This window comes from Pelmatolapia mariae, linkage group LG2, assembly GCF_036321145.2.
Source record: "Pelmatolapia mariae isolate MD_Pm_ZW linkage group LG2, Pm_UMD_F_2, whole genome shotgun sequence".
In the NCBI taxonomy this organism is placed as follows: Eukaryota; Metazoa; Chordata; class Actinopteri; order Cichliformes; family Cichlidae; genus Pelmatolapia; species Pelmatolapia mariae.
The window spans coordinates 2,218,924-2,291,012 of record NC_086228.1 but is presented as its reverse complement, the minus strand read 5'-3'; the positions used below and the strand labels follow the sequence as shown (position 1 = coordinate 2,291,012).

The 72,089-nt window shown below is 40.7% G+C and overlaps 2 protein-coding genes across 2 annotated transcripts in view; both read right to left on the bottom strand.

Annotated features, from left to right (window-relative positions):
* Positions 1 to 29,813: 29,813 nt before the first annotated feature.
* On the bottom strand, positions 29,814 to 48,491 carry LOC134638081 (uncharacterized). Its single transcript, XM_063488687.1, has 2 exons — positions 48,392 to 48,491; positions 29,814 to 33,208 (listed from the first exon to the last, which is right to left on the bottom strand). The coding sequence occupies exons 1-2, from the start codon at positions 48,489 to 48,491 to the stop codon at positions 29,814 to 29,816; spliced, it is 3,495 nt and encodes a 1,164-aa protein (XP_063344757.1).
* Positions 48,492 to 65,615: 17,124 nt separating this feature from the next.
* The window catches only part of LOC134638065 (cytolytic toxin-alpha-like), an 11,465-nt gene continuing 4,991 nt past the window's right edge, over positions 65,616 to 72,089 (bottom strand). Inside the window, exon 2 of the mRNA XM_063488686.1 lies at positions 65,616 to 68,032. Coding sequence (XP_063344756.1) covers positions 65,616 to 68,032 — 2,417 coding nt within the window. The remainder of the gene's footprint in view (positions 68,033 to 72,089) is intronic.

The window sequence follows — 72,089 nt, the reverse complement described above, 5'->3', positions numbered from 1 at the left end:
GTGTCATAGTGGTCTGATCAGCCATTAGATATACCCTTGTGTGTCATTTCATGTTTAGGTCAGTTATGTTTGTTTGGGCAGCCATTTGGTTTGTTAAGTTGCACTTTTACCTAGTTGGTTGAGTTTTGTTTCTTTGATCTACTTTATGAGTTCAACATTTATTACTTTTGTAAATATAATTTTTGGTTTAAACGGGAACCCTATTTTTCAAATAATTCCTGTGACTCCTCCTGTTTTCGACTCGGTCCATCACACAGGTCCAAGCCAGCTCTGATCAGCAAGAACCCTGTTATCATGGTTCCGAAAAGGTAGATCCTCCTCCTGTCCTCGATCGACAGTACCGCCAGGGACATGACCCTCCAGTTCCTCCACCTGTCCATCATGTATCTGGCAGGGAATGTCCCTCCAAGATAATCGGGCTCACCCCGACCTCAGGCTTCTCGTTGAGAAGAGGGTGTCAATTTGATTCAGGGACCAGTTGATCAAATCATGATTATCAAACTACTTGTTAGTCAGTTTAGAGTCTCTGAAAATGAGGGACTGTGTATAAAAATGTCTGTAATTCCTAAACAGTTACTGGAAGTTTTTTGTAAAGATAACAATTTCTCACACGCTGTGTTCATCTGTCTTCAGACCACAGCTATCTGTGCTTCTTCTACCTCTGATGTTGTTCAGTCACATTTAACTTCAAGTTGGTATTAAATGCAGTGAAATCTGTTTTCAAACAGCAGACAGTGTAGAAGCATGCAGGCAGTATCTGATGAGCTGACATGTTTAAGATGAAGAATAAAAAACTTCAGGTTCAGCTTTTTCCAGCTCAGCAGTCAGACTGAAGCAGATCAGTGATGCTGACTGACTGACGTTTGTACCGAGAGGCCTGTTCACAATTGCCCTCCAAGGATCATAAAGTTTATGTTGATGTTGAAACGAGGAAGAAAGATTTTAAATCTCAGCAGAGGATTAAAAATCACCTCTTGCTGTAACTCACAGTGTGAATACAGTAGTGATGTGTCGGTCGCGAACGAAACGGCTCTTAGAGCCGGGTCTTTGACGTGAACGACGCGAGCCGGCTCCTTATCGCGAGCCTTGGTTTTTTTTCTTTCTCTCACCCTCTCTCTCTCTCTCTCTCTCGCACTTTTTTTCCGCTTCACTCCGCACGCGAGCCTTGTGCTTTGCGCTGGGCAGAGGGGGGAGGGGCGGTAGTTACACTCGCAGTAGCACAGGAACAGAGCGGGAGGGAGAGAGAGAGAAAGAGAGCCAGGGACATCAACGTCACATTAGAAATGTATAGTGATCATCCACAACTATTTTCAGTTGCGGATGATAAAGGATTCAGAAAGTTTATTCATGCAGGCCCATATGACAGAAAATATGCATCTTCTTTTTGTTTTCATATTTTAATTTATATTTAATTGTGTTGTGGTTTGCAGTGTTTTGTGTTGTTTCACTTTGAATTTGTTTAAAAGGAAAAACCTGAAAATTTAAATAGTTAAAAGTTGAAATGTGAATAGTTGGTTTTTGTATTATATGATTTATTTATTACATTTTATGTGGAGTGAATAAATAAAAGTATATTTACGGTGGCCCCTAGAGACAAAGCACATACAAACTCCAAAACACATAAAAACTCAGAAGCACGTAAAAACTCCAAAACACAACAGAAGTGCTCCAGGATGCTAGGGGGCAGTGTTGAGCTTTTGTTACCTAGTGGCTACACAAGCCAGCAAGTACCAACGACCGGATTTGGTGTGTGGTAGTAACAGGTAAATGAACATTATTTTTTAAATTATTTGAATATATATGAGTGCTTGTGTATAAATACAAACAATACACATATGCTTTCAATTGTGTAATTTAAGTGATCTAGGTAGCTCTGTTTTGGAAGTTCAGTTAACTCTAGAAATATGTTTTGGAGTTTGTACGTGCTTTGTCTCTAGGGGCCACTGCATATATTTATATATAAACATATATAAATAAAACCACTTTTTTTTTTACATTAGTAATTCCTTTTGTGCATAAATTTATATTATTGGTAATAATAAATTAATTAAAGCAAAAAAACAACCTGAAGGGCCGGTTCGGGGGCGAAAGAGCCGGTTCTTTTTAGTGAGCCGAGCCGAAAGAGCCGGTCTGATAGCTGATAAACATTTACTGTGTTTTATGAAGCAACTAAATTACAGAAAAATCCAGAAAAATTACAGGAAAGTAAACAAAAAGTAAAATTACACTTTTTAAATGAAAGCATAAAAATCAACACATTAAAAACTCCATAAACACCAACATCAGGAGTCACTGAGAAAATAAACTTAATATTAGATCAAACTTAAAGAATATAAAATATGCTGAAAACAAAAAGTAAAAAGTTGAACATTGTAAAGTCCAATAAAATATAATTACAGTTCTATGTTAAAGATAAATCAATTTTAAAATGAGATCTATCAGGCAGCACACAGTAAATATGAGATTTTTTACGTGTTATTTGTCTTTGTCGACTGAGTTCAAACTGATCTTGATCTTTTCCTCGTTCTACTTTGTGATCACATGAATGTTCAGTGAAGGTGTCATGTCTGTGTGTAGGCAGACAGGAAGAGAGGACCCAAAATGCAGGACTCACGGAGGCGGAAGAAACTCAAAATACACAGCTTTATTGCTGGGATGAAGCAGAACAGAAAAACACTAACTAAACTGGGAGTACCGAATAACTAGACAGGTTGGCAGGCTGGCAAACAGAACACACAGAGGAAGTGAGGGTGAACAGACGTTAACGACGCGGCACCGAGTAGGGGAAGACGCAGACACAAAATACAAGAGGTGAACGGAGCGAAGAGGAAACAGCTGGGAGACACGGCTGACGCTGATTACACTGACGAGACAGGGAGAGTACAAAGCTGAATGCACTGACATAGGACACAGACCTACAAAATAAAACAGGAAGCACACGACAGACAGAGACACAGACTCATAAGCAGGCATAATGACATCATGCACAGACAGGGGGAACAAAGCTAGAAACACTGACAAAGACAGGAACATGAACCTTCAAAGTAAAACAGGAAACAAGACACACTTTACTAGGACATGGACTCGACAGAGTAAGACAGACTAGACGCTGAACTAAACCGGCAATAATAACAAAATACAACCCGAACCTTAGTCATAATTCAGAAACATACCAGAATAACTGAAACACAGATTCATAATAAAAATCAACAAAGCACCAGAGAAACATAAAGAACAATCCATCATTCAAAAATAAACCAAAACATAAGGAACTCAAAATGCTGGGTCGATCCGACCCAGGACCGTGACAGAAGGAGTTTCTCTCCTTTCTCTGTTTTAGCCATGATCTCTGCTTTTCCTTTCATCTCCATCAGAGACTGAACTCGTTGCTTCCAGCCTGGTTTGCCCTCATATTTCTCTCCTTCAATAATCATGTCGATGTATTCTGGAGTGGACAGAGGGTTTGGCTTCAGTACGATCTCTTTAAGTCTGTTCAGACACTTAGAAGATTTCTCCATCAGTTTCATCACTTCAACCTGTAACGTTTCATATTCAGCCTTCAGTTTTTCAGCAATCATCTTCTCCATTCCCAGGTATCGCCTCCTCTCTGCTCCATATTTGTTAAGTTTCTCACTTAATTATTTTATCTCCTCAAGCTTGGCTAACCCAAGTTTAACTTGTACCTGCAGATTCTCAACTGAAATCTGGAGCTGCTTTCTTTCTCTGAGGACCTCCTTTGTCAGTGTCAGGCTTTTGGTTTCTATTTTATTCAAAGCAGCAAAAAAACTCTTCATGCTTTTTGTCCCCATCTCCCAAAACATCTGATCAAAGCCTCCTTCTTCTTCTTCATCCTCATCACTCATTCTGTCTCCTTCAGCTGATTTGTTGTTTGCAAACAGCGCTGAATTGTTGAACTTGAAGTGAACCGGCAGCCTGTCTTTTGTTTTAGGACATGGGACTCCTGCAGCATTGATCGCCTCTAGAACTGGAGGTCGCTGACCATCTGCAAATGTCACCAGGATCCTGATGTTTTCTGCCACATCTTTGCCAAAGATTGAGAAAACTGAATCAAACACATATTTCTGTGTTGGTGTGAGTCGTGCTAAAGAAGCCTGAGCTACAAAACACACAGCATCAATGTCAGTGACACCACGCTGAGCAGAGAAGAGATTACGTAGCTGCTCTGTGATCTCTCTGTCTCTTTCTATGCCTCTTGTATCTCCAAAGCCTGGAGTGTCAATGATGGTCAGAGAGAACGGGATTTTAAATCCATCCTGGTGGTTGATTTTGTAAACAGTGACTTCAGAAGTCTGACTGTGAGCTCGTGATGTTGACTGATCCTCATTAATGAATTTAAACCTGAAACTGTCCTCCCACTCTACACCAACAATGTAGTTGATCATTCCATCGATCAGAGTGGACTTTCCTGATCCAGTCGCTCCAAAAAGCATTATTGTACGATTCTGCCCCTCAGTTTCTTCTCCAAAGTTAAACTTCCTGCATCCATCTATGTTCGTGTGTTCTTCTGTCAGAGGCAGTTTGTAAATTGGGCAGGAAGATGAAGAGATGAAAAAAATAATTGGTGTACTTTTATGTCTGAGAAGTTCTTTGAGGTGTTTAAAGCTTATGTGTGCCATGCTTGAATTTGGTTCAACTCGAGGTTTTCCAGGAGGGCTGCAGGGTAAGGTTTTAATAGAAACTTGATTATCCGGCCCGACACCTGCTGAGGTCACTGCTCTGCATCTGAACACATACTCTGTGTTTGGCTTCAGATCTCTCACTGTGACTTCTTCAGCCTTTGCTTCTGTCTTTTGCTGCCATCCATCCTCTCCACTGACACAGTACTCAACAGAGTAGGAGGTGATGTTCTCCGCTCCAAATCTGGGTGGAGAAATCTTCAGTGTCACACTGTTGTGGTTTCTGTCAGCTGCTGTCACAGTTTCAGGCTTTGAAGGAGGCTCAAAGTTCTCACTGACAGTGAATCCACCTTCATAAAGGTAGATGCTGGAACCTTCCTGTGTCTCATTAGTTAAACCCACTGTCAGGAACTTCATGTCCTTGTTCTCCTTGTTGGCCTCTGCAAAATCACTGAAGAGTTTTGCTTTTCTCCTCATTTCAGCTGTTAGTTCTTTTGAGACGTACCATTGTTCCTTCTCTACATCATGAGTGTGAGGATCTTGAAGGTCTGGGTTGGTTTCTCCTTTTAAGTATTTTGATAAAGCTGAGAGGTACGGTTCATCCTTTCCCAGAGAGGTTAAAACAAAACACACAACATGCTCTGCACTGAGACTTTCCTTGTACAGATCATTTTGAGACGAGATGATTTTGGTGTTTTTCATCCTGCTGGTAAAAGACATTAATGTGTAGATTTCTCTGTCTTTACAGTCCATCCACTCATTCAGGTTTTTGCTGTTGAAAGGTGAAGAATGTCTCTTCTTCAGGATCTCTGCAAGCTCAGCCTCCTCTTCTCCTCCTCCTCTGATTGATGGTAGTCTCTTTGCTAACATTCGCTGAAATTCCAGCTTGAACTCTGAACACATTTCTTTAAAACTTGTCAGTTTTTTGCTAATCTGTGGGAACTGTTGAACAGTGGAAGTTCTCAGTGCATCGTTACACCTCATTTTCAGTTCACTGAAGTCCTCCAGGACGCTCTGTGACTCCTGAACTAGTCTTATACTTATCTGACGGACAAGTTTAGCAGCACAAGAATCTAAACTGGCCAAAGGTAACAGCCAGACCTTCATTGGTACGGCCTTTTCGCCATTGGTTCCTAGTAGTGTTGGAAGGCTTTTGTAGACTTCTACAGCTTCCTGAAATGTTGTTGGAGGTTTCTGAAGGCAAAAGTCTCCATAGAATCTGCAGGAGAATTTCTCAACATTTTTCTTGTCCTTATCTTCCATTTTCAGGGAACCTTCACCCTCTATGGAAAGTAAGGGAATCTTCTTGATGATCACCTTCAAGTTGCCCTGAACATCTTGATGATTTTCCTGTTCAGAAACTTCACGGTCAAACACAAAGAAAGCTTGTGCTCCATAAAGAATAGCTGTGACTACATGTGTTGCTAAGCCTTGATCAAAAACATATGGATGCTTCACGTTTCCTCTTCCAAGATGATTCATGGACAGCTGCTGGAACTTTGTGGTTGCCTTGTACTTCAGTGTTACTCTGGCCTGATTTCTGGAAGATTTACTATCATTCAGATATTTGGCAGATCCATCAACCTGAACCAGTCCACTCAAGAAACTTGCCTTCAGTGAAGCTTCAACATTTAGAGCTGAAGATTTGCCAGAAATTGATTCAGATGCAACAGTTTCACAGTCATTAGAGGCCTGTGGTCTTTCTGCTATATCTTTCATCAGGTCATCACGATCCCACAGTGTGATTCCTGCAAAAGAAGAAGCAAAAATATTACTACCAAGACTCCATCAATTAAATCAATTAAAATAAATTATTTAAAAATCTATTTTAGATAAATAAATAAAAAGTTATAAATAAAAAAAATGTAAAATAAATAATTATTTTTTTATATGTGAAAAAATACAAAAATGAAATGAAATGAGTAAATGAAACAGAGATCTTTGGTAAATCTGGATGAACTAGATCAACTGAGTTTCTTCAGGATAGTTCAGATACAAACATAGTTCAGCTTTTAGGACTCTTCTTAGAAGAGCCCCTAAAAGTTAGATTCTTACTCTGGATGGCATTACCTTGGCCTCCAGTAACACTGTGAGGAACCTTGGAGTCATTTTTGACCAGGACATGTCCTTCAATGCACATATTAAACAAACATGTAAGACTGCTTTCTTCCATTTGTGCAACATCTCTAAAATTAGAAATATCCTGTCTCAGAGTGACGCTGAAAAACTAGTTCATGCATTTGTAACCCTGATAAATTTATAGCACTCGGAAAGACGAGTTTCTTTGATTGCATCGTAGTTCCCGTCTGGTAGTTTAATTTCCGGGCTTGCCCTGAAGGCATCACCCGCAGTTTGGTGCGTGGTGCAGAGGAAAAAAGACGACAAGGAAAGGACTCCATGCTGCACGGTTTTCCAGTTAAAAGGGAAAAGAGAGGTTCCATTAACAATTGTGAGAGAGCTGCTGTTAGCGGTCAACCACAGACGAGCACCTACCTCCAAGGAGTCGGAGTGTTTCTTTGAACTTTTTGAACTATTCTGACTGTTTTTTTTTTTTAGGGACAATTCCATGTGTGCCGAGTGAGGAGCCGGTATCATGGATCTAAGACGCTGTTGAAGGTTGACAACCAATAAAAAGTCAAGTGGTATCACATTTTCCTTTCTTTTCCTTTTCTTTGGAGGTGTTCAAATATTATATTTTCTTTCTTGTCTTACATCCATTTTGGTTGCTTCAGTTATTTTTGTGATGTATTTGAGTTGGTTACTTTATTTGAACGTATTCCTACTTTAAGAATAAGCAATGGGGACTGAACAACATATTTATATAAAGCTAGCTTTTGTTTCACAAACCTGTGGTCCTGTGTGTTGTGTGGGTTGGAGGTCTTATTTGCTCTTGCAGAGTCTGCTACTGCCAATTTCCTTCCCAAACCTAGTAGATCAGTGAGCGTGAATCTGAGAAAACCTGTGATAACTCTGAACTAGAAGTTCAGAACTATACGTTGTACTTGGGCCAGCAGTATAGATTGTCTCTTTATAGACAGAGGGACACACGTCCAGGTTACACATTTATTACTTCCAGGCTGGACTACTGTAATTCATTATTATCAGGAAGTCCTAAAAACTCCCTGAAAAGCCTTCAGTTAATCCAAAATGCTGCAGCAAGAGTCCTGACAGGGACTAGAAAGAGAGAGCAGATTTCTCCTGTATTGGCTTCCCTTCATTGGCTTCCTGTTAAATTCAGAATTGAATTCAAAATCCTGCTCCTCCAGTGTTGGGCAAGTTACTTTGAAAAAGTAATTAATTATAGTTACTAGTTACTTATTCAAAAAAGTAACTGAGTTAGTAACTGAGTTACAAGATTCTAAAAGTAATTACTTGAAAAGTAACTATTGCGTTACTTTAAAAAACCGTTTAACCCTCTGGGGTCCAGGGTATAAGTGGCCATTTTAACTACTTTTGATTTTCCCTCACATTTCACCTTTAAAAACTATTTACTTTGCCTTGTTTGGTGTCATTCTTTTCAGCACAACCTCACATGTCTGAATTTACAGTCATGTTTTCATTTTGACATAATGTATTAACACAATTGATCTTGAAACATGTTTATTGAATCATATTTCATAACTTTCATAACTTTAAATGCAATCGTGAATGTTAAAATCCTATGCACAAGTTTTGCAAACAAAGTTATTTGCAGCCATTTACTTTTTACCCTTTTTTAAATAACCATTTCAAACTATTTACAGAACAATCAGCTGTTCTTCAATAAGATGTCACACAAATTATTTGTGCCACTCCAAAAAAATAATTTCTGTCCACTATAAAGGAGAACATCACAGCCTGATACCTGCAGGTCTGACAGCAGCAGGTGTATCACTCCTGTTTCTACCTGGAGACAGCAGTCGCCTCATTGTTCTGACACACAACACAAAACTATCCACAACACTACACACTAACTACACAAGACAGCATGTCCGACTGAAGAGCTGCCGCTCAGATGACATCCTGAGCAGCACAGGGGCGCCGCAGGGGACTGTCCTATCACCCTTCCTCTTCACCCTCTACACATCTGACTTCAGGTACAAGTCTCAGTCATGTCATCTGCAGAAATTCTCAGATGACTTTGCCATCGTGGGCTGTATCAGGGATGGACAGGAGGAGGAGTACAGGAGTGTGGTGGACAGCTTTGTCGAGTGGTGTGAGCTAAACCATCTACAACTTAACATCACAAAGACAAAGGAACTGATTATGGACTTTAGGAAGCAGGCTCCTCCTCCTACCCCTGTCACCATCAGAGGGGCTGATGTGGAGATCGTTGAGGACTACCGGTACCTGGGGGTACACTTGGACTGTAAACTGGACTGGACCAAGAACACCAATGCTATCTTCAAAAAAGGGCAGAGTCGGCTTTTCCTACTGAGGCGACTCAGGTCCTTCAATGTTGGTAGGAAAATGCTGACCATGTTCTATCACTCGGTGTTGGAGAGCGTCGTGTTCTTTGCGGCTGTGTGCTGGTGAAGTGGGGTGAAGACAGCTGATGCCAACAGGCTGAACAAACTGATTAGAAAGGCTGGTTCTGTCCTGGGTGTCAGACTTGAGAACCTGGAGGAGGTGTCTGAGAGGAGAATGCTAAAAAAGCTTCTTTCTATCATGGACAACCCCTCCCACCCCATGCACGCCCCCATGATGGACCATCGGAGCAAACGTAGCAAAAGACTCATTGCCCCGAAATGCAGAACTGACCGCCACAGGAAATCCTTTGTGCCGGTGGCAATAAGACTGTATAACTCTTCCTCACTCTGTAGGTGATTCTCCTGAGACGATTACCTATGTTATTCTGTTCCCTTCCAGACCGTGCAATATTACCCAAGAGTACTTATTGAATATTTGTTTCATCCCCCCATCATACGCTGCTACTCCCTTCATTCTATTGCACAATACTTTGTCACTTTCTAGAATCGCCTGCACTGATAGTTAAGTTAAGTTATTTATTCACCAGGATATAGTTATGTATATTACTTCGTTAGAGTTATCCGATACTATGTCTTGCACTTTCCTTCTGTATATTACTGTACTGTACACTATTCTTATTGTATATATTGTATATCTTATATCTTATTCATCTGTTCCTCTGTCTCTCCTGCTGCTTTGAGCATGTACATGACAAAAGAATTTCCCTCGGGATAAATAAAGTTGTTCTTATTCTTATTCTTTATTCAAGACAACACATTAACTACACACTCAGCACATGCTAAATGTTACAAATCTCACATCTCAAAACTCGCTAACTCTCTTTTTCTGCTGTCTTTCTCTCTCTCTCTCGCCATAACTCCTAAATCTTCCCCCTTTTCCTAAACATCCAAATGTCATGTTGCCATATCAGTTTTTGATTGGTCGACATGGTGCATTTTTCCACAAACACCAAAGGGCTGTTTTTTTTAATGTTTTGCTCATAAGCAGAGAGTGCTTGCTAGCGCTGCCCTTAGACAGTAAACGTGACGAAATTATTGAGGCCAAAACGCTGCGTATATATTGTTTATCATGACTCTGGTTTTACGTGGCCTGTCAACACAATTTAAAAACTGGTATATATCACCTTGTTGCTTTGTCTTTAAGTGTTCGTGTGATTGGCTTACCACGACTTTATTCTTCCTCAGTCAAACAGCAGCACTCATGCCATTGTTTTGCCCCCTTAGCTCCAGGTGTTGTGCCAAAAAGTGATCATCGGGCAGAAAGTGATTACCGTCCGCAGGAGCACGCACAGCTGCCTAAAGCTGCAGCGCTCAGGTTAATTACGTAGTCAGCTACTTCCGTGCAACTAATATAAGATGCTGTAAGCTGAACACAGCTTCAACCGTCTGTTTGTTGAAAAATAGTAATGCGACCGCATTTTCTTGTTAGTAACGGTAACGATGTTGTAACAATAGGAATAGTAATTAGTTAGATTACTCTTTACTGAAAAAAGTAACGCCGTTATTCCCATCACTATGCTCCTCACATACAAGGTCTTAAATAATCAGGCCCCATCTTATCTTAATGACCTTGTAGTACCATATCACCCTATTAGAGCACTTCGCTCTCACACTGCAGGCTTACTTGTTGTTCCTAGAGTATTTAAAAGTAGAATGGGAGGCAGAGCCTTCAGTTTTCAGGCCCCTCTTCTGTGGAACCAGCTTCCAGTTTGGATTCAGGAGACAGACACTATCTCTACTTTTAAGATAGACAGGCTTTAGTCCTAAAGTGTTGGTGTTTGAGTGCATAATATGGGGTTTGATCAGAAGGCTAAGGACCACCCTTTGAACCTAGGGATTAGGTTTTAGCACTGTTGCCATTGATAGGTGCACCTTTTAAGGCAAGCTTCAGAGGACCTTACACTATTAAAAGCTGTATATCAGTAATGGACTGCTTGATACATACATCAGAGAGGAGGAAAAATGTTTAGTGGTGTCATGTCAACTTTAATAAAATACTATTAGACTTCTACTTCTCTCCCTGAACTAAGCAGAGATATCCAGTCTACATAAAATCCTAAACTGAATTCATTAGGGATAGTTGCAACAGCAAGAGTTTTATATACAGTTGACTTTGAAACTCCATCTGTACCAGTTTTGATGGAGAAACTGAAAAATTCTGAGTACTTGGGCCATTTAAATTACAACTTTAATTGAGCATGACATAGCAGTGGGAAGTGCTTGACCTATTAAGCAGCATTTCTACAAGATGCTTGTGAAAAAGTGCACATGAATGAAAAAGGAAGTCAGGTATATGATGAAACATGGGAATGCTAAACCAGCTTGCTTTTGCTGGGCATCTCAATGTCTGATGGTGGATAAGGCTGATGGTTCCGATAGATTTTGCATGGATTACAGGAAAGCTAATTCTGTTACTAAACCTGACTGTTATCCAATGACACACGTGGAAGACTTCATTAATCAGGTGGGAAGTGTGACATTTGTGACTAAATTAGACTTTTTAAAAGGATATTGACAGGTGCCACTAATGCCCAGGGCTAAGAAAATTTCAGCTTTTATTACACCATTGGGTTTGTTTTACTATTTGGTAATGCTGTTTCAAGTGAGAAATGCTCCTGCAACATTTCAGTACTTTTATGAACGAGGTTTTGGCTGGACTGACAGGTGGTGCTTCTTATTTAGATGATATTGTGGTTTATAGTGACACATGGGAAGTTTATGTTCAGAATATGGATTGGGAGAGACAAGTTCAACAATTAACCTTGCCTAATATGATTTTTTTTCTGTGGAGGCCATTGAAAAGTGGTCTTTGCCAGTTTCTGAGAAAGAACTGATGCAGTTTCTAGGGTTAGTGGAGTGTTATTTTAGTTTCTCTTATAACTTCTGTACTGTGGTGAGCAATTTGACCAACCTGTTGAGAAAAAAATATTCCTTTCATTTTGACCTCTACTGCCAGTTTGCTTTCACTTGTGTGAAGATGCTGATTTCTTGTGCTCCTGTTCTTGCTGCTGCTGATTTTGAAAAACCTTTTAAGATACAGGTTGATGCAAATGAGACTGTTGATGGGGCTGTCAGGAAACGCTCCTACAGGAGGGGAGGTGGGGTGGAACATCCTGTTGGTTTTTTTTATCATGGAAGTTCAGCTATCACCATCTGAATTATTCAGTGATCAAAAAGGAAACACTGGCACTCATTTGGCCCTTGAGTTATTAGGAGTGTGTGTATATTGGATCATCACTGCTACTAACCATGTACACAGATCATAACCTACTAACCTTTTTATCTAGCAGGCACAACAGCAACCAGAATCCTATGTGTTGGTTGTTATTCATCCAGCTGTATAAACTGGATGCACACCATAATAAATGCTGAGAAAACATCATGGCTGATGCACTTTCCTGAGCGTCATACAAAAATGCTGTTGTTGGGGGTATTGTTTTGTGGGAGGCGCTTCAGCTTTGTTATTGTTTGGTGAGCCTGTTTTTGTTTCTTCTTGTTCAGATACTTATTAACGGCTTCTCCCATCCATTAGGAGAAAAGGACTTTACCTGTTGGGAGGCTATGTAAGGTTGTGTCCTTCCAAGATGGCTGTTACTTTCTCTCTCTCCTCCTGGTGAGAGAGGCTGGTGTCTTTCTGCTTTGGTTTTTGGTTGGTTTGAAGTTATTTCTAATTTCAGTGACATGTTGTTTAAGGGGTTAGCATGTAGTTTTCTTTTGTTCTCCTTTTCCTCAGTTTATACTTAATAAATTTGGTAATGTTATTTGTGTGGATCTCCCTTTTTCCTTATGTCCTTAATGAGCCGGGTATAACACATGCACACACTACAACAGAATCCACAATAGGATACTTACCAGGGACAAGAGAGTCACTGCGACAGTCGTACAACATCCCAAGGCTGAAAGGCCGACCAAGTGCCGCCACCTCCTTGCTGTAGCTAAAGTCCATCTCTTGGCCTGAACCTGAAAATTGTTTTACAAATTGCACTCAAATATAGACTATTAACAATTTGCAAGTCATTGCAAGTCTTAGCACAAACATTGTTCTGTTTGTATGAGCATCTCAACTTAGACTGCTGCCCCTAAATTACTGCATACTTACAGTACAAAGGATTTAATCCTTTGTAGTTGATCTGTCTTGAAGAGAGAATGTCAGCTGGTTTTTCAGTTGTATGAATCTGCTTTAAAAATGGAGGAGTTTTTAGTTAGTTTTTTTTTTAAGTTTAGTTTACATTTCCTTCAAATTTGACGAATTGCTTAACAAGAATTGGAAGAAAACTGCTCTAAGCATTCAGCATTAATATTTCTGTTGATTCTGTTCATCTGGATGTAGCATTTTTCAAACTTTTCATAACTCATCCAAATGACTTCTGCAGTCTCCCAAGTGAGGAGACTTGAGACTGAAGAAGTCACTTCAATGGTCACCAGGACACATGTTTAAATTTGTATCATATGTACTATCAGGCTTCTTTGCAATTTATTCCTTAAAAATGTATCCTGCTATTAATTTAATATTTCAACAGGCAAAAAAAAAAAAAAAAAAAAATCACACTGAAGATGTGGAAGTCTCAAATAAAATAAACAAAGGTAAAATATATGTCTGAGAAAGGTACTAGCAGTCCTATTCTGAGTTCAGTGTTCAGGTATTTTTTATTTTTGCTTTTTAGCAATCCCACCAAGAAACGTTTTATCAGACATTTAAAAAAAAAACCTTTACTAGTCACAAAACGGCAGTGTGCGGGCAGGAAAAGGACCCAAAGGCAAAACTCACCTAGACAAACGTGAACTCAAAAACACTGCTTTATTGCAGGCGTGGAGGTGAAACAAAGAACAAAACTAAACTGGAATACTCTAATAATAATGAACTCAGGGAAGACACATGGAGAATAACACACAGCTATGAACTCAAAATGCTGGGTCACAAAGACCCAGAACCGTGACAGCTATATAGTATACTATAGTATACTTACTATACTTTAAAATAAAATGTGTAAATAAATTGATGGAGCAGTGTGCTCAAAGGGCAGTACCAAGGACGTTGGAGGGACATGATCAAGCTAATGAAGTTTCTACCTTTTTATAGTGAGGTTGGATACCAGAGATGGGAGAGTGCGAGGCAGCTGGAAAGCTGGCAGACATATGTGGTGAACCAGGAGAACATTATATGAGTGTAAAGTCAATAAAAACCATTAAGCAACACGGGAACAGTGTGTCGGGTCACGTTCCTTTCTTCACTGGTGCTGAAACCCAGTTCCCACGTCAGACCTCTTGGGCCATACCGCCGGCACAGCAACTCCAAATCCTGGCTCAGATGCTGGCAGAGATGGCGGCTATGAATAGAGACCAGGCGGCTGCCCAGCGAGAGCATCTGGAGGAATTACAGGACCAGGCAGTTGGGGAGATGCAGGTCCGGTTGTGCCGGTGCTGGTGCCGAGGCGGAGGACTTTGCCATGGAGACTGGCATAGACGCTTGGGCGTCTACCTGAGATGGGAGTGCCCGCTGATGGAGGTGGGACAGGTGTTCTGCGTTGCCGGGGCTGCAGCACCCTCCCTTGGTCCAGGAGGAACGTACAGCATTTCAGTAAGGTGTCAAGGAGTTATATGCCATGCTTTGGTGCACACGGGCTGTACGCAGACCCTTGTGCACCAAAGCCTGGTTCGCCCTGGGGTGATAGAAATTGATGGTAACGTGGTGCGACCTGAAGCTGTGGGGACCTACCCATCCTTTGTGTTATTGAAAGATAGGATAGGTTATACCGAGTGGGTCGTGACACCTTGCATAGAGGAAACACACACCCAGTTGTTGGTGCCTAAAAGCCACTGGGAATTATTTGGCATTAAATCTGTTCAGACCAGCACCTACCACCCTCAGACAGACGTGCTGGTGGAGCAGCTGAATAAGACTTTAAAATCCATGATTTGTAAGTTCATTCACGAGGATGGCCACGTTCCAGGGCCTGATGGAGCGTATGCTGCCACCTACCTGGATGTTGTTATCGTCCATAGTGACACCTGGGCGGAGCATGTGTAGTGGGTGGCTGCCATTCTGGAGACCCTGAGGCAAGCTGGGCTCACAGCCAACCCAAAGAAGTATGCGGTTGATGGAGGGAGGTACAGTACCTGGGGTACCAATTGGGGGCGGGCAGGTGGAAAAAAACAGCAGCAATCACATCCTGCCTGTACAAGCCGTGAGACCAGTTTTCCCGTGCTTCACTCGCGTAGGTCAGTTTGAAGAGGAAAAGAACTCCACGGGACTCCGATGTGAAAGATGTAACAAAAAGATTTATTCCACAGTTTGCATCTTACAGGAGTGGTCAGTTTTAACTTAGCCTCAACAAATATAACCTACTACGATAGGAAAACCGTGTGGCTCTGTTCTACCCTGCTGCCGCGTATAACTTCTGCTGTATTAGCTCTTTTCTCTCTCCCCCCTCCCGCACCGCATGCGCTAATTTGCATACATCCGTGATGCCCGGATATTACTATAAACACGAGTCTTTAAGGCACATGTATTCATGGTACTACGTAACCAAACCAACACAGCAATAAAATAATTTTAGTTCCACCATAAACATGCATTTACTTCCTAAATTATTAATTACACAAACAAGCTTAACAACAGCGAAATATAAATACTAAACATATGAACTATCTTAACTTGGCTCCCACATACCGGCCCCTAATTGTGACTCTATTACACAATTACCAAATTAAACTTGTGGAGCCAAAGTACACAAACTTCAGTCTCTGCAGCTGATTACTTCAGTCCGATTCCTGCAGAAGGCAAATCTTCGTAATGGACCTGTCCAGTACACTCGTTTTGGTTTTGATCCTAACCTGCCGCACCATTCCTGCCTTGTCCGAGATGGTATGGATCACCTTCCCTGTAATCCAAGAGTTGCGTGGGGCTGTATCGTCAACAATAAGCACAATGTCTCCAACCAAAAAGTTGCGAGATGGACGGGTCCACCTTTGCCTCTCTTGAAGTTGCGGCAAATATTCCCTTGCCCATCGTTTCCAGAATATTTCCGACATGTATTGCACTTGCTTCCATCTTCTTCTTGCGTAGAGATCTTGCCTGTCGAACAGTCCGGGAGGAAGAGATGGTTTGTTCCTGAGAAGCAACAGGTGATTGGGAGTGAGTACTTCCAGATCATTTGGATCGCTGGACGCTTTGGTTATTGGCCGACTATTAATAATGGCCTCCGCCTCACACAGAAGTGTATGCAGGCTCTCTTCATCCAGTGTCTGCAGCCTCAAGGTAGCGTTTAGGATTTTCTTCACTGACTTGATCAATCTCTCCCAGACCCCTCCATGATGGGGTCCTGAGGGAGGGTTGAATGTCCACTGAATGCCTTGTTGTTTCAGGTGGTCTTCAATCTTGGACACATTCCATTCAGCAATGGCTCTTTTAAGTTCACGCTCTGCACCAATGAAGTTAGTTCCATTGTCAGAACGAAGGATCTTTATCTGGCCTCGTCTGGATATGAAGCGACGGAGAGCGTGGATGAAGGAATCTGTGTCCAGCGAGGCTGCCATCTCCAAGTGTATCGCACGAGTAGTTAGGCAGGTGAAGATGACTCCATACCTCTTCACCGTACTTCGACCACGTTTGATCTCGAACGGACCAAAGTAGTCCACTCCACAGTTAGTAAATGGAGGGTCATCTGGCAGAACTCTGTCTCGGGGCAGGTCGGCCATTTGCTGCTGTCCTGCAACTCCATGCTCACGCCGGCAGGCAATACACCTAGCAAGTATTTTTCTTACTGCAGAGTTGGCACCGGGTACCCAAAATTTTGTTCTCAACTTGGAGATAACATGATTGCGACCACAATGAGCCAAGTTCTCATGTATTTCTCTGAGGATAAGCTTTGTGACGTGAAGATCCTTGTTCAGGATTGCTGGCCGCTTAGACTCCTCGGGTAGAGCTGCTCTGCTGAGTCGCCCTCCGACCCTGAGGATGCCTTGTTCAAGTACTGGACTCAGTTTGAAAAGACTACTAGTCCTCTTTACCCCTTGACCTTTAGAAAGTGCGGTGATCTCTTTGGGAAATGTCTTCCTTTGACAATTGCGAATGATTGCTTCTTCAGCCTTGGCAAGGTTCTCTACAGTTAGCTTGTTGGTGTCCCCTTGAAACAGTCTATCCTTGAAACCTTTCATATCCCTCTCGACTACAGGTTGAGCTTTAACAGCACTCAACTCCTTCCTTTTGCGACACAGTTGCAGCAGAATGCTCTTGACTTTAAGCATCCACGCCACTGCCCTTTTGAGTCTAAACCAGGATTAGAAGTACTGCAAGAACTCCAGCACTACATCTTCACATTCCTTGATTGTACTAGCACACACCAGGTTACCCTTTACCTCTGGGTCATCTGTAGTCAGGCCTTCAACTGGGTGCACCTCGTCTGGCCACTCTTCCATGGGTTTGGTGAGAAAGTCCGGCCCCTGTAACCATGTGTGGGACTGCATGAAGCTCTCTACTTGGAGCCCCCTTGACGCAAAGTCGGCAGGATTCAGTGAGGTGTTGATATACCGCCATTGCTCTGGACTGGAGCATTTCAAGATGGCATCCACACGGTTAGCAACAAAGGTACGGAATCTACTTGTTTGATTGCTGATATACTTGAGTACCGTGGTACTATTTGACCAAAATACAGATGGTTGGAGTGGAAGCTGCAATTCAGATGTCAGAACCCTGTCCATGCGTGCTGCCATGGTTGCTGCGGTAAGTTCCATGCAGGGAACTGTAATGGGCTTAAGTGGGGCCACTCTTGCCTTTCCCAACATGAATGCGCAGTAGACTTCGTTACGGCTGTTTCTCTGTAGCAAGTAGCTTACTGTACCGTAGCCCTCTTCACTGGCATCAGCAAAGTGTTGCAGCTGATTGTATACTGACTCTCCAAAGCCCACAGGTTTAAAACATCTTGGAACGCTTATGTTCTCTAGCTGGTGGAGCTGGGTCTTCCACTTGAGCCACTGGTGAGCTAGGTCTGCAGGTATGATGACATCCCAGCCAACCTTTCTCCTGCAAAGCTCTTGCAGAATCTTCTTCGCTTGAAGCGTGACTGGTGACAAGATACCCAGTGGGTCGTAGACAGAACTCACAATGGACAAGAGGTTCCTCCGAGTGGGTGCCCTGTCCGGCATTACAATCTTGAACCTGAAGCTGTCAGATTGAATACACCACTGGACTCCCAGCGCTCTCTCAATGGGAAGTGTGTCCTGATCCAGATCGAGATCTTTAACCTCTGATGCCCTTTCTTCTTCTGGAATAGCAGACAGAACTGCTCTGCTATTGCTTATCCATTTTGTGAGCCTGAATCCACCCCTCTGACATACAGCCCTAAGAGTGTGGTACAACTGTATGGCTTCTTCTTCTGAGCTCACAGCCTTCAAACAGTCGTCCACATAGAAGTTGTGCAGCACTGTGTCGATCGCTTGGCTGTTGGCTGGATCTCGGTTGTCTTCAGCACATTTGCGCAGAGCAAAGCTGGCGCAGCTTGGTGACGAAGTTGCACCGAAAATGTGAACCACCATCTTGTACTCCACCATTTCCTGAGTAATGTCACCAGATGTCCACCACAGGAACCGAAGAAGGTCAGAATCTTCATCAGGCACCTTTACTTGGTGGAACATTGCTTCCACATCTGCCATGATGGCCACTTCTTCTTGTCTGAAGCGGATAATTACCCCAAGAAGGGTACTGGTAAGATTTGGTCCTTGTAACAGTTGATCATTTAAGGTGGTGCCTTTGTACGATGCTCCACAGTCAAAGACCACTCGAAGCTTGTGTTTCTTGGGATGGTAAACTCCGTGGTGCGGTAGGTACCAAACCTTTCCATCATCACGACCAAGGTCCATTTCTGGCACTTTCACTGCGTAACGTTTGGTTATGATGTTACTCATGAAAGCCGAGTATTCTGTGTGGAATGAAGTATTCCTCTCCAACTTCCGCTTTAGGTGTAAGGCACGTTGCTCAGCCACTTTGCGGTTGTTGGGCATCTTAATGCGCTTGTTCCGCAAGGGCAGAGCGATGCTGTAATGTCTGTCCACAATAGTAGCCGACTCTGTCGCTATCTCCAGAAACTGCAAATCCTCTCTTGACATTTCTTGCTTCTCGTTTCTTTCACACTCAGGGAAGTCACTTTTAAACTGCTGGTCCCAGAGTTCATCCAATTTGCTAACTGATATTCGGTTTGCTGCAACCTGAATCAGTCCGCATGCTGCCCTTTGTGACCTGCTTCCTTGGAGGGGTTCGCTGATGGTCCAACCGAGCCTTGTCTTCACAGCATATGGACCGCCATTTTCGCTGGCTATAACTTGCCAAGGTTCAACAGCTTTAGGTGCATTAGCCCCGATTAGCAGTCCAATCTTTGCTTCAATCCTAGGTATAGACACCTGCTGAAGGTAGGTCCACCTGTTCACGTAGTCTTGAGAAGGAGCGTTGTCGGCAGAAGCAGGAATGTCACTGTGACTGTACATTTCTGGCAACTCAAAGAAGTCGTCACTGTCTAAGCTGCTTATTTCCAACCCAGACACAATGTGGCTACTGACGACCTTTTCTTCTCCCATTGTTTTCAGCAAAATGTTTGTCTTCCTGCCAGACAAGTTAAGCTCCTGCATTAACTCTTCAGTACAAAAGCAGGCAGTACTGCCAGGGTCCAGAAAAGCATAAGTGTGTGTCACCTTTTGTCCTCTTTTAGGTTTCACTTGGACTGGAACTATTGCCAAGATGTGCTCTGTTTTCTCTGCAGCATGAGCAGGTGCTTCCATTTCAATAAATCCATTCACGATTGACTCTGTTTGGTCTTCTCTTTCTGATGATTCCGCTTCAGGAGCTGCCCTTTTGCTTGTAGCACTGGGCTTAGTCTTCATGTGTAACACTGTGGGGTGCAGTTGTGCACAAACCTGACAACTTGCCTTTTCTTTGCACGAACTACTCATGTGTCCCTGCTTAAGACAGCTGAAGCATAGTCCTTTAGTTCGCATGAAATCAATCTTTTCCTTATGAAGTGACTTCCTCATCCTCTTGCACTGTTCCATGGTGTGCTCTTCACCACGACAGAAGAGACAGGGTTTGGAAAATGCACACACCTGAGTTTCGCTGACCTTGTTCCTTTCTTTAGAGGGTACGTCCTGTGTAGTGGTGATAGTTGCAGCTGTGGTGAGTCCTTTTCTGATTCCACTTCTCCTTTGCAACCTCTCATCCACTTGCCCTCTAACTTGGACCTTTAAGGTGCTGTCCTTTATATCACCGAACAATGGATGCAAAACTTCTTTGGCCTGCTTATTGACAAACTCCGCCAGATCTGCAAACTTGACTCTGCATTTTTCCTTATCTAGGACCCCACAAGCAAATGTTCTCCATCTTTCTCTCAGCTTGTACGGAAGCTTGGAAACGATAGCACGCATGTTGGCCGTGTTATCCAACTCCTCCATGTACTCCACATCCATCATTGCATTATGACATCCAGTAAGATAGAGGCCGAAAGCGTGAAGAGCCTCTCCATCGTCTGACTTGATGGTTGGCCAGTTCAGAGCCTTGTTAATGTATGCCACTGATATCTTGTAGGCATTTCCAAAGTGCTCTTCCAACAGTCTCTTAGCCGTTTGATATCCATGTGTAGGTTCCATATGAAGACAACTCCGTATCAATTCTCGTGGTTGCCCACTTGTGTACTGTTCCATGTAGTACAATCGATCCTTGTCGCTCTCTGTTCTATCCTCCACACCATGTTCAAATGCTCGCATGAACAGCCGATACTCCAATGGGTCCCCTTTAAACACAGAAATGTTCTGCGGGGGCAACGTAGCTAACTTCTGCTGCTTAGTTAGCACATCGACCACATCCTGTACAGCACTTGGTGTCTGCGATGGCTGGGAGGTAACAGTGTGTGTTTGCTGCGCATATTGGAGAATGTTCTTCTTCTGTGCTTGTCTTTCACGTGTGGGGGAAGGACTATTGGACTGCTGTGAAGTAAATAAATCTCCAACTCTATGCGATGCCACGTAGGAGTTCATTCCATCCCGAGTGGATACACGACTGGATGCCTTGGACGCACGACTTTCATATTCTGATAAGATCTTGATCTTTGCCTCATTTGCTGCAAGAGCTGTTTGTATTTCCAACTCCTCCTTTTCAGCTTGGAGCTTAGCCTCCCTTTCCTCCAGCAAGCGTTTCTGTCTTAAAGATGATGCCTTAATCAATAAGGTAGCTCGCTCCACCTCTGCCTTCATGCGTGTGGACGACACCGATGACGAAGCGCAGGAGCCACGTTCTGAAAATGCCTTATCACTACGTTTTGAGACAGATGCATTAGATATGCTGTCAGATGGATTCACATCTTCATTGCATTTTTCAGCCTCCACAGCGCGCATGGCCATCTTGTCCATCCAAGCCGAAGCTGTCTCAGCAAAAGCCTTAAAGGAATCAGCCTTAGGTTCAAACCATTTTTCCTGGTCTGTAGTTAAATCCTCCTCTGGCATTTGCTGGAGTACCTCTTTAACATTTGTGTTCAAATCACAAAACTCTCCAAACCGCTCATTAAAATCCTTCATTAACTGTGTTGCTTCTGTTAGGCTGGCATCACATTCATTTTCCATCAGCTGGCGCACTTGTTTCACTGTGCCTGTTAATTTGGCTAGCTTGGCCTTCCGTAAATTGATAACACATTGCAGCCTTTCCTCCATAGCTTTAGGTGTGATTTTCACCGCCCTAGCTTCCATTTCTGCTACTGTGACTTCTTCTTCTTCGTTCATGCTATTAATTTCCCGAATAGCAACAAAAAAAACCTTATTTTATCATCCAAAAATCATGCAGGTTGGCTACCACACAGCTCAGCATCCACAATGACTCAGCACTTTTTTCCTCGTGAATTAGCTCCACTTACTCACGTTTGTTGTTGCTGCAGCAGCTTGGGTTTTTTCCTTCTTTAGTCGCTTCAATTAATCCACAACGAGCAGGTTTTCCTACAAAATGTACAAGCCGTGAGACCAGTTTTCCCGTGCTTCACTCGCGTAGGTCAGTTTGAAGAGGAAAAGAACTCCACGGGACTCCGATGTGAAAGATGTAACAAAAAGATTTATTCCACAGTTTGCATCTTACAGGAGTGGTCAGTTTTAACTTAGCCTCAACAAATATAACCTACTACGATAGGAAAACCGTGTGGCTCTGTTCTACCCTGCTGCCGCGTATAACTTCTGCTGTATTAGCTCTTTTCTCTCTCCCCCCTCCCGCACCGCATGCGCTAATTTGCATACATCCGTGATGCCCGGATATTACTATAAACACGAGTCTTTAAGGCACATGTATTCATGGTACTACGTAACCAAACCAACACAGCAATAAAATAATTTTAGTTCCACCATAAACATGCATTTACTTCCTAAATTATTAATTACACAAACAAGCTTAACAACAGCGAAATATAAATACTAAACATATGAACTATCTTGAGGCGACTTTTGTTGTGATTTGGCGCTATATAAATAAAATTGAATTGAATTGAATTGAATCTTAACTTGGCTCCCACACTGCCCGTGAGCCGGAAGCTGAAAGAGCATGAGAGGAGGTACAGCACGGTGGAGAAGGAGTGTCTGGCTATCCAATGGGGAGTCGACTCCCTTCATTATTACCTCCTGGTTTGGCTTAATGGGTCCCTGGCCTCAGTCGGGCAGTGGGGGTGTGTGGTGGAGGTAAGGTTCCTGGCTCAGCTGCAGGGGAGGGGTGGTGCAGTGAGCTCAAGGGGCAGTGCCAGGGAGGTTGGACATGATCAAGCTAATGAGGTCTCTCCCTTTTATAGTCAGGTCGGAGACCAGAGGCAGCTGGAAAACTGGCGGATGAATGTGCCGAACCAGGAGAACAGTATATGAGTGTAAAGTCAACAAAAAACACTAAGCAACATGGGCACAGTGTGTTCTACAATAGGGCTTCAGTATAGTGACTTTAAACTCAAAATCAGTATTTCTGCTGTTCTCTGCCTGTTCTCTAACATTTTTAATGGGATACTTCATTATACTTTGCATACTTAAGTAACCTGAAGATGGCGAACGCAGCTACAGCCAGATTGGCTTCTCAGAAAAGGTTGTGTGATTAATTAATTAATTAAGTCAAACAGATTTTGCTTGAAACAAAACACAAACAAACAAAAAGGAGAAAATGGCAAAGATGAGGAAAATTGAAGAAGATTTGGAAGAGATTAAGCTCAACTCGTTATCAACAGACGTCAAGCAACAGGGAATATTAACGACTTTAATGGACCAAATCTAAGAATTACAAAGCTTGATTAAGGAAACGGATAAAACAATCTAGCTTTTAGAAAGGAGACTGGATGATTTAGAACAGCATGCATGACTGGAGGACGTGATTATTACCGGTTTGGAAACCAAACACAGGAGCTACGCGAGAGTCACTGAGACTGGGAATTGTGTGAAGTCTGGCGGAGATTAGCCCCCGGTGGAGGAGCAACAAACATTAGAGTGTCAGGTAGTGGAGTTTTTTGCGAGTAAAAAACTTCCCCTGCATAGCAACAACATCGCGGCGTGTTATACCCTGCCCAGAAAGAATGCCAGGGCACCTCCAGCAGTAGTAGTAAAATTTGTGAATCGAAAACACAAAATTGAGCTACTGAGGCAGTCCAGACAACTGAAAGGGAGTGGAGTATATGTGAATGAACATCTCACAAAAAAGAACGCCGATATTGCCAGACAAGCCCGTATCATGCATAAAGAAAATAAAGTTCAAGCAACATGGACGAGAAATTGCAAAGTGATGATAAAACTCAACGGAACACCAGAAGAAGCCAAGGTTGTAATGATCAGGGATCTTCATGATTTGGATAACTACGGGGGATGATTACACTGATGCGGTCGGATGGCAGAAGGTCTGTTATGATGTGTTTGCTAACAACTAGCCGAATGTATTCAATGAAAGACACTATTTCTGAATGTCGGAGGGGGAAAATGGCAAGGTATGGGACAGTCGACTGGAAGAGTATTAGTGTGAAGCTGCAGGTGGATATGAAACTGGTATCGACGGTGTTACCATTATGCGCGGAGACGAGATATAGATCTGAGCCGCAGTTATTTATGGATCAGAAAGAACTGTATAGGTATGAATGGTTTCCCAAAATATGTTGTGAAATACTTGTACAGATGTTAATGGGTGTTTCATAAGGATAACAGACATTTAAAGAATACTCAATCACAATGACTGAAGATTCGGAATACAAATTACATGATTTTGAAAATAATATCGATCCAGAAAGGAATGTGCTTAATGCAATTAATGTTACATGCGAGTATTATACTGAGAATCAATTTAGGGATAATGTTGACATAGGCAATACATTTTCATTAATTCATTTCAACTGTAGAAGCCTCTATAAAAGTTTTGTTCTGATCAATGATTTTTTGAATAATCTGAAAGGCAAGTTTAAAGTGATAGCACTATCAGAAACATGGATAGATGAGGAAAGGGGCTGGGACTTTCACATTGATGGGTATGAATTATATCATATAAATAGATCTAATAAGAAGGCAGGAGGTGTGGCACTTTTTGTTGATAGTGATTTGAAATGTAAACAGGTTGAATATATGTCTGTGGCTATTGATGATTTAATGGAGTGTGTGACAGTAGAAATAGAAATGGAAAGAAAGAGTGATATAATTGTTACTTGTATGTATAGGAGGCCTGGGACACTGATAGAAACATTTACAGATGTAGTAGAAGATTTACTGAGCAAGGTAAAGGGAAATAAGACATTCTGTATTTGCGGTGATTATAATATTAATTTTTTTAAAAATGTCCAATCATAAGGCATCATCAGATTTTGTTGAGTTATTATTTGGAAGAGGCTTCTACCCTCTGATCACTAAACCTAGTAGAAGAACTGAAAAGTCAGCTACTTCAATTGATCACATTTTCATTAATTGCTTGGAAAGCAACATTATAAGTGGTCTTGTCATAAATGACATAAGTGATCATTTACCTGTTTTTGTTACTTTAGATTATAAAATGACACAAAAGGAGGAAGTGTGTGTGGACAGATATATAAGAATTAGAAACGCAATAAATAAGTTCAGGCAAGATCTTATGAAAGAAGATTGGAATGAGGTTTATGTAAATGACGTCAATGCTGCATACGAGGCGTTCTTAAATACTTATTTGGTTTTGTATGAAAATCACTGTCCACTGGTATTATATAAGCAAAAGAAAAAGAAAACTACTGGTAAACCATGGGTAACAAAAGGACTAGAAAATGCATGTAAAAAGAAAAATAAACTGTATACAGATTATATAAAACTTAGAACAAAGCCTGCTGAAATGAAATATAAAGTTTATAAAAATAAGTTAGTATTAATTATGAGAAAGGCTAAGAAAGAGTATTATAATAAATTATTTTACGAAAACAAAAATAATATTAAGGGTACGTGGAATATCTTAAATAACGTATTGGGTAATAAATATATATCTTTAAATTTACCTACTTACTTTAATAAGAAAAATAAGGTCGTAAGTGATATGAAAGTGGTAAATGAATTTAATTCTTTTTTTGTAAATATTGGGCCCAACCTGGCAAACGTAATTAGAAAACAGGATGATTCAGAATGAAATGACAGAGTGGTAAAGTCTATGTTTTTAGGGGAAATCACTGAAAAAGAAATCATAGCTATTGTAGCAAATTCTAAAAACAAGACATCCACCGACTGTGGTGGGTTAGACGTGGTCATCGTAAAAAAGACCTTGGATTGTATGATCAAACCTCTCGGTTATATATTTAATCTCTCATTTTATACGGGTGTATTTCCTGACCGAATGAAAGTGGCAAAAGTTATCCCTCTTTATAAATCAGGAGACAGACAGTTTTAATAATTATAGACCAGTATCATTGCTATCACAGTTTTCTAAAGTGCTTGAAAAAGTTAGTAGTTTTCATTGAAAAACATCTATTAAGTGAAAGTCAGTACGGATTTCGACGGAACAGATCAACAGCAATAGCATTAATGAATACTACTGAAGACATTTCATCAGCAACACACAATAATAAATATATTATAGGGGTATTCATTGATTTCAAAAAAGCTTTTGACACTCTGCAACACTCCATCTTGATTTCCAAGTTAAGTACTTATGGTGTGAGAGGAATAGCATTGAACTGGTTAAGCAGTTATTTAGATAATAGGTTTCAGTTTGTGCAGTGTTTAGACAACTCATCTGATAGAATGAAAATAGAATGTGGGGTCCCTCAAGGTTCTGTTTTAGGAGCAAAACTTTTTAATTTATATATAAACAACATTTGCGCTGGCAAAGGTCAGCAGCCTTAACCCAATTTCCTTCGGGGTCAGTTTTATTGAATTGAAATTTCGTTTTGTTTGCAGACGACACAAATTTTTATTGTTCCGGAGAAAACTTGAAAGAATTGGCTAAAATTATGGTTATTGAAATGAAAAAAATAAAAAAATGGTTTGATGTAAATAAGTTATCGCTTTGAAAAACAAAGTTTATGATATTCGGAAACCATGTAAAGGAGGAAGAGATAGTATTATCTATAGAAGGAGTATTAATTTAAAGAGTGACAGAATTGCGTTTTCTGGGTGTAATAGTGGATGACAAGTTAAAATGTAATTCTCATACTGAATATGTTAAAAAAAAGTTGGCTAAAAGTATTTATATCATGGTTAATGTAAGATACATATTAGATTACAAGACAATGCGAATATTATATTTTTCATTGTTTCTACCCTATCTGAGTTATTGTGTTGAAGTATGGAGGAATACATGTGATTAATATGAAACCATTATATTTATTACAGAAGAGAGCGCTTCGAATTATGCATAATGTTAAATATAGAAAACACACTAATAGTTTGTTTATAAAATTGAAATTATTTAAATTAGACGATATAGTGAAATTACAGACATTAATTATTATGTTTAGGGCATAAAATAATACAGTACCTCTTAAGTTACAAAGTTTATTTGTATTGTGTTTAGAAAATGGGGACGGCAGAAGGAAGTTTTATTTTAAGCATCGGTTTGCTCGAACCACACAAAGGCAAATGTGTCCAACAGTCACAGGCATAAGAAACTGGAATTCTCTCAATGATCATCTTAAGTGTTGTACAAATGTTTCTCAATTTAAAATCTGCTATAAGAATAAAATGATAAAGCAATATAAAGAAGCTGAAAATAACAGAATAAAATTGTAGAAAGAATTATCCTTTTAGTTTGATAGTTAGTGGTATTGCTCATTGTTGAGTATATTGTTCTGTTTGTTTTGCTGTGTGCAGAATAGTGTCAGAGGGTATTTTGGGTTGTAAGTGTCTACTTGTACTATCACAGATAGGGGGCAGGTGTCAATAAGAATTTATTCTTCTTCCTGCTCCTTTTCATGCATGGAAACAGTTTTACTTGAATTGAAAGGAAGGTTGTGTTTAGGAAATGAATTACTGTTGTACCATGTGTGAAACAAAATTTAAAAGAAAAAACAAAACAAAAAACCTTTACCTGGAAATCTCCAGTGGAACCTTCAAGGTGCTTTCCTCTACTGAGGTTCTTCTTTGTCAGTGTCAAGGTTTTGGTGTCTATGACATTCAGAGCAGCAAAAAACTCCTTCATATTTCTTATCCCCATGGTCCAAAACATCAGGTCAACGTCAAAGTTATTACAGTCTTCATTATCATGATCACGACCTGTGAACTCAGCAACAAATGATGTGTTTTCTGCAAACAACGCTGCATTATTGAGCTGCATGCAGCTCTAAAAGTGAAACCTTTGCAGGACTCGTAAAACTTTATTCTCCAGGTTCTCAGACAGATCAGCTGATCTTGTGTGGATGATAAACTCTGCACTTATTTCTGTGATCCTCGGGGATTTTTCTGCCATGTCACAGTATTTGAAAAAAGTTCACACCACAATAATTTTTTATCAGTTCTTGAACATAAAAAACATGTTGAATTTTACTTACATATTAACACTGAAAATGTCTTTTTCAAAAAAAAAATAAAAATAAAAATAATAATCCATTAAATTAGTTCCAGATATCAGATGCACCTTCCTGCCCCACAGTCAGAGAAATCTTGGATCATGCTGCAGCTGTGACGACTGAAACCTCAGAAGGAAAAACTTCAGAAAGCAAATAAAACAACTCTGACTTTTTATTGTTTGAAATCAGCTTAATGTTTTTCACATAGAACAGAAAACATATTAATGCAACTGACAGAAACTTGTAGGTAAGAGAATAAAATTAAAACAATAATAAAGAAATGCTCACAAAAACAGATTTTATTACACTTACGCAGCAGGTCTTTGCTTACTAGGGGTGGGTTTTGATTATCGATTTAAATCGATTCTGGCTTGGATAACGTAAATCAATTTTTTAATATAAATTTATTTTGCCCGAAACGCCAGAATCTCAGGTTAATCCTCACAAAATTTCAACAACCACTAAACAGCTAAAACAGTAAATGAGAGCAGGAACACTGATTCTGCACAGAGACGTAAACACAAAGCGTGGACCCGCCAGCGGCACGGACACGGTCGGGGCTGAAAGCCGACAGCTCGCTGATTCTGATGCTTCGGTGGGTCCGCGCTTTGTGTTTACGTTCTTTTTGCGCTGATTCTGAAGCTGCAGGTTTTATCTTTCTCCAAACAAAATTGACTGAACCAGCAGCAAAAGATCCAAACTACGCTTCACATGAACATCGTCATGAAATCACTCTTAGTTTTGCTGTTTTGCCTCGAACTAAAATCACACTTCATGCACAGCTCTCTCTCTCTCTCTCTCTGTACTTCAAGAACAGTTTCCCGTCTAAAAATCTGTTTTCTGCATTATTTGCTTGCTTGTTACGCACCAGTCTACCGTTGTTTACAGCGGCCGCTGTTTTTTTTCTTTTACTTACTTCTGAAGAGAAAGCCTCATTTCTGCTGATCAATACTGAACAAACTTAAACTTTTTAAAATGATGCAAAATTGCAAAACACTCAGCTGTGTCTCTAATCAAACCTCTGTAACTTTGCTTCACTTCAGCAGCATCAGGTCATGTTCAGATGTTGATTAATGGTTTCTTTCATTTTTGATCTACTGCAGAATATTTTTATAAAATCCCAGAACAGGAAAATCACCTTCATGTTTTTCTGTGTTTTATCCTCAGCTATTGACACAAAGGGATCTGCTGTGATGCTCACACCTTTGATAAAGACTTCCATGTGTCAGCTTTGTTTTTATAGATATAAAAATATGGAAATGTACTGATGTGTGATCTGAATTATAATATTTCTGACTGTCTGAGGCAAAATTTTCCGCTTCAAAGTGAATCAAATCGATTGTAGAAATCAGTGACGATACCCAGCCCTGTTGCTTACTGTAGATATTTTTATCATGTAAACATTTGCAAATGTAATTTTCTGTCCATACTTTTCATTTTCCATCATCTCCTTTTTGCCCACTGATAAGAAAATATACAGCGCTGTAAATGACTCTTTATACTCTTTCACTATTCTTAAACTTTGCAGTGTTTGTATTTGATCTTTTTTTAACTTTAGGACGAATTAATTGTGTTTGTGGAAATCTACTTGGGAAAATCACGGACTCTTATTGTGAAGGAATTTGATCCAAACTTTCATGTTTGTGCTGTCAGTATGTTTTACTATTTTAGGAGAACAGCTGAATTTGTATTAGTTCACTTTCCTATTTCAGCACATGCAGGGTTCAGTGTTCATACGGAGCTGAAACTAATTGTGAACGTGACATAAAATGTAGTTTGAAACGACTAAAAAGGCCCCTTCCTTCCATGTCTCTCAGGGCTTTAACTCGTTCCTCCCAGCCTTGTTTGGTCTCTGATTCTTCTCCGTTAATAAGCAGCTTGATGTACTCTTCAGTGGAGAGAGGTTTTGACTTCACTGATATCTCTCTAAGTCTGTCCAGACACTCAGCAGATCTCTGCAGTAGTTTCCTCACCTCATTTCGCAGATGACACTCTTCATCCCTCAGGTTTGATGTCAGTTCTTCAACAACTGTCTGATCTTTGTTGGTTTTTGGATATTTTTCTTTCAGCTCTTTCACTGTTTGTTTCTCTCTGACTCTCTGATACTCCCATTTGTACTTCTGTAAAAAATGGACATTAATGTGACATTTGCCTGGACACTCGGTGCAGAATCCATGTGATGCAGCTTCTTCACAGCCTTCTTTCTCTGAATCCCTGGATGTTGAGGAGGGATAGTAACAGGTGACATGACACTGCTGACAGTTGATGAGGAAGTTTCCTTTACCAGAAATACGAGCTTTATAAGGCTTCATGACAGCGACTGTAAACTCAAAGTTCCTATATCTGTTGATCTCTGCCTCATATTCATCAAGTTGAAGTCTTGTGGTTTTTAACTCTTCAAACCTGGCTAATCCAAGTTTAATCTGCTCCTGCAAATCTTCCACTGATTCCTCGAGCTGCTTTCTTGCTCTGAGGACCTCCTGTGTCAGTGTCAAGCTTTTAGTTTGAATCACATTCAGAGCAGCAAAAAATATCTCCATGCTTTTCATCCCCATGTTCCAAAACATCTCATTAAAGCTAATATCATCATTATATTCATCATGATTATATTGTTCTTCATCGTCATTGTAATTGTCATCAACAGCATCATCTGTGCATTTTTTGACACATGTGTTTTCTGCAAACAAGGCTGAATCATTGAACTTGAAGTGAATCGGCAGCCCGTCTTTTGATTTAGGACATGGGACACCTGCAGCTTTTACTGCGTCTAGAACTGGAGGACGTTGGCTGTTTGTGAATGTCACCAGGATCCTGATGTTTTCTGTCACATCTTTGCCAAAGATTGAGAAAACTGAATCAAACACATATTTCTGTGTTGCTGTGAGTCGAGCTAAAGCAGCCTGAGCTACAAAACACACAGCATCAATGTCAGTGACACCACGCTGAGCAGAGAAGAGATTACGTAGCTGCTCTGTGATCTCTCTGTCTCTTTCTATGCCTCTTGTATCTCCAAAGCCTGGAGTGTCAACAATGGTCAGAGAGAACGGGATTTTAAATCCATCCTGGTGGTTGATTTTGTAAACAGTGACTTCAGAGGTCTGACTGTGAGCTCGTGATGTTGACTGATCCTCATTAATGAATTTAAACCTGAAACTGTCCTCCCACTCTACACCAACAATGTAGTTGATCATTCCATCAATCAGAGTGGACTTTCCTGATCCAGTCGCTCCAAAAAGTATTATTGTACGATTCTGCCCCTCAGTTTCTTCTCCAAAGTTAAACTTCCTGCATCCATCTATGTTCATGTGTTCTTCTGTCAGAGGCAGTTTGTAAACTGAGGGGGAATCAGATTTGATCTTTTCACTTCTATGTCTCAGTTTTTCTGCCAAACATGTTTCTGTGTTTCTGCCACTTGAAGTTGTTTTAATAGAAACTTGATTATCTGGCCCGACACCTGCTGAGGTCACTGCTCTGCATCTGAACACATACTCTGTGTTTGGCTTCAGATCTCTCACTGTGACTTCTTCAGCCTTTGCTTCTGTCTTCTGCTGCCATCCATCCTCTCCACTGACACAGTACTCAACAGAGTAGGAGGTGATGTTCTCTGCTCCAAATCTGGGTGGAGAAATCTTCAGTGTCACACTGTTGTGGTTTCTGTCAGCTGCTGTCACAGTTTCAGGCTTTGAAGGAGGCTCAAAGTTCTCACTGACAGGAAATCCACCTTCATAAAGGTAGATGCTGGAACCTTCCTGTGTCTCATTAGTTAAACCCACTGTCAGGAACTTCATGTTCTTGTTCTCCTTGTTGGCCTCTGCAAAATCACTGAAGAGTTTTGCTTTTCTCCTCATTTCAGCTGTTACTTCTTTTGAGGCGTACCATTGTTCCTTCTCTACATCATGAGTGTGAGGATCTTGAAGGTCTGGGTTGGTTTCTCCTTTTAAGTATTTTGATAAAGCTGAGAGGTACGGTTCATCCTTTCCCAGAGAGGTGAAAACAAAACACACAACATGCTCTGCACTGAGACTTTCCTTGTACAGATCATTTTGAGACGAGATGATTTTGGTGTTTTTCATCATCCTGGTAAAAGACATTAAAGTGTAGATTTCTCTCTCTTTACAGTCCATCCACTCGTTCAGGTTTTTGCTGTTGAAAGGTGAAGAATGTCTCTTCTTCAGGATCTCTGCAAGCTCAGCTTCCTCTTCTCCTCCTCCTCGGATTGATGGAAGTTTCTTGGCCAAAGTTTGTTGGAATTCCAGTTTGAACTCAGAGCACATTTCTTTAAAAGTTTTCATTTTTTCACCAATCTGTGGGAACTGCTGTGCAGTGCTGGTTCCCAGTACATCATTGTACCTCATTTCCAGCTCACTGAAGTCCTCCAGGGCTCTCTGTGCTTCTTGAACTAATCCTGTACTGATCTCACGGATGAGTTTAGCAGCAGAAGAATCTAAACATGTCAGTGGCAGCAGCCAGACCTTCACTGGTACAGCTTTGTCTCCTTTGTCTCCCAGTAATCCTGGCAGGCTTTGGTAGACTTTTATTGCATCTTGAAAAGTTGTTGGTGGTTTTGGAAGAGAAAAGTCTCCATAAAACCTGCAGGAGAATTTATCAATACTGGCTTTGTCCTTCTCTTCCATCTTCAGGGAACCTTCACCCTCTACAGAAAGTAAGGGAATCTTCTTGATGATCACCTTCAAGTTACCCTGAACATCTTGATGATTTTCGTGTTCAGAAACTTCACGGTCAAACACAAAGAAAGCTTGTGCTCCATAAAGAATAGCTGTGACCACATGTGTTGCTAATCCTTGATCAAAAACATATGGATGCTTCACATTTCCTCTTCCAAGATGATTCATGGACAGCTCCTGGATCTTTGTGGTTGCCTTGTACTTCAGTGTTACTCTGGCCTGATTTCTGGAAGATTTACTATCATTCAGATATTTGGCAGATCCATCAACCTGAACCAGTCCACTCAGGAAACTTGCCTTCAGTGAAGCATCAACATTTAGAGCTGAAGATTTGCCTGAAATTGATTCAGATGCAACAATTTCAAACTCATTAGAGGCCTGTGGTCTTTCTGCTATATCTTTCATCAGGTCATCACGATCCCACAGAGTCAATCCTGCAAAAGAACAAGCAGGAAAAATATTTCTACCAGGACTCCATCAATTAAATCAGACACTCTAAAATAAATGTTAAAAAATGATATAAAAATGTACATTTTAAAATAAATAAACAAAGCGGTCTCTTTCTATGAGCAAACTTCTCAAAGTTTTGCTGTTGATTTTTTTCATGTTTTGTTTTTTCATCTCTTTTTGTGATATTCACCAAAATGAAATGAAAATAGTAAAACAAGCACACATCTTTTGTTTGTCTGGATGAACCAGATTAACTGAGTTCAGGCTCTGCATCTGAGTTTTCAGTATTTAAGACAATGACAGTAATAATATCAAAATGGTAGTTTGGATTTTCGTGAGGGAAACGTTCTAATAACTAATTTAGTGACGCCTGTAACCCAGTTCCTAAAATCATCTCAAACAAAAGAGAAGAAAAAGTAAAACATTTAATGTTCATTGTTTCTATTCTTACTGTCCCTGTTAATGAAAGTGGAACAAGATCAATATATTTATTTAAACAAAAAAGGGACAGATTTATATATATGCTCTGGTCAAACAAGGGTTAAGTTTTCTCAGAGGGTTGATGAGCTCTGATGAGAGCCTATTGTTTTACTCCACTCCTCACATGTCAGCCAATCGGTGAAGCTCTATGCAGCTCTTGTCCCTCCTTAGTATCAGCTCCCAAGTTTTCAGTCTCTTGCTTCTACAGCCGAACAGAGCAGGCGGACTAAAACTTTGTTATCGAGGGCAGAGCGAAACCGGAAGGTTTACTGAGCTGTGGCTTCACGTAAACGCTGAGCATCCACTCGACGGCGGTCAGGTTTTTATATGGGACGAATCTAAAGACCAGGTCAGCGATTCCAGAACCCAGAGTGTTCCAGTGTTCACTGGATGGCGAGTCAACCCAAGATCCTAGGAGACGATATACATACACACGCACGCTCATTTGCACATTGATGGACTACAATCCTCTACTGTACAAGTAGAGACAATCACACACACAGTCCTCATCGGACAAACTACACCCGTTTGTCATGGGCCCCACCGGTACCATTTGGACTTAAAAAAAGACTAATTCTTTTACTTGTGCACAATTTTATTTTATTCTATTTTTTTGCTACTTTGGGGGAGAATTTTATACTTGAAGTTCTGTTAAACCTGTTGTAATACTGTGTGGTTACAAAATTCTTCTAAAAGGCTTAACCCTACTAAAGCACTTTTAAGCTACGCAAATGTGTTTTGTCTGGTTTCTCTGCCATTCACATACCAGAGCTCTAAGAGTCGTTCTTAACCTTCTGATACTAGCCCAAATTACTCATTACCTTGGTAATTATCCATTGGTCCTGTATATAACTCCACGTAAGTGCTACACGCCACTGTCAAAAGACTGCATGTCACTGATCACCCAATCAGTGACATGCAGTAGGTACTAAAAAGTATCTGGTACCAGGTATTACCAGCTAATGATAAAATCATAAAGACTCAGTCGACTAAGCCAATCTGAGTAGCTACAAATGGAAAAGCGCTCTAAGAGGTGTTCCAGGTGTTGCATCATGGCTGCCAACTTGTTTTAATAGTGATTGACTTTACTCATGAAGATCAGGGAAGATGTTCTTATCCTTATGTTATCTTTAGGCCCTGTTAGTTGCACATTGATTACAGCAGCTACTTAGAGCTTGTTTTTTGTTGTTTTTTTCTTTTACAAAAAGGCATAAATAGAAGTTAGAAGCAGGAATAAAAAAACCTCGGCTGTTTTCACAGGATTTCAAACACTAAGCTTCTAGAATCCAACAACTTTGAGCAAGCAGCAGGTTTTAATTCTGTTTGCAGGCTCAGTTTGAACGTTCCTTGAGAATTATAAAAATAAAAATGAAAAATTAGCAGGACAAAGGAACAGTCCAGATCACTTTAACACAACTTTTGTTTGTACTGCTGCTCATTCCTGTGCAATATCCCATCTGCCCCCCGTCATATTCCTTTTCAAGATTTTCTTTATTTAATCACTAGTGTACATATAGTTATATATACATATATTTAGTCATCTTTTCTCTTTTACTACGTCTCTCTAATATTTTGCTCTTTACTATTTTTCTATTTATTTTTTTATTATTTTATTTTTTATTTTATTTTCTTCTACTGTACCATGCTGCTGAGTGACTGTCTTCTGCTCGTCAAAAACATTTCATTGCAATGTTGACCCTGTGCTAACTTGCATATGACAAATAAAACTGAAACTGAACTGAAACTGGGTGCAGTTAAAACCACGAGGTAACCTGTAGAGCTGAAACTTGGATATATATATATGTCCAACTTTACTGCATTAATATCATGTTTACAACCTGTTATAAAAAAGTTTGGTCCTCGTGGATAGAGTCTCCCTTCAAAACAACTACAGGGTGAATTATTCTATATCATGTATCTGATACTGGAGTTAGGGGCGTGGCTACTTTTACTGGCAGAAAGGCTGGAGTGATGGGATCCTGTTTGGGCTCATGTCTGCTGCTTCAGCTTATGGTCTTTATGGTCTACAGTGACCCCTTGTGGACATTGTAAAATACTGCTGTGTTGAGTAGATGATGTGTTGTGATTGTTTCTTAGTTATCTTTGACTCTACTAATTTCAGAATTGCCTGTTTCTGTTTCCAGAAAACCATGCTCAGAGTCACATGTACTGTATCTTCTACAACTATAAGTTCACGTATGGCTGCACTGCATTTGGATCAAGCCTGGCAAGCTCTGATGCAACCAATTCGTCTGTGGAACTTAAATAAAGACAATTAACTTAACTCCTGGACTGCTGCCGTCATCAGCAGAAGACTTAGGCCAGACTTGTATACCCAGCACTTCCAGTAAATATATATATATATATATATATATATATATATATATATATATATATACATATATATATACTGCCAGTGTGTGTATATATATATATATATATATATATATATATATATATATATATATATATATATATATACTGCCAGTGTATATATATATATATATATATATATATATACTGCCAGTGTATATATATATATATATATATATATATATATATATACTGCCAGTGTATATATATATACGCACGCACTGCTTCTCGAGCTAGTTTTGAACTAGTTTTTTTTTTTCATAGTTTTCTGTGCTTTTGATTGCTGTTGATTTTGGACCAGAACCAGTGAGTAGCACATGAGTACAAACCTCGGTGAACATTGCTTAATTTAAATCATCGCTCCTGGAATATTTTAGACGAAGGACGCTAGTGTCAAACTAGCTAGCGGGTCGTCACGGCAACGCTACAAGAGCGTCTCTCAGCATGGGCCCGAAAAAAGTTCTGTCAGCCGAGGAAGGCGACGATATTAAGAAGTCGCTGGAGTTTATAACAGAGGAGATTTCTGCTGTCAAACTGCAGATGAAAGCCATCCTGGACCTGGTCGAGGAAGTTAAGGTTCTCCGCATCCAGAACGCCGAGAAGGATCGGCGGCTGGCGTACCTGGAGAACAGAGTGGCGGATTTGGAGCAGTACACCCGGATAAACGATGTCATCATCACGGGGCTTCGCATCAAACCCCGGTCATACGCCCGGGCGGTCGCCGCTGACAATGTAGGAGGGCCAGGAGAGGAAGATGTCAACTCCACGGAGCTTCAAGTGGTTACCTTTCTACGGTCCAAAGGTGTGGAAGTGGATTATAACAACATTGAGGCTTGCCAGCCTCTACCCCGAAAAAATGACAGTGACAAACCAGCCATCATTGTGAGATTTGCTAACAGAAAATACAAAACAAAACCTTGTTAAAACAAGGGAAGAAACTGAAAGGATCCGATGTCTTCATGAATGAACATCTGACAAAAAGAAATGCGGACATTGCCAGGAAAGCACATTACTTGAAGAAACAGGGAAAAATTCAAAATACATGGACCACCAACTGTAAAGTATTCATTAAACTCAGTGGAACACCGGAACAAGCCAAAGTGTTGGTCATCAGAAATATGGAGGAGCTGGACAAATACTGAGGTTCAACTTACTCTGGAGGTATGAATACACACGTGACGTGACACACAACACAACACATGGCTCAGTCTAAAAGAACTTCATCTGCATCCGGCAACAATATCAATATAACTCACTGGAATTCTGTTTATGATAATCTGGAACTGAGAACATTTCGATACACAGACCATAATGTTCTAGACTTAGAAAAGGATATAGACCTGGAAAATAATTTCTTCTACAACATCAGCAATAACTGCTGCTACTTCACTGATGAACAGTTTAAACACACCATCAACACAGAAAATAAATTATCAATAATACATTTTAATAGCAGAAGTCTGTATGCCAACTTCAACAATATAAATCCCTCCACATTCTCTATTGTTCCCTGATTGCACCATATTTGCATTACTGTGCAGAGGTTTGGGCCAATACTTACAAATGTTCGCTATCATCAATCTTTATATTACAAAAAAGGGCCATAAGGATAATCCATAAAACTGGTTACAGAGATCATACAAATCCACTATTCTTAAAATCAAAAATTCTAAAATTCACAAATCTGGTTCATTTTCTCACTGCACAAATTATGTATAAAGCAATAAATAACCTGCTTCCTGACAATATTCTAAAACTGTTTTCTAAAAGGGAACGGGGATACAATTTGAGGGGGGAATTAAATTTAAAACATCCTTGTATCTGTACAACATTAAAAAGTTTTTGCATCTCTGTGTATGGAGTAAAGTAAAGATATGAAGCAATGTCCGAGCATGGTGCAGTTTAAAAAGCGGTTTAACCCTCATAATGTCCTCCCGATTTCCATACACCTGTGGTCCTCAGGGGTCAAAAATGTCCCTACTTCATTTGAGTGTTTTTTAAAGTATAAAGTATAAATTGTCAATCAATTCAGTGTTACATCTTAGTTTTACTTAAGAACAACACATTAACACAAAATTTAACCAACATTACACATTTTAGGGCCACCATACCTTGTTTACAAAAAATACACCCTGTTTTTTAAGCGGAAATAAAACAAGAAAATAAAATATTTAATTGTTTAGATAATTTTGACTATCTGACTAACTACAGAGTGCTGTATGTTGAACTTTAGTGAGAATTTTGTTTTTGAACCATTTAACATTTTTAAATGGCAGCACATAATCACACCTGTGGTCCTCAGGGGTCAAAAATGTCCAAACTTCATTTGACTGTTTTTTAAAATATAAATTATAAATTGTCAATCAATTCAATGTTACACCTTAGTTTTACTTAAGACCAACATATTAACACAAAATTTACCCAACATTTTACATTTTAGGGCCACCACACTATGTTTACATAAAGTACACTGTGTTTTTGAGCAAAAATAAAATCAGACAATGAAATATTTAATTGTTTAGATAATTTTGACTATCTGACTAACTACAGAGTGCTGTATGTTGAACTTTAGTGAGAATTTTGTTTTTGAACCATTTAACATTTTTAAATGGCAGCACATAATCACACCTGTGGTCCTCAGGGGTCAAAAATGTCCAAACTTCATTTAACTGTTTTTAAAATATAAAGTATACTTTGTCAATCAATTTAATGTTACGTCTTAGTTTTACTTAAGACCAACACATTAACACAAAATTTACCCAACATTTTACATTTTAGGGCCACCAGACCTTGTTTATATAAAATACACTGTGTTTTCGAGTGGAAATAAAACAAGAAAATAAAATATTTAATTGTTCAGATAATTTTGACTATCTGACTAACTACAGAGTGCTGTATGTTGAACTTTAGTGAAAAAAATTTTTTTGAACCATTTATAATTTTTAAATGGCAGCACATAATCACACCTGTGGTCCTCAGGGGTCAAAAATGTCCCCATCTGGTTTGATTGATACTTAATTACTATGAAGTGGATTTTTCCCCACTTTTAATTAAAACTTAATTCAAAGATTCTGACACATTTTTTTTATTCCATTTCAAATTTAAGTCTGATAAAAACCTCATAAAAATGAATTTTTTCTTTGTTTTGGGTAAAAAAATAAATCAAATCATCAGTTATTGTGATTATTGTTTCACAACCAGAGTCGGTTGCTTTAGCAGATGATCACAAATGGGTTTATGTCAAAGTTAATTTAGAAAGCTGTTTTTAAACTACTTTAAGTTTTTTACTGGCAGCAAATAATCACATCTGCTGTCCTCTGGGCTCAAAAATGACCCCGCCTGCTTTGACTGTTTATAAAGCCATAAGTATAAAATATCATCCATCTCTGTGTTTCAAGGTTTTATTCAACTTTATTCCAGCTCATTACCTGACATTTTTCTATATTTTGGCATGGTAGGACACCAGGGCATGGGTCTGAGTGAAGGCAAACTTTCATGAGAACAAAGGTGTGTCCATATTTGACACAAGTGCAGGAGGAAGCTCAGGTTTATTCCTCTGTACTGGTCCCATCATGGACAGCTTTCTTTTCTGCAGTTGCAGGCCAGGGTCATATACAGTAAACAAGTTGTTACAGGTGATTGTTTTCTTTTGGAAACCTGCAATGTTAGGGACAACTCGCATGTCCTGACTGCAGGACAGACCGTTTGCCATCGTACACTAGCATGTTCCATGTACAGCTGGACCTGCATCACATACTGCCCATGTTTTTATCTCATAGGTTTACTTGGGATGTTCTGTTGGAATGGACAGAGTCTTCTGAACGGGACTTGGTGCTCATACAGTCACATCAGTATCAGGATCTTACCACACACAGGAGAAACACCCACTTGTTCCATACACCTCAAATGGGAGCGCGTTTGTGTCATGAACAACAGGGCTCGCAAAATCGCTAGCCCGACGTTGCGGAGCAAGTGATATCTCCGGTCGGGCGACCAAAATCTATCTCAGCCCCCGATGATCATCTATTGTGTCTTTATCAAGAAATTATATCATTTTTGCGCTTCTATGATTAATCTTGTGTCACCTTTAAAACTGCTCTACCAGACTCAGGATGTCATAAACTGGTCGTAGCGACTTTACTGGATGCACGGCAGTAAGAATCAACAGACCCACATAAGCCTACAGCTGCATTCGATCCATCTTTTTCCCCTCTCGTTGTCCCTCCTTGTTTGTCATTGAGTTGGCTGTAGAGCAGCTCATCTGCTAATTGGATGGTTGTTGGTTCAATCTCTGTGTGCTCTAGTCTGGAGTTCTTACCAAGGTGTCCTTGGGCAAGTTACTGAACCCCAACTTGGTCTCTGATGCATCCATTGGCATGTGAACGTTAAAAAGCAGAATACAAGCAGAATACACTGTGTGTAATGCTTTCAGTACTCGAGTAGAAAGCCAATGAAGGAGTATGGGACCTGGCACATGTGCTTGGACTGTGATAGATTATCTTTCTCTGAGGCACATGAGAGAGTCATGCATCGTCTGTCACTGGGAAGGATAGAAGACCAGATCAATGTTTCCTCACATTACTGCAAATATTCCTCTGTCTCAGCTGACTCCTCTTTCCTGCTTGATTCTTTGTCTTCATCATAATTGAAATGGATGATGTGCAGTCCTCTGACACATCTTCTATTCCAGTTTCACATTCTGAAAACTCAAGAAACTTCCAGAAGCCCAGTCACTTTCTTTCCAAGCTCCTCAGACAACCATGTCCTGGATGCCTGAGAACCTACTTGAACATAGTTCAGATTCTTCATCACTTTTCTTCACTTCATAGCCTTCTTCCACTTCTGCAGGTGGGTGATGTGCTTTTTCAGAGAAAGGGTAGCATGTGCTCTAAATATTGACAATATTTTCTATATCTTCTAACCCTGGATCTTCCTGAACATTGATTCTCCCTCCTCATTATACTAGAGGACAATATGTGCTTTGTTCTACTCGTCATTGCTTTGCACAACATGGAAAAAAAAAGTATGCTCATCAAAGTATGCAAATCTCTAGTGCAATGGAGGCTTGTGAGCATACTTTCTGTGTATGTATTATTGTAGGATCGACCTTACAATACGAAGCACTTTGATGCGACTGTTGTTTTGATTTGGCGCAGTATAAATAAAATTTCATTGAATATAGAGCACCTGCCTCCTCATTGTGCTGCCTGTTGTTGTTGTTGTTGTGGTTGTTATGACCAGTGCTTGACCCCAAACATCAGTGATCCAAGATCAAAGATGTTTGAAAGCAGTATGTTGTGAAAATACGGCCTTTTGCAACACTTTGTACTTTGGGGTCATTTTTGTCCACGAGGACCACAGGTGTTATAAAATCCAATAAAAACCCCATAAATAAATCTAATTACTTAAAACTTATTCCAATCATGCATAGTATAGTAATGAATAACTTCTGTTATTTTCAGACCATTTGATGAATAAAAAACACATTTTTGATAGCAAAAGATTTCTGTAGAGGACAAAAATGACCCGTGGACAACACAAGGGTTAAGGATGTGGTTTTTACAGGGTACAGGGAGGAGGTAGAGATTTGATAGGGTGTTCTTGTCCAATATTTTCATGTGTGTGCGGGTGCACGGGTATGTTGGTATGGGTATATATATATAAATAAAGATTCAATCAATCAATCAGACTTCCGGTCAAGTGAACGCTTTTTTTCAGTTGCTGACGACAATTTGAATCAAGTATCTAAGGCGCAACCCTGTTTTGACTTGTTTTCGCATTATTTGCGGGCTTCTATTGCTTGCGCTGCAGCTGTCAGGTGGTTGTTCGGTCCCTTCATTTGTGTTCAGTGCTTGGCCCTGATTAAGATGCGGATCCACAGGGTGTTGGTGTGGCTCGTGCTCACCTGGGTTTTTTTATCCATCATTCATCACCCGGCGACAGCTCTTCTCCAGTACTCTGCTAAGGATCTTTTGCGGCTCCGTTTTTGCCTGGCTATCTCTCCACCTGTGGCTCTATACTTCTACCCGGACATCGCCTTCAAGCCCCGCCGCAGGTATATCCACCGAGGGCTTCGGCGGAAGTTCAACATCAGTGACACTAACTCAATATCTTCCATCTGGTCAAAAACTCGTCGTCCTCCCTGCAAGACTGACCATGCTGTTGACCACAGTGTGCTGGCCCACCTGGCTAGATCAACTAAGCCTACTGTCAGGCATGGTAACTCCAGCATCAACTTCGGTCTATTAAACATCCGCTCTCTCACTGGTAAGGGACATCTCGTACATGATCTCCTCTGTGATCGTAAGTTGGACTTTCTTTGCTTGACTGAAACATGGCAACAGCCCAATGACTTTGTTTCTCTCAATGACTCCATCTGAGTTTGTTTACACCTGTCAACCTCGCATCTCGGGGAGGGGCGGAGGTCTCGTGATAATTCACCGGAAGCACTGGAAAGTTCTCCCTGTCTCTGCCCCTCCCTCCCATTCATTTGAATACATTGCACTACAGCTCCCTGGATTTACCCCCACCATCATATGTACTGTTTATCGGCCATCTAAGCCAAATAAGGAGTTTTTAAATGAATTTTCTGCTCTTCTCACTCATTTCTCTGTACTTTCTCCAAATCTGATCATTGTCGGTGACTTCAATATTCATATGGACTAGGGCTGGGTGATATGGCCTAAAATCCATATCGCGATATAATTTGAAGCACGTGCGGTAACGATATATATCGCAATATATTCTTTTCTTCTGTATAACGTATTTTCCCCACTATAAGGCACACTTAAAATCCTTTAATTTTCTCAAAAATCGAGAGTGTGCCTTATGTATGAATTCTGGTTGTGCTTACTGACCTCGAACCAATTTTGGCGTGCAGAAATCTGTTAAAAAATGTTTTGATGTCAGAGCATTATGGCTGCCGTAGTGAGGAGCTTCGCGGAGTAATCTGGGTCCAAAACTCCGTCCCCTTCAGGTCCCAAAGTCAAACGAATACTGAGAGTTAAAAACAGTCTAAATTCTTCCATCTTTAATAAAATCATCAGCGTTGCTGCTTTACCAGGTGTAACAATTAAGTTTAACATCCAGGCATCCATGAAAACAGAATTTATTAAATTTAACAGAGTTAGAAGTTAGCAGGAAGTTAGCTCGCTAGCTTCCACCTAAACATGACATACCATGTTCTGACAGAGATTTTTGAAACTAATTAAAACGTACAGCTCTGCTATTACTTCCAACATAAATGAAGACAGAAAACTAAACAGCAGTGGCGTTTGCAGGGTTACTGAAGTTGGACTACCTGGTATATAATGTTGTGCTACGTGATTGCTAGCGACACAGCTATGTTAGCATAACATTAGCACAGTGAAGCTGGAGGATGAACGCCAACTTTTTTTTCCACTTGATAAAAGTTAAGGTGAGGGATTCTGGTGGTCAGGGACGAATGCAATCGTATAGCAGGATGCTATACACGGGCCAAACTTCAGTCAGGAGAACAACTGAGATTATTCATCTACAATACGAGGTTAGTTATTGATATACTGCAACAACATGGGAATAGAACAGCTGCGAGAGAATTCAACATTAATGAATCAATGGTAGGGAAGTGGAGGAAGCGCAGTTTTTGGCTTTCCCCATATTTCAAAAGTGCTTCATCTCTTTGCTGTGACCGTCGCCCGGCATAATTTGCAGATGATAATGGTTGTAGCCGCTGCGATGCTTTCAACCAAAACAGGGGCAGCTTGATGACATCATCAACATGCGCTATCGCGATAGAGCGGTATAGTCAAAATCTCTATCGTTGGCCAGATTTATATCGTTTCTATCGTATATCGTTTATATCGCCCACCCCTAATATGGACGATGATAAAATCCCTCTTTCCAGAGATTTTACCTCCTGCCTGGAAGGTTTTGGGCTTCTACAGTACATAAAATTTCCTACCCATTCTAAAGGTCATATCCTGGATTTGGTCTGTTGTTCTGGCATTACCCCCACCCATTGTAAAGCCACATTGTTTCCCCAGTCTTATCATATGTTTATTTCTTTTGATGCAAACATAACCGCTTCCAAAACCTGTATCTCTCGTAATATCACTTTTAGGAAAATTAGTAATATCAACCCAGCTGTTTTTTCATCTGCCGTCCATGACCTTCCATCTATCCACAGCTCCTCAACCCCTCATGAACTCGTTTGTCATTATAATGTCAACCTTCATAACCTTCTTAACATATTTGCTCCCCTTAAACATCGAACTGTCTCATTTTCCCATTCAGCTCCATGGTTTACCTCTGACCTGCGTCACCTTAAAGCTAAAGGACGCCAACTCGAACGTCTATTCAAGAAAACCGGACTTACTGTACATAAAGAAATGTACAACGATCATGTTTTGTTCTATAAGGACTGCAACTCCAGGTCCTTCTATTCATTGTTCAGTAAAATTACAACACCTCCAGACACATTCCCCTCCCACATGTATTCTGTTGATTTTTGCAATTCTCTTATCTCTTTTTTCACTTGTAAAATCTCAGACATTCACCGTCAACTTAAATCTTTAGGAGCTCCTGACTCTGAAGTAGACTTCCTGGTTCCCCCACTGTCTTCCTGTCAGTTATTTTCAAGCTTTACTCTTCCCTCCATAACTGATGTATCTAATCTCATTAAAAAATCTAAGTCATCCACCTGTCAACTTGACCCTCTCCCTACTGTGTTAGTTAAAGCCTGTCTTCCCTCGTTAGCACCTCTCATAACCAATATTATTCATTGCTCCCTTAACACTGGAATCGTTCCTTCATCTCTGAAAAAGGCTTCTGTTATTCCAATTCTCAAAAAGCCTGGTGCAGACCCCAATAACTGATAATCTTCGCCCTATATCAAATCTCCCCTTTATTTCAAAAATTCTTGAAAAAGTTGTCGCCGCCCAGCTTCATTTACATCTCAATGACCATAATCTCTATGAACAATTTCAATCTGGTTTCCACCCCAATCATAGCACAGAAACTGCTCTGTTAAGAATTACCAATGACCTTCTGATGGCAGCTGATTCTTGTCTCCTATCCATCCTCATCCTTCTTGAACTTAGTGCGGCATTTGATACCATTTCTCACAATATTCTCCTGAACTGGTTAGCTTCCATTGGTATTAGTCATACCCCACTTACCTGGTTTACCTCCTATCTCTCAGACCGCACTCAGTTTATCCAATTTAAATCCCTTTCCTTAACTCTCTATCCTGTTTCTGCTGGTGTGCCCCAGGGTTCAGTATTAGGGCCTCTTTTATTCATTATTTATTTGCTGTCTCTTGTTCATATATTCCGAAAATATAATATAAATTGTCACTGTTATGCCGATGACACCCAGCTCTACCTTTCTTCTAAACCCAATTCATCCCTCCCACCTACCTCCCTCTCAAACTGTCTTATTGAGATTGGATCCTGGTTCTCCTCCAATTTTCTCAAACTCAACAGTAATAAAACTGAAGTTTTACTTGTTGGTACACCATCTATCATAACCAAATCCCACAGTTTTTCCATTAACATTGAAAATTCTCCTACCCTTCCCTCCCCTCAGGTTAAGAGTTTGGGTGTCATCCTTGATAATACTCTTTCATTCCAGTCTCACATTAATTACATAACCCGGTCTGCTTACTTCCACTTACGTAATATTAACCGACTCCGTCCCTTCCTTACCCCCATGCTGCTGCCATCCTTGTCCATAGTCTTATTACGTTCCGTATTGATTACTGTAATTCCCTCCTATTTGGTCTCCCTAAAATGTCCCTTCATAAACTCCAACTTATTCAAAATTCTGCAGCTCGGGTCATAACTCGTACTCCGTTAAGAGCTCATATTACCCCAGTTCTTCAGCAGCTTCACTGGTTGCCCATAGAAGCCAGGATAAATTTTAAAATCTTACTTCTTACATACAAGTGTATCCATAAATCTGCTCCTTCATATTTGTGTGACCTGCTCCATATCACCACTGTTTCCCGCCCTCTCAGATCATCATCTGCTATTCATCTTACTGTTCCGTCCTCACACCTTATTACTATGGGGAACAGAGCTTTCAGTCGCTCTGCTCCTCGGCTCTGGAAGTCTCTTCCTCCTGCATTAAGAAATATTGACTCCCTCTCCATATTTAAGACACAGCTCAAAACACATCTGTTTGAACTGGCTTATTTGCTTTAATGCTGATTTTATCTGTTGTCAAGCTCTGTTTTGTAATTTTAACTTATTTTACGTATTTTATGACTACTGTTCCTTTTATTAATTTAGTTTTTTTGTAAGGTGACCTTGGGTTTCTGAAAGGCACCCACAAATAAAATGCATTATTATTATATTATTATTATATATTCTACAGTCGACTGGCTTTAAAAAATGAAAGTTTGTGATGCATCAAGAATCTTTACATGTGAATTCTTCCCTTTTTTTTTTTTTTTTTTTTTTTTCTTTTTTTGCCTGTCCCGTTTGGTTCTTTTGTCATCAGAATTGTTGTCTAAAGGCGAAGAAAGATGCCCAACGGATTTACTTTACCAAATGGACCATCCCAGCCTTGCCGTAATGGTCCATTTGATTTACCTTTTATTGTTTATTTTATTTTTATTTTTTTTTAATTTATTTTTACTTGCTAGATACGGGACAGGGGAAAAGAAAAGGGAGAAGGGAGAAAGAAAGAGGGGGGGAAAAAAACAGCGGAGAAGAGGGATGAGGATAAAGGGCAAAAAACAAAAACCAACAAAATAAGCAGACAAAAAATACATATATCGATCACCTGGTGTGTACACCTGTGAGCATGAGCGCGAGCATGAGCGCGCTTGTATTTAAAAGGTTCCTTCATGTAATGATCTGCTAGAGGGTGTGGGGGGGCCACTGCCCCGTCCTCCAGGGCATGAAGCAGGTGTGGAGGAGATCAAAACTCCAGACATCCAGAGGCCCCCAGAACACAAGAGACCAAGGAAGACCAACAGAGGGGTAGCCGCGCCACTGTCCCAGAAAGAGCTGAGGAGAGTCCCAGATGAGGGATCACTCAGCAGCCGCGGAGCAGAAGCCAGGGGGGGTTTCAGTGACGTGCCCGTGAGCTCCACCGGCAGCCAGCTGTGCCTGAGTGACCGAGCCCCAGGCCGAGAGGCCGAGGGCACCCCACCCCCGAAGTGGCCCGAGCGAGCCCCAGGTTCCAGGCCCCGATAAGCAGCCACCAAGGAGTGAGCCGGTGTGTACCTGGACGCCCACCCCCGGACACAAAGAGCCACCAACGCACCGATGTCTGAGGGCGTCTGCCACCGGCAGGGGAAGTGGTGGGGGGAGATGGGCCTCCAAACCTTGGAGGGCCTGAGATGTCCCCAGAGAGGTGGCGTCTGATACCCAACCTGACATATAGACACAGACATACAGGCACACTCAAATACAAACATCCATTCCCACCCTCATGCTCTCATATGCAATTACTCCACACTCAACCAACGTGGAGACAGACATAAAGAGACGCTGTACACACAATCACACTCCCCAAGCGTACTCTAAGAACCGGGTCTAGGTACCCTTGCCCCTGGAGGGGGAAACTGCACCCAGACCCAGGTGGTGTTACCCTTTTCCCTGCAGTGGGGAGAAGCAGACCGCCCCGACTCCGCAGCAGCAGGGAGGCCCCATATTCCAGACCCCAGTCGGACGGCCAACTCGTCCTCCTGGCCCCCCCGCTCCAGCAGGCCACAGAGACTGGGGGTGTGAGAAGACTCCAAACCTCCCTCCACCCGCTCATATGTAGTGTTGATGTATGTGTGTTCTAAGGTGCATTTAAAACCCAGGAGAGCATGGAGCTACCTGCCAGAGAGCAGCAGGTAAGCGCATAGCCCCTCCTGCTAGCCCTCAATGTCTACGTGTATTTAAAATTGAGAGGTGGGCAACGACGCCAGGGGTGAGGTGTACACCCTGATGGTAATTTGGAGTCCGTGTTGTGAGCCCACCCCCAAGATCCTATATGTATGTGTTATGAGAGTGTGAGTAATGTGAATGTCTAAGTTGTGAGATAAAATTGAGGCAGAGGCAGCCAGAAGGGGACAGAGGGGGGGGATGCCTCTGGAGATGGGGAGGGAAGAAAGGGAGGGGCAAGTGACCCCTCCCTGGGGCCAGCTCCCCCGCTGACCCCAGTAGGCACCCCCATACTCTGCAACCCGCCAGGGAAAGGGGGCCCAGGCCCATCCGGACCAGGGCCCAGTGCAGCAGCGCCGCCCGGCCCCACAGAGCCCGGGACAGCCCACCCGACCCCACTACAGAGAAAACTGCACCCACCCCATCATCCACTCATTACATGTGAATTCTTACCAGGGACGAGTGCGTCACTGCAACAGTTGTACAGCATCCCCACGCTGAAAGGCCGACCAAGTGCTGCCACCTCCATCGCACTGCCTGATGTACTGTCCATCCTTCAGTCTAACCTGGAAAACATAAAAAAAGTTTGAGGATGTTTTTCTGATTCTTCTGCTGTCCAGCTGTTTGTTTTTATACTCATGTTAAGGTTCAAAATATTAAAGGAGGGATACTGGAGAGAATTCAAAATAACAACTCTTGGTCCAACGAGGTAAGGTCAAACGATGATTTTAATGACACACGCGTGGGAGATGTAACCCTGCAAAACATCAGCGGTAGATCTCTCGAACAATACTCAAGACAAAGGTTTTATATGGTCGGGGTAATACAACGCCCCTTCACGCATAAAGCAGATACAATACTTGCCTACGTCAATCCAAAACCACAAACATCTGTTAACGACTTTTGACATAGTTTGAAAAGAACCTCGCCTCGTCTCCATCACAGGTGTCTTCCTGTCACCGCCGGACGCTCTCGCTTATCTCTCTGGAACATCAGGCACACGTTCTGCACAAACTGTTCTTTTGCAGGCACAACTTGCAGTTACAAGCAAAATATGATTAAACTCTTACCTATAAATGAATCTACTACTGTGTGTGTGTGTGTGGGTGTACGTGACCTCAGATGCACTTGGTTTCACCTCTCACCTCGCCTACTAAGATTCACAACCAGACAGAGGCCGCTCTCGTGTGTGTATCAATCTAAAACTGCATATGTAGCATATTGAATAAACGTTTCACTTGAACTGTCCTAAATGTCACTACTCAAAACTTAATCTTCTGCCTAGTATAAGAATATAAATGGATAAAAGATAACAAAGAATAACCTGGTATAAATGTTTTGTAAGCATGCATGCAATTCCTTTCACAGCTCTAGTCACCGTAGATTGGCTGACCATAACGCCAGCCAAAAGCTCTTGACCCTCAATTCGCAGACTGAGCCACAACTCCTTTAACAGCACAGAATGCAATGTCTAGAATGAACATAAAAATGATTATAACTATTCCTTTAGCAAGGGTTACAAATTGCCAGTATGTTTGCTCTTCTTAATATAGTCTGAAGCTATACTTGGTTAATACAATATGTATGCTGCTGATTATATGATAACAAAACCATTCTCCTTAACCCTACACTCATTACTAGGGATGGGTATCGTTTAGGTTTTATCCGATACCAGTACCAAACGCACCAAAGTACTTTTGAAATGGTGCCGGTGCTTAAACGGTGCTCAAACCGGTGCTTAAAGAATGGAGAACACAGAATTGGTCCAAAAAGCTGTTTTTTTTGTAAAAAGATAACAATGTTACCCTTTTCTGCAGCTATAGGGCATATATGGTATCACTCTTGGCTGGAAGCAGTGCTTAATCAATGGAAAAAACACAAACTTGTCCAAAAACCTCTCATGTTTAACTGTTTCCCACTTCTTCTTTGGTCATTTTAGCCTTTTTGGCCAGGGTGAAGGGAGTATCTGCCATCAAACAAGAAGACAGCTGCATGTAACTACGACGGTGTTTGCTAGTTCACCTTACATGCATTAATTTAATAACATGGTTAGCCTACTCAACGTGAATTACACATGAACAACATTAAGCTACTCACCCAGAGAAGAACAGCTGCTGCTGCTGCCATCATCATCTGTCATCATTTCTGCTACACTGGCAGGGCTAGGGGCCAGGACTCTCCTCTTCGGGTTTTTGGGGGATGTTGCTAACTCCGGGTCCGATAACAGGCACCACACCCGCAGTAGATGTGCTCGGTGTGAGGTCTCGCAGCAAGCTATCAAATACGGTGCATTTCTCGGCTTTTAAAAAAACGCTATGCGTCGCCAGGTGTTTCATCAGATTCGAGGAGTTACCTCCTTTGCACAGTATCACCTTAAAGCACTTGTTGCAGGCTGCTGAGTTTGCATCTTTTGCTGTGAAGTACAGCCAGACTTTGACCGCTTCGCCTTGGGCATTTTTAATCTGTAGCTCTGCTCTAAAAGAACATACGTACCTGGGCCCGCCTACTATCCTCGGAAACGTAAAATGATTGGCTAGAATCTAACGCGTATCACAGCTCAGGAAAAAAAAGTACCGAAATGTGTGCTGCTTTTCGGTCTGGTTACTACCGTTTATGTCAGATCCGGTGCCATAATGGCACCGGATACCGGTACCCATCCGTACTCATTACTATAACTGACAACATCTGGAATAGTTCCACCTCTGGCACCTCCTGGGTGAGACAGTGACAGTGTAGTAGGTCTGTGAAGGTTCTCAGTCATCCAGGTCATCGTAGTCAAAGGAGTTTGCAAAGAAAAGCGTCTGGACTTCTTTAAGTTGCTTGAAGACGTTTCACCTCTCATCCAAGAAGCTTCTTCAGTTCTAAGGTCAAATGGTCGAGAGTCCCAGATTTAAACCCAGTGGGAGTATCCCCCCAAAGAGGGACAAAGGACCCCCTGGTGATCCTCTAATCACATGAGCCAAGGTGTGAAAGCGGGTGTGGGACCTAATCAGCCAGGGTTTCGGGTGAGCTCATTGTGAAACCTGGCCCCACCTTGTCGTGTGAATTCCTGAGGTCAGATGGCCCAGGATGTGAGTGGGCATTAAGGCGTCTGGGGAGGGAACTCAAAACTGGATTATAGATGGCAGACAGTTGGTGTCGTAGGTTTCGTAGGTTTAACCTGGTGTAGTAGGTTATAAAATGCTGCATGTTCAGTTTTATGGAAACAAACTGTTTCTGTTTATAACAGTCAATAATACCTCTTATACATTTACATACTGAGGTAAAACCTTATTACATCAGTAGATGGTGATCCTGCACAGCTGTGGATCCACTGGAGAGCATACAGCTACAGGTTCAGGCATTCAAATCTCTTTATTGATCCACAACTACTGCAAAACTTCATTTGAAATGCTTCTAAACATGCAGAGTTTCGTTTTCTAGTAGTTTTTCTTCATGAGTATCGTACGTTGGCAACAGGTCATTTCCAGAAACCTGTTAATCTAAATATTTTTTAATAAAATTGAGTTTATTTTATATGGGACCAAATCACAGCAACAGTTACTTCAAAGTGCTTTACATTGTACAGTAAAGACCACAGAGAAAACCCAACAATCAGACCATCTGGTGTATAAACTATTGTTGCTGTCAGCGTTGATCTCGTCAAAATGACGTTAACGCCATAACTGCATTAATGCGGCGAATCTCCGTAAGCGAGTTGATGTGGATTGCCCCATGTGTAGGGCTGCACGGCACTAACGCATTTACGAGCTAACGGAGATTTGCAGCGTTAATGTGGTTATGGCGTTAACGTCATTTTGACGAGATCAACGCTGACAGCACTGGTCACTTCATTCTCATTAGTATTTAAACGAATAAAAACCTCACTCTGTGCAATACTGTAAGAACTGCCACTCAAAATTTTGTCCTGTTCAGTTCCTATTTAAAATTTCCTTTATCTATTCACAAGTGTGTGTATTTCCTGTTAACTTTTTTCTTTTTACTATATTTTATAAAAATTTTGCTCTTACTGTTTTTTACTTACTACACTGCTGAGTTACTGTCTGCTGCTTGTCAAATAGATTTCATTGCAATGTTGACCCTGTGCTAACTTGCATATGACAAATAAAATATGTCTGTGAAGGTTCTCAGTCATCCAGGTCATCGTAGTCAAAGGAGCTTGCAAAGAAAAGCGTCTCGACTTCTTTAAGTTGCTTGAAGAATTTTCATGTCTCATCCGAGAAGCTTCTTCAGTTCTAAGGTCAAATGGTGGGGAGTCCCAGATTTAAACCCAGAGGGAGTTTCCCCCCAAAGAGGGACAAAAGGACTTGACTACTTGCTGTAGTCTCTCTCTTCACTTGCATACCCACCATGGAGGCCGTGGAGACTGTCAGAAAACGACTACAAGAAGACAGCTCCTTGGAAGACAGGACCAACTTCACACCTGATCAGATCTGCACACTGTTAGACCTCTGCCTTACCACAACATACTTCAAGTACAACGAGGGTTTCTACAGACAAAAACATGGCTGTGCCATGGGCTCCCCCGTGTCACCTATTGTAGCCAACCTTTACATGGAGGAAGTGGAAAGAAAGGCTCTTGGCTCTTTCAAAGGAAGAGTACCCAGCCAATGGTACAGATATGTAGATGACACCTGGGTCAAAATCAAGACACAAGAAGTGGAATCCTTCACTTCACCTTCAATCCTTGATGTTGCCCAAGAATATTTGGCATGCAGACCTGGCTGTAGCTCAGGAGTGACCTCCTGAGCTACAGCCACACCTAGATTGAGAGAGACAGTATTTGAAACTGTATGAATGACAACGGGCAGTTTAAGCTACAGCGTCTCTACAGCTGATGGACTTTTCTTTTATAAACCAATAGCTCAGAGTTCATTTAGCTGATATAGTTTTGTGGTACGAACGTAATTTGCAAATTATATATATATAAAAAAATGTCTGAACAGGAAATAACCTGAAAATGCCTTGTGAATCACAACAAAAACATAAAAAAAATCTTAGCAATGAGGAATCCTGTTACTAAGGCTGTATTTAAGGAACACCAATTAAATTATATGTTTGAAGTATTTACTTATAAAGTATTGTAGAAAAAATTCTTAAATATATTTCAGTTCTTACTAAGTTTCAACTGCTTCAGAAAATGATTCATATAAAATTGCCACCTATTGAGCTTCCCTCAGCCCTTTGAGGTGAAAACATTTTAAAGTAACATTATTGCAGGGCTGCATGTGTATCCTGTTGGTTTGTAACAATTCTGAAATTGAACGTCTGCGATATCGTTCCACCACCATGACTCCCACAGAGCTGTTAATGACAAGTTACAGAAGCTTCTCTGGTGAAAGCTGCAGATTTATTAGTTCCTCCAAAAACAAAACTGGAAATATTCAGAATAATAAATTTGATTCAGTCCACTTGCAGTCAGGTCTCTGGTAAAAACAGTTTCTTCAATGACAACATATTTAACATAAAAACAAAACGAACATAAAACAAACCTGATGGAACTCAAACTTGAATTAAAAGCCAGCATAAAAAAGTGAGTTTTAAGACGTGATTTGAAACGCTGTATAGACTCTTAAGTACGAATATTGAGTGGCAAGATATTCCAGAGTCTAGGCGCTGCAACTGTGAAGGCCCCATCTCCTCTATTGGGCTGTACTAAGATCTCAGTGCTCTATTGCGGTTGTATATGTTGAGGAATTTGCTTAAGTAACTGCTCGCCAAATCATTTAAAACTTTGAAAGTAAGCAAAAGAATCTTAAAATCAATCCAATATTTTACAGGGAGCCAGTGTAAATTTGCTAAAACTGGAGTGATGAGTTCATACTTTCTAACACCTGTTAGAAGACATGCAGCAGCATTTTGGGCGAACTGCAAGTGATGGGGAGATGAGTGTTAAAGACCAAAGTAGAGAGAATTGCAGTAGTCCAGTCTGGAGGTGATGAAGTCATAAATGTTTTACTAGGACTTTAGGAGGACCTAAAGACCTAGTAAACATCTAATTTGAAAGAGCTATCTAAAAACACTCTGAGATTTCTTACAGTGTGGAAGTGATGACAAGCAAGAGGACCGAGTGTATCAGTTAGCTTTTCCAGAGGGGCATCACTTCCAAAAACAATAACTTCAGTCTTATTTTCATTTAGGGTGAGAAAGGTCTGTGTTAACTGTCTACATCATAGGTGTCAAACTCTCGTTTGGCTCTCAGCGAAGGCAGTCGCACTTTTCTCCTCTCCTCCTTCCTCTATCTTCCCTGCTTAGCTGCTTATGTCCTTGTCTTGTCTCGTGTTTTTTCTTTCTCACCTCCCTGGAACACTCTCTCACAGTCTGTGTCTAAAACCTAAAGAGAACTATGGATTTGATCAACTGGTCTCTGAATGCTATTGACACCCTTTTCTCAACGAGAAGTCTAGGCTCAGGAGAGCCCGAGTGCCCTGGAGGGACTTTCCCGGCCGGATACACGATGGACGGGTGGCAGAAATGGAGGATCGTGTGCCTGGCGGGACTGTCGATCGAGGACGCTGAAGATATCTACCTATGCGGAACCATGATAGCAGGGTTCTTGCTGATCGGAGCTGGCTTGGCCCTGGCTTATCGGAGAATTAAGAAAGTGGAACCGGCTGTTTAAACCCCCACAAAGCTGCCCGCTGAGATTGAATTGTCGGAACGAGGTGCGGCTTCTCAGAAAGGGCTCACAGACGGGGACATGGTCAAGAGCTTGGAGGCGATTGCGGCTGCAGTGAATACTCAGAATAACATCTCTGAGCGGATATTGGGTCACATCAGGGAAGAATCTGCTCAAATCAACACCTATGGGCGGAAGCTGGAATACATCACGGATCAGTTGGCTGCAGTCGTGAGGTCTCAGAATCTGCTCTGTGAGCAAAAGAGTGACAAGACCACGGAATCGAAGGTAAATACCATCATGGAGAAACTGGCAGCTATACAACGGGAGATGGAGAGACCAGTGTCGGAGTGCTAAAAAACAGCTCGAAATTCTCATGAGTTGTTGGAAAGAAAATCGCCATCATAATGTGGCTACCCCTTCAGCGCCAGCTGTGGGCTCAAGGCTGGAGCCGAACAAAAACTCCCTGATAACGACTGTGTTTAGACTGTTCTTCCCATTCCGTGCAAGGCCACCTGGGTTGGCTGGTAGACTGTTTACTTAGCCTGGCAGGGCGAAGGACACTGTCTCAGCTGAACTATCGACACGCAAACATATACACTTACACTGAATAAGCAAACACTAATCCCCCCTCCTTTTCCAAACGCCTTCGATGCTTGTTTCCTGTGGGGGGAACACGGTGGGTCTAAGTGCGGCGCTGGGAAGATAGCGACGTGCGAGGCGGCTGCTGGGGTCGCTTCATATTACTCCTCACCCAACACCCAACCCTATGGCTTGTTATGTCTTCACAATGTTGTGCTGTGGACATTTATGTGCTTTTGTGCAGAGGAGTTTTTTTGTTTCCTGTTCTCGTGCTGTCCTACCATGGAAGCACAGCATGAGAAGGGGTCTCTTTTTTTCCTCTAGTACTTTCCCATTGTGATGTACATTTCAATGTTTTTTCTTTACAACGCTACCAATCTCCGACTTGTATCCCCATGTAATGTCTGTGTTGTGTATGTAAGGTCGGGGGGGGTCCCATTTCACCGCAGGGCAACCTGCATGTGACAAATAAAGCTTCTGACTGAGACTGACTGACAACATATTTAACATAAAAACAAAACGAACATAAAACAAACCTGATGGAACTCAAACTTGAATTAAAAGCCAGCATAAAAAAGTGAGTTTTAAGACGTGATTTGAAACGCTGTATAGACTCTTAAGTACGAATATTGAGTGGCAAGATATTCCAGAGTCTAGGCGCTGCAACTGTGAAGGCCCCATCTCCTTTATTGGGCTGTACTAAGATCTCAGTGCTCTATTGTGGTTATATATGTTGAGGAATTTGCTTAAGTAACTGCTCGCCATATCATTTAAAACTTTGAAATTAAGTAAAAGAATCTTAAAATCAATCCAATATTTTACAGGGAGCCAGTGTAAATTTGCTAAAACTGGAGTGATGAGTTCATACTTTCTAACACCTGTTAGAAGACATGCAGCAGCATTTTGGGCGAACTGCAAGTGATGGGGAGATGAGTGTTAAAGACCAAAGTAGAGAGAATTGCAGTAGTCCAGTCTGGAGGTGATGAAGTCATAAATGTTTACTAGGACTTTAGGAGGACCTAAAGACCTAGTAAACATCTAATTTGAAAGAGCTATCTAAAAACACTCTGAGATTTCTTACAGTGTGGAAATGATGACAAGCAAGAGGACCGAGCGTATCAGTTAGCTTTTCCAGAGGGGCATCACTTCCAAAAACAATAACTTCAGTCTTATTTTCATTTAGGGTGAGAAAGGTCTGTGTTAACCGTCTACATCAGGGGTCCCCAATCCCAGTCCACGAGGGCCAGTGTCCCTGCAGGTTTTAGATGTGTCCTTGATCCATCACTGCTGATTTAAATGGATAAATTACCTTCTCATGTCTTGAAGTTCTCCAGAGGCCTGGTAATGAACTAATCATGTGATTCAGGTGTGTTGACCCAGGGTGAGATCTAAAACCTGCAGGGACACCGGCCCTCGTGGACTGGGATTGGGGACCCCTGGTCTACATCATAGGTGTCAAACTCTGGCCCGCGGGCCAAATTTGGCCGACTGTGTATTTGAGTTTGACACCCCTGGTCTACATGACGTTAAAGACTGGTTAAGCAAAGGCTGCAGTGGGACAGAGACATCCAATTTCATCAGTATTACAAGTATTTTAAATGGTCGATTACTTCCTTTAAGACTAAAAAATTTCCAGGCTCAAACTGCAGAAAAACAGCAGAGAACTTAGAAGGCAGATCTAGGTCTAACACTGCCTGTGAATGTGGAGACCTCAAAGATGAGATTTAATAAATGGAAAATGGACTGGTTCTTTTATAGCGCTTTTCTACTCTATCATGTGCACTCAAAGCTTTACAGAACTCGTACATTCATCCAATCACACCCATTTGCACAAGCACTTTTTCCTAAGCTGTTAGCTAGTGCTTCTTAACTAACATTCACACACATTCATACTCCGATGGATGCATCGGTAGGCAACTTGGGGTTAGTAGTAGTTAGTTAGTAACAGTTGACTCTGTTGTGTTTTCAGTGGCCATGAGTACCATTCACAGAAGGTTCAATTCAATTTTTTCAATTTAATTCAGTTTTATTTATATAGATTTGACAAAGTGAGATTATTTGAAAAAGCTGATGAAGGTAAATGATTTTTAGTATGAAAATTAAAGGTTTCAACTGTTTTCTGTTATAAGAAAAAATACTGACTTGATATGTATTTGTTACTTTGCAACAAATACATTTATTAATATATGAGGTTCAATTCAAGAAATTCCATTTTAGTGTAACTGCAACTTACTCCTTAAGTTAAAAATGATGCTGTATATTGTAGTTTATATGTCATAATACTCTCACAATGAATTGCATTTTATGGTAATACACTCTGAATGAGGATTTAAGTAATTACTCTTAGATTTACAGTAGAAAACAACAGAAATCCGGATGGTGTAATAGTATAATCTCAGTATAGTATAATTGTTACATTTGCTGTATTTCACAGCTGTTTCCATGAGCACAGTGAGTTACCGTAAAAATAATGTAATCTCATGGAATTTTCCCACAATGACATGCAAATTACATTACTAAACCGCTAACATCCTTTAGAGTTTTTTACTGTTGATTTTGCAGTACTAAGATATGGAAATTACTGCAAAGACTAACAGAGTAATTTTTCACCAGCTCATCAGCGCCGCATCCTGAAAGGCTTCATTCTCTGCATCATGTGATATCCTCGTGTTGGTGTTCCTGGATCATCATAATACTGCAAGTGATCGATCACTTTTTAGTGATGTCATAAATATCCCAACTCGGGGATATCAGATACACCTTCATGCAAATAAAAATAAGCAGACACTTTATAAGTAAAGCGACGTCCCTGCATCATCAGAACAGTTTGAACCTTTGCTGTATTTCAGTTAACGTGTGTTTTAAATGTGCATCACTGATTTCTTTCATGAAATCACCTCTGCACCTTCTTTCTGACACAGCAAGACTCATTAAAGACAAAACCAGTCTCTGTGTGAGAGACTGTAACATCATGACATCAACAAAAACTGGAAAGGAAACCTGTTTTCATTCCATCCTGTTCTGTCGTCAATAGAAAACTTAGGAAAATATTACATTTGAAAATATTATATTTCAATTTGATGGCAGGAATGTCAATGGTTAACACCCCTTCTTCTTTTAAAATCAGTATATACAGAGGGCTGTACGACCAGTGCGTTCTCATCAAAGCAGTCATAAGATTCCCATCTATGGAAATGTGATGGATTTACCACGATACGCACGCGAATTTTCCGCAACAATACCACACTCTTAGAAATGAAAGTCCTGTTTTGTGTCGGATAACAGAGAAATAAACGTCAAAAAACCTTTGCTTTATGCACTTTGTGCTCAGTGAGTCATTTTCTTTTTTACTCATAGGAGACAACAGTCCTAGAATCCTCCGGTTACGTGAAACGTGATTAGAAAATTATTAACAAAGCTAAGCGGCGGATTGGATGGCGTGTTTTCTTTAACACCGAGGACGAGGACTACAGACCCACCCAGGAAAATTAAGAAAAACTCAGGTACACATCGTATTTATATCTATTGCTCTGCGATTGTCTAAACCAGGTCGTTCTTTTCACCACAACAATTAAAATGATTTTTTAAAGATGAAGGTTCTGTTTGAGACTGAAGAACGTTGTCACATGTATTATATAAAGATAAGTGACGTTTTAAAGAACGAAAATGAAAATTATGCGTTCATCATAAAAACATCTACAAAACAACGTTTTTGTTAAATTGAGAAAAATTATTGGCTTCAAGAATTTGAGAGTTTTTTAAATTAGGTACCTGAAAAACACTGAGCGTACTTACAGGCAGGAGTTCAGTCTCTGAGATCCTTCTGGCGTCTGACAAATATAAACGACACCCAGTGGTGGTTGTTAGGAAATGCACAGAGGGAAGATGGGCTGATTTCTCGGAAGTGGTGTGACTCCAGTATACTGCATTGCAGTAGACTCAAAACCAAAAGGAGAGGTCCTTAGAAGTATTTGAGATTTCCCTTTAAATTCTATAAACCACAGAAACAAGTTCCCAAGGGCTGAGTACAGGATACAAGTTAAGAATAAGTCAGGGACTGTGTTCTGCAGTTGGGCTGGTCAGAAGGGGGTACAGGTTTGTTTTGGAATATATTATAACTTCTGTTTCTTTGATTCAGATGAAGAGGGTCTGAAGTGGAGGTGACTGGGGTGCGTTGGTGGTCTGATCGTTTGTGTACTACACACAGCTGCACTAGAGTGAGTGTGTGTGACAGTGTGCTGCATGTATTTATAGGTGAATTTTCTTTTTTGATTTGTCCTCGTTTAGCATCCCTGTCACCCGCTGGTAAGCCTCAGCTCTGAACTTTGTAGAATACATGCATATTGATACACCTGCTCATGCTTTTATGTGATGTTTTAAATAGTTGTTAATAAATTGTTATTAATTTTATCATAGAACCACATCTCCATACTGAGTGTAACAGACCTAAGTGCCTTCTTGGTGATTAGTATCATCTCACTCCAGTATTCTCTTGGTGGGGTTGTCGGTTTCGCAGTTCTTTTTTGTTAAAGTGTGAGTACAAGTATAAATGAATGAATAAATACATATTATTTTCCCGCTATCTCACAGTGTTTGTATTTATTTCTGTAGTGTGTAATCGTTGCTAAGTTGTGTTTGCACATTGGATGGTTTTGTGTTGTTTTTGACAGTAGTGCTTGATTTTGAGAAAAGTTAAAATAATTTTGGGTCAAAATGTTTGGTTTTGCAAGACAAGTCGAAGGTTTTGTGTGTGTAGCTTGAATTTTAGCGTTTGTGTTTAGTGTTTTGAGACAAAGAGATGAGATTTTAGGAAATGTGTTTAAGCAATTCAGAAAAACTGTAAAAAAAATCTAAATGGGACAAATTATCATTTCCTTTAAATTGTAAAATAAAAAGATGTTGTGATCAACATAGAGGTCATTTAGGTTAAATTAAATAATTAAATTAAATAGTTTAGATAGACTGTGTTCCTTTTTCTTTTTTTAACCCTTTTCCCCACAAATGCAACACCCAATCTCCTACTTTCTTTGTTCTGTATACAGTGATCTCTAAATAGTTTATCAAACAGAGCAACCTCAGCTTCATTTCAAATAATAATTTTAAACAATGATATCAAGCATTTTTAAGTAGGAATATCTTTCTTCATCAAAGCTGGCTGGTGTTATCTGTTAAAAGACCTTTGAGGAGTAGGTAAAGTTCTAGAATAAACCAATAAACTGCATTATCAACCCTATGATTTTCAAACTGTTAGAATTCACTTTTTACTTACCATGTTTTATTTCATAGTGGAGGAGAAGTCCAGTGATATCTGATCAGGTCACAGTCTATTTGAAAATGGCAGTTTGTGAAGAATGATGTGGCTTCTTCTGAGGCTCATCTTCAACTCTAACAACTGGGTATAATTTTGACTCAATATTTTATCAAAGCTGCCCAACGTGACCCAACAGAATGAGTCAAGCTGTGGAGTGAATTGAAGAACCCGACACATCACCAACCCAAGAACCTGCAGCTTTTACCCAGAAGTTGAGTTATGAAAATAACTCAGCATTTTTAAGAGTGTACAAAAAACAAAACAAAAAACAGCCCTTTCATGTTGGCAGAAAAATGCTCCATGTCAACCAATCAAAAATGACATTTGGTTGTTTGGGAAGAGGGGGAAGTTTTAGGGGTGACAGAGAGAGAGACAGCAAAAAGGGAGAGAGAGCGAGTTTTGAGATGTGAGAGATTTGTGACGTTTAGCGTGTTTGGAGTGTGTAGTTCATGTGTTGTCTTGTGTAGTTAGTGTGTAGTGTTGTAGATAGTTCTGTGTTGTGTGTCAGAACAATGAGGCGACTGCTGTCTCCAGGTAGAAACAGGAGTGATACACCTGCTGCTGTCAGACCTGCAGGTATCAGGCTGTGATCTTCTCCTTTATAGTGGACAGAAATTATTTTTGGTGCGGCATAAATGGTTAAAAAAGGGTAAAAGGTAAATGGCTGCAAATAACTTTGTTTGCAAATCTTATGTATAGGATTTTAAAATTAACAATTTATATTTGCATTTAAAGTTATGAAATATGATTCAGTAAACATGTTTGTTGCTGTTACAGTGAGAAATAACTTTTTTCTACTCGTATTATATGTTTTTTGTCTGATTTTAGATCAATTGTGTTAATACAGTCAAAATGAAAACATAACTGTAAATTCAGACACGTGAGGTTGTGCTGAAAAGGATGATACCAAACAAGGCAAAGTAAATAGTTTTTAAAGGTGAAATGAGGAAACATCAAAAGTAGTCAAAAACGGACAATTATGCCCTGGACCCCCGAGGGTTAAACATTTTTTTAAAGTAACGCAATAGTTACTTTTAATTAATTACTTTTAGAATCTTGTAACTCAGTTACTTTTTTGAAGAAGTAATTAGTAACTATAATAATAATAATAATAATAATAATAATAAGAAGAAGAAGACATTTGAGCACAAGAGAAAAAAACATACTGAAATGTAAAATGTTTAAAATTCAACTTTCAGACATCAGATAAGACTGTAGAGCTGCACAAGTCTGGAACGTTCTACTAGATGATCAGCAGGAACCTCGGTGAGAAGATGACAACTGTTTTTGTGATTATTCAGAAATGGAAGAAATGACCATCAGTCACAGTCGGTCTGGAGCTCCATACTTGCCTCATGGGGTGACGATGATGATCATGAGAAAGGTGGTGGATCTTGTTAATGATCTGAAGCCAGTTGGGACCACAGTCACCAAGAACACCATTGATAACGCACCACGCTGTGATGGATTCTTCAGCACCCACAAAGTCCCCCCGCTGAAGCAGGCACATGTTCAGGCCGTCTTCAGTTTGCCAGTGAACATGTGAGTGATTCAGAGAAGGCTTGGAGAAAGTGCCGTGGACAGATTAAACCAAAATCGAGCTCTTTGACATCAACTAAACCCGCCGTGATTGGACGAAGAGAAATGCTGAGTATGACACTTATACACATAACAAGTAGTGATCAGGAGTGTAGGAGCCATAATTAAATGTATTGAATTTTGATGATCACTGGGTTTTCATTTGTTTGGTTGCTATGGTGATGTGTAACTGGAGTCACGTGGGTGCTAGCGGTGACATTAAGAGGACGTTGTCAGTCCGTCTTTCACTGGTTTGATTTTGACAGAGAGGAGGGCTGGGTAGCCGTAGTTTTTGTTGACCGCTGTGATGTTTAAGAGTGAATCAGGAGCCGATCACATTACTCTGTAAACTCTCAAAGCACTTTAATAAACAAGCAAGCAATTCCACCTCTCGCATCATTGCGTAAAGTTGACAGCGCGTCAGGCAAATAGGCAGGCGCCATCCCCGGCCTCTAGCGACTGTGGAAGTCATTATAAGGAGAATCTGTAACTGACTGATTATTGATTATAATCTGTGCGCCTCAGTCTGTAGTAACTCTGGTTGGATGTTAGAGGATCAAATGCTTATTTCACTTAAAGACAATAATGTGTTTTTCCTGGATTTTAGGTTAAAACTGTCATAAATATTAGAGACTATTCATTTCTTTATAAGTGAGCAAAAGTACAGATTCAGCAAGGAAGAAATAATTTTTTCCTCTATGGTTCATTTTCAGAAGTGTCAAATATTATAAAAACAAACTTCAGACACAGAGAAAACCTTCGGTAAAGACGAAAGCTCTGATTTATAAAATACTTCAGAAAGTGAGTTAATCTGATTTATAAAATACTTCAGAAAGTGAGTTAATCTGATTTATAAAAGTGGAAACCTTCATAAACAACCAGTTTGTGCTAAATGAGGCTGTTACTTTTTTCAGTGAAAGTCACAGAAACAGGAAGTAGAGTCAAATTTTATGAAATATATTATAAACTGTGTTTGATTCTCAGCTGTTCTCATTATGAGGCTGTAATTAAAGGTTTTTAAATGCTGCTGTTATTTTAAGATTCTCACATCCCACCAACAAAGATTTGTGTTGCTGAGGCAACAGGCAACATCCAAACTGCAACAATAACGACTCAAGCACAAACACACATATATTTATTTATTTATTCATTTGTTGTGGTTTTGACATAATGACAATAAAAAGATTCAGAGTAATAAAGCAGAAGTTTATTGTTAGTATATCTGAGCTGTGATGTGTTTATGATCTATTATTTACTCAGGCCGGCTCTGAACCACACCGTCCCATCGTGATGTCGGCTCAGGCCACAAACTGCAGCTTCATCTCAACATTTCATCACTGACTACATTTCTATGACATCACAGCAGGTAGATGAGCTGAAGGTGAGAATCATGCAGGGATCACAGGTCACCGTCTGACCTTCATCTACTTGGACAGACGAGCTGATCTTGTGCATGATGAAGTCATAATGCAGCACAGAGATCAAATTCAACTATTTAAAAAATGTTTGATGCTTCTCAAACATGTTTTGTCATTTGTCACCAGCAGTGAGCAGAGGCTTTGTTGTGTTGATGTTGTCATTAATGTGCAGGTTTCTGTCTCTTTACAGTCCATCCACTCGTTCTGAAGTCCTCCAGGACTCTCTGTGCTTCTTGAACTGATCCTATCCTGATCTGAGGGACGAGTTTAGCAGCAGAAGAGTTTCAACATGTCAGCGGCAGCAGCCAGACCTTCACTGGTACAGCTTTGTCTCCCAGTAACTCCTGCAGGCTTTGGTAGACTTATACAGCATCTTAAAAGACTGGTGGAGTTTTCTGAAGACAAAAGTTTCCATAAAATCTGCAGGAGAATTTATCAACATTGGTTTTGTCCCATCCTCCATTTTCATTGAATCCTCAGCGACACATTCTGGATTTTTCTGGACGATCATCTTAAACTCCTGAATGTCTTCATATGTTTCTCTTCAGACACCTCACAGTCAAACACACAGAAAGCTCCACACAAGCCTGAGCATCAACAATGTTTTAGTATCAAACTACTTGTTAGTCAGTTTAGAGTCTCTGAAAATGAGAGACTGTGTATAGAAATGTCTGTAATTCTTAAACAGTTACTGGAAGATTTTTGTCAAACCTGAATTAAAGCTGAAAATCTGAACTTGATTCTGATTCTTTTATTTTTATTTATTTAAAATCCACTGTGATAGTTTACAGAGACAAAACTATAGACCTTGTGTCTTTGTTCAGTAAGTTATGGATGTGACTGTAACGATAACACTGATATTTCTCACACGCTGTGTTCATCTGTCTTCAGACCACAGCTATCTGTGCTTCTTCTACCTCTGATGTTGTTCAGTCACATTTAACTTCAAGTTGGTATTAAATGCAGTGAAATCTGTTTTCAAACAGCAGACAGTGTAGAAGTATGCAGGCAGTATCTGATGAACTGACATGTTTAAGATGAAGAATAAAAAACTTCAGGTTCGGCTTTTTTCCAGCTCAGCAGTCAGACTGAAGCAGATCAGTGATGCTGACTGACTGAGAGGCCTGTTCACCAAAATCCTCCTGCAGTTCAGCTTTTTATGTTAATGAGAACATTACACTCACAAACTCATGATCATGTGACCATGATCTTAAAGCTAATCCAGCACGTTCGAATAATTATTAATGAATCAGAGCTCAAATTATATTACTTTAAAAACATCAGGACAACCTAACAAATGAGAGAATATGGACCAATCAGCTCGCTGAATTCTGATGTTAATAAAGTGACTCCCAGCTGCTTCCTGTTACAACAGGTCACCACAGCGTGCAGCTCCTGACACGACAACAAAGGGATTTATGTCTCTGTTTAATCAAACACGACTTAATGACAGGACTGGCTGATGGAGGATAGAATGTATTTGTACCATTTTAGGTTACAAGGCTCCTAAATGTAATTAAAAATGATTTGATTATCTTAAGATCTACAGCTGAGGAGTTTTTTAAAGCACACAAGCAAAATTCAGTGAAGCCCAGAAACAGCTGTTATAATCTGTTTCCATCCTGGTCATCAGAGTTCACATTAGAAGCTACAATAAAGACGTGTTTGGGTCTCTTAGCTTGAAGAATAAGAAGAGGCTGGAGCACATTGTTAGATCGGAATAGGAATCTGCTGGAAGGGAGCACCCTCTGCTGGGCTACTGACCAAACAACAAGCAACTGAATTACAGAAAAATCCAGAAAAATTACAGGAAAGGAAACAAAAAGTAAAATGAAACTTTTTAAATAAAAGCATAAAAGTCACTGAGAAAATAAACTTAATATTAGATTAAACGTAAAGAATATAAAAGAAGCTGAAAAGAAAAAGTTAAAAGTTGAACATTTTAATGTCCAATAAAATATAATTACACTTCTATGTTAAAGATAAATCAGTTTTAAAATGCGATCTTATCAGGCAGCACACAGTAAATATGAAGTTTTGTACATGCGTCGTTTGTCTTCATCGACTGAGTTCAGATCTTTATCGTCTCAGTTCAAACTGGTCTCGACCTTTTCTTTGTTCTTCCTTGTGATCACATGAATGTTCAGTGAAGGAGTTTCTCTCCTTTCTCTATTTTGTCTCTGCTTTTTCTTTCATCTCCATCAGAGACTCAACTCGACTCTTCCAGCCTGGTTTGCCCTCAGATTTCTCTTCTTCAATAAGCATGTCGATGTACTCTGCAGTGGACAGAGGGTTTGGCTTCCGTGCTATCTCTTTAAGTCTGTTCAGACACTTGGAAGATCTCTCCATTAGTTTCATCACCTCAGCCTGCAAACTTTCATATTCAGCTTTCAGTTTGTCATACACTTGCTGAACAGTAATCTTCTCTCCTCTGGCTCTATCATACTTTTCTATCAGCTCTTTCATTGTTCTTTTCTCTTTAACGTCTTTATACTCCCATCTGTACTTCTGATTAACGTGTGCATTCCAGTAACATTTGCCTGGACACTGAGTACAGTATCCATCTAATCCCATTGCCTTACAGCGTATTTTATCTGCATCCTTTGGTATGGGACAGGGATAGTGACAGGTGACATGACACTGCTGGCAGTTGGTGCTGTAGTTTCCAGTGCCAGAGATGTCCTGCTGAAAAGGCTTTTTGACAGTAACTTCAAACTCAAAGATCTCATTTTTCTTCATCTCTGCTTCATGTTCTTTAAGTTTCTCACTCGTCTCTTTTATCCCCTCAAGCTTGCGTAACCCAAGTTTCACCTGCTCCTGCATTTTCTCAACTGAAACCTCGAGCTGCTTTCTTTCTCTGAGGACCTCCTTTGTCAGTGTCAAGCTTTCTGTTGTTTTAATAGAAACTTGATTATCCGGCCCGACACCTGCTGAGGTCACTGCTCTGCATCTGAACACATACTCTGTGTTTGGCTTCAGATCTCTCACTGTGACTTCTTCAGCCTTTGCTTCTGTCTTCTGCTGCCATCCATCCTCTCCACTGACACAGTACTCAACAGAGTAGGTGGTGATGTTCTCTGCTCCAAATCTGGGTGGAGAAATCTTCAGTGTCACACTGTTGTGGTTTCTGTCAGCTGCTGTCACAGTTTCAGGCTTTGAAGGAGGCTCAAAGTTCTCACTGACAGGAAATCCACCTTCATAAAGGTAGATGCTGGAACCTTCCTGTGTCTCATTAGTTAAACCCACTGTCAGGAACTTCATGTTCTTGTTCTCCTTGTTGGCCTCTGCAAAATCACTGAAGAGTTTTGCTTTTCTCCTCATTTCAGCTGTTACTTCTTTTGAGGCGTACCATTGTTCCTTCTCTACATCATGAGTGTGAGGATCTTGAAGGTCTGGGTTGGTTTCTCCTTTTAAGTATTTTGATAAAGCTGAGAGGTACGGTTCATCCTTTCCCAGAGAGGTGAAAACAAAACACACAACATGCTCTGCCCTGAGACTTTCCTTGTACAGATCATTTTGAGACGAGATGATTTTGGTGTTTTTCATCCTGCTGGTAAAAGACATTAAAGTGTAGACTTCTCTCTCTTTACAGTCCATCCACTCGTTCAGGTTTTTGCTGTTGAAAGGTGAAGAATGTCTCTTCTTCAGGATCTCTGCAAGCTCAGCTTCCTCTTCTCCTCCTCCTCGGATTGATGGAAGTTTCTTGGCCAAAGTTTGTTGGAATTCCAGCTTGAACTCAGAGCACATTTCTTTAAAAGTTTTAATTGTTTTACCAATCTGTGGGAACTGCTGTGCAGTGCTGGTTCCCAGTACATCATTGTTCCTCATTTCCAGCTCACTGAAGTCCTCCAGGGCTCTCTGTGCTTCTTGAACTAATCCTGTACTGATCTCACGGACGAGTTTAGCAGCAGAAGAATCTAAAGCTGTCAGTGGCAGCAGCCAGACCTTCACTGGTACAGCTTTGTCTCCTTTGTCTCCCAGTAATCCTGGCAGGCTTTGGTAAACTTCTACTGCATCTTGAAAGGTTGTTGGTGGTTTAGGAAGACAAAAGTCTCCATAAAATTTGCAGGAGAATTTATCAACATTTGCCTTGTCATCCATTTTAATTGAACCTTCACCCTCTATAGAAAGTAAGGGAATTTTCTTGATGGTCACCTTCAAGTTACCCTGAACATCTTGATGATCTTCCTGTTCAGAAACCTCACGGTCAAACACAAAGAAAGCTTGTGCTCCATAAAGAATAGCTGTGACTACATGTGTTGCTAAGCCTTGATCAAAAACATATGGATGCTTCACATTTCCTCTTCCAAGATGATTCATGGACAGCTGCTGGATATTTGTGGTTGCCTTGTACTTCAGTGTTACTCTGGCCTGATTTCTGGAAGATTTACTGTCATTCAGATATTTGGCAGATCCATCAACCTGAACCAGTCCACTCAGGAAACTTGCCTTCAGTGAAGCATCAACATTTAGAGCTGAAGATTTGTCCTCGACTGATTCAGATGCAACAATTTCAAAATCATTAGAGGTCTGTGGTCTTTCTGCTATATCTTCCCTGAGATCCTTACGGTCCCACAGAGTTATTGCTGTAAAGACACAGAGATAGACTTTATTTAATCCCACACTAGAGAAATGAAAATAGAAAAAAATAAACAAGAAGAAAACAATCCAAAATACTATACTGTGTACAGATGCTTACTATATACAGCAAAATAGGTTGTTGTTTTTCTTATTAGTCTATACATAAAGTGCAGCAGTAGTAATAATAAACATGTATTTTTTAAACAGTATAAAAAGATATCAGACAAAACAACATATTACACATGAACATTACCCAAATGCCTGTCCAAATAAATGTGTTTTCAGCTGTTTTTTAAAAGAAGCCACAGAGTCGATGGTGTGTAGAGGGGAGGTAAACTGTTCCACGAAATTGAAGCTAGGGTTTGGAAACCACGATCCCCCTTTGTTTTCAAATTGTTACATGGAATAGTCAGAAGACCACTATCCATGGGTCTAACGATATGTTTTTGAGGGTAAGGGTGAAGAAGCTCAATGATATAATTGGGGGTCTGTCCTCGTAAAGACATAAGTAAGAGTGAGGATTTTAAACTGATGTCTGTACCCAACCTGAAGCCAGTGCAAGGACTTTAACAAGGGAGTGATATGGGAGAATTTATGACTGTGGGTTAAAAGCCTTGCTGCTGCATTTCGGACCACTTAAAGGTGATTTAAAGAAGTCATTGACATACAGGAAAAGAGTGTGTTACAATAATTTAATTGGAAGGAGATGAAGGCATGGACAAACATTTCCAGTTCACCTTTTGAGACAATAGTCCTAAGTTTGGCAACATTTCTTAAATGAAAAAAGCAAGTAAGTAAGTAAGTGCGCATGCGCCAACCAGCGTGCAGCCTGTTACAGTCGCTCCTGCTTTTTCTCTTAGTTTAGCTCTGTTTTCTTACGTATTCTTTTTAAATAATTTCCCCTAGGGATCAATAAAGTATTCTGATCCTGATTCTGATTCTGAAGAGCAGGTCATAGGCTTGACATGAGCATCAAAAGACAGAGATTGCTCAAAAATTAACCCAAGATTCCGAGCAGTAGCTTTTATTGAGGATGAGAAAGGACTTAGATGTTTTCTAATTTGAGGCTTGATACTCTCTAGAGCACAGGTGTCGAACTCCAGGCCTCGAGGACCGGTGTCCTGCAGGTTTTAGATGTGTCCTTGATCCAACACAGCTGATTTAAATTGTTAAATTACCTCCTCAACGTGTTTTGAAGGGCTGTGTCCCAATTCAGAGACCGCACGCTTGAAGTACGCATTTTGAGTGCGATTACGTCGACAACTGTCCCAATTCGAAGTGTACTTCAAATGCATACTCTAAATGCGCCGTCGATTTCCCCAAATATCAAGCGTGGTCCGGTGCACGCTTCGTGGTCCCATATATCCCACAATTCATAGCGCGGCGGTGGGTGTGGATAATTTTGCCGCAAAATACGGCAGACGGGAGCGGCCGAAGAGTGAACTGTCAAAAGTAAGTACTGAATATGATGTCACTTATTTATGTGCGAATGTTTAATAATGAAGAACATTAAAACATTACTGTTGGCCACATGTCAGCAAAGTTATGTGACATTAGTGATGTTTGTACTTTCAGCGTTAATTTGGTTTTAAAGCCTTTACTTCTATATATATATATAAAGTCTGTTACGATATTACTTCAGGGAGCAGACATGACACCGTCTTAGGTTTTAGCCATCACTTTTTATTATCTCCCCACCACCCTCCGGTGGCTTCCACATGAACTGCACCTTAAACAACAACTGTTCACTCATATCATGACATCCCCCTTTTTCAGCAACAGGGGCAAACAACAAAGGAACTCACAACACCACTCAAGGCCCATGACCAGTGGAAAAAAAGAAAGGGAGAAAAAGAAAAAAAAATGCTTCTTGGCATACTCACATTTCTCTCTAGTGAACATAATTTTTCTTCTCATGTTTTTTTTTTTTTTTAAAGTCAAAGCATGTACTGAAAACATAATGTTCATTTTATTCCTCAATAAGCCTTCTGGGCTTGGAAACAATCCGTCCACTCGCAGTTTTGGGTGGGGAACTTGGAAACTCTGGAGTGACATTTTTACTTTGCATGTCCATCTCGCTTTGTCCCTGTGTTTTATCACACTCATTTTGCTGTGTCACGTTTTGATTGTCCCTTGACTGCCTTAGAAACTTTCTGTTCCTTCTATATGTCTGTCCATCAGGCATCTGAACGACATAAGATCTTGGATGTTCAGATAAACCTGTCACCTTGGCTGGATTCCACACACCCTGTTGCCACATTCTGACAGTGTCACCAACCTGCAGTTGCTGAAGCGCTCTGGTTCCTTGGTTAAAGTATTCTCTCTGTTTCTGTTGTCTTGTTTCTAACAACTGCTGCACTGTCTTAGTGACCATTTGGGGTTGCAATCTTTGCGATGTTGTTGGAAGTCTTGTCCTTATGGGTCGACCCATTAGCAGCTGGGCTGGTGACGCTCCAATGTCCTCCAACGGTGTACTCCTCAGATTCATTAATGTCAGATACGGGTCATTCTCCTCGGCTTTTGCCTTTTTTTAACAAGAGTTTCACCGTTTGTACTCCTCTCTCTGCCATTCCATTTGACTGTGCATGGTGGGGGCTTGTAGTGTTGTGACAAAACTCCCACTCTTTTGCAAAGTCTTGGAATTCACGGGAGCTGAACTGTGGTCCGTTGTCTGAAATCACAGTTTCAGGAATTCCGTGTCTGGCAAATTGTGACTTAAGATGAGTGAGGTAAATAGGTCCACACCTATCTTCTGCCAGGGTCTTTCTGGAACACTATGTGGATGTAGTGGCTCTTTGTTCTGTCGTTTCTGGTGAGTGCTGCACACATCACAGCAGTTCACCATCTCTGTGATACTCTGTGACATTCCAGGCCAAAAGAGTACTTCTCTCGCTCTGCGTCTGCAGCTTTCAATACCCAAGTGACCCTCGTGAATGCGCTTTAGCATTTCTGCTCTCAGTGCTGCAGGAACAATAAGCTGCTCTCCTTTGAACAGAACTCCATCCACTACTGAAATTTGTTCCCTGTAATTCCAATATGCTTGGATTTCTGTTGCAGCTTGGTTTCTTGCTTCTGGCCATCCATCCAGAACTGTCTCTGTAAGTTTAGTCAGTGTCACATCATTCCTTGTTTCCTTTCTGAATTCCTCTAGTTTTGCACTTGTCACAGGTAAGTTGGAAATTACCATGTGCACCTGGTCTTCTATGTCATTATCAGATGAGCTGGTCACTGGCAAATATGCTCTGGATAATGTGTCCGCGATGTACATTTCACTTCCTGGCTTGTACTGTACTTGTACCTGATATTTTTGCAGTCTCATTAGGAGTCTCTGTATTCTTGCTGGAGCACTGTTCAACGGCTTTTTCATTATCACTTCTAGTGGTTTGTGATCTGACTCCACATTCACTTCTCTTCCATACACATACTGATGGAAACGCTCTGCACCAAACACAATCGCCAGCATCTCCTTTTCTATTTGTGCATAACGCTGTTCAGTCTCTGTCAATGAGCGTGATGCATAAGCAACTGGCTTGCCCTCTTGTAGTAAGACGGCACCGAGTCCACTTTTAGAAGCATCGACAGATAGTGTTACTGGAAGCTGTACATCATAGTATCTGAGCACAGGAGCTTCAGTAAGAATTGTTTTCAATTTGTTGAACGCGTGCTGATGCTCACCTTCCCACTGCCATGCAACATCATCTCTGGTAAGGCCACGTAATGGCTCTGTGTGTTGCGACATGTTTGGAATGAACTTTGCTAGGTATGTCACCATACTCAGAAATCGCTCCACATCTTTTTTGCACTCTGGTGTAGGCATTTTCTTTACTGCCTCTATCTTGCTCTGATCTGGTTTCAAACCATCTGGCGAGAAGATGTGGCCAAGGTATTTAATTTCCTCCAGGCCTACCTTGCATTTGTCCTTGTTCAGCTTGAAATTTTTTGCTCTTGCTCTCTCAAGCACTTGCCTCAGTCTGTCGTCATGCTGTACTTTAGTCTCTCCCGAGATCAAAAGGTCGTCTATGTACGTCTCGACGCCATCAATCCCCTCAAACAGCTGCCTCA

Coding starts and splice junctions, on each gene's coding strand:
- LOC134638081 (XM_063488687.1), bottom strand. CDS start 48,491: ATGGACAGTACATCAGGCAGTGCGATGGAGGTGGCAGCACTTGGTCGG. Junction 33,209..48,391: donor CAGTGACGCACTCGTCCCTG/GTAAGAATTCAC, acceptor GTTCTTTTGCAG/GATTGACTCTGTGGGATCGT.